This window comes from Chlorocebus sabaeus, chromosome X (assembly GCF_047675955.1).
Source record: "Chlorocebus sabaeus isolate Y175 chromosome X, mChlSab1.0.hap1, whole genome shotgun sequence".
Lineage (NCBI taxonomy): Eukaryota > Metazoa > Chordata > Mammalia > Primates > Cercopithecidae > Chlorocebus > Chlorocebus sabaeus.
Genome location: NC_132933.1, coordinates 126525669 through 126597757, shown reverse-complemented (window position 1 = coordinate 126597757; position 72089 = coordinate 126525669).

Genomic DNA, 72089 nt, shown 5'->3' with positions numbered 1-72089 from the left:
TAAAGTCTTCTCTGCCATTGCTTTCTTTGGAGGATTTCAAGATGGTTTGAAGATTTTTCTTGTTTTATTTTTACATTTAAATTTATCACCCATCTGGAATCAATGTTAATTTACAATGTGCAAAGGAGGCCTGCTTTTATTTTCTTTCAGATATATTTTAGATTATATCCCCACTATTCATTGCTATCAATTTTACCACTGAATTGAACTACTAGTTTTGTTACATATCGTGTTCTTAAATAATGCTACATTTCTATATTCTCTATTTCTTTCCCCGCTGTCTTTTTCTACATTGTGAAAAACATAATCTTATAAGTGCTAAATACCTACCCCATTCCTGTTAAGAGATACTCAATTGTTACAATCAGAGAAGGACCTCAAGCTCAAGGAGAAGAAAAGTTTGCTTCAAATACAGTGAAAGATTGTACGAATTGACAATTAGTGATATTTGGTGGGCAGTGGTGTAGTGGTGGCTATATAACCTGGGTCTGGTCAAATAGCATAAATAAGGGTCTTCTATATGGCACTTATGGAAAAATCCTATTTTTTCTGTGATTAAAAAAGAGAGACTCAGCTGGCTGGATATTTTTGGATATTTGACTCTATAAAGCAATACCAAACTGGCTTGAAATAATTGACTTTATATAATGTCCTTGCTGAGACCAGTTCGGTCAGGGCGACCCTAACCCAGTGGCGCTAGAGGAATTAAAGACACACACACAGAAATATAGAGGTGTGGAGTGGGAAATCAGGGGTGTCACAGCCTTCAGAGCTGAGAACTCTGAACAGAGATTTACCCACGTATTTATTAACAGCAAGCCAGTCATTAGCATTGTGTCTATAGATATTAGATTAACTAAAGGTATCCCTTATGGGAAATGAAGGGATGGGCCGAAATAAAGGGATGGGCCGAAATAAAAGGATGGGTTTGGCTAGTTATCTGCAGCAGGAGCATGTCCGTAAGGCACAGATTGCTCATGCTATTGTTTGTGGTTTAAGAACACCTTTAAGTGGTTTTCCACCCTGGGTGCACCAGGTATTCCTTGCCCTCATTCCGGTAAACCCACAACCTTCCAGTGTGGGCGTTATGGCCATCATGAACATGTCACAGTGCTGCAGATATTTTGTTTATGGCCAGTTTTGGGACCAGTTTATGGCCAGATTTTGGGTGGCCTGTTCCCAACATGTCCTAATATCTGTAATGACAAGTTATTCCTCATGCTTGTTCTTTACTATAGTTTTCATGTCTATTCTGTAACATTTGTTCTTCTGTATAAATATGTGATCATGTACCCTTGTCCCTGGTTCTCCAGATGTACATCCAAACCAAAGGATCTGGAATGAAAGTAAAAAACTAGATCAGTTTTTCTTGTCTTCTTGGTTTGAGCCCCAGTAGAGCCTGGGTTTTATTTATTCTTAGTAGCCTGTAAATTCAATCACCCAGTGACAGGCAATAGAGGTGAAGGAGATAAAATTTTGATGTTTCAGGTTCTAGGAACCTCTTTTAGATGCCTCTTTCATAAATCTCTTATTTTATGTCTATAGCACTTATCTGATTTTCAATTTATCAATTACTGAATATATCGCATTCTCCTAAGAAGAATGCCTAGTTTCATGTGTGATATTAGTAGCATAAGTTATATTTCATTATTCCAAAATACCTGGTGAATACCCTACCCCCTGCAAAAAAAAAAAAAAAAAATTCAAAAATCAGTTAAGGAGAATTTAGTTTGAGACCCACTGGTATTAAGAATATTTAACATCCTAATAGTAAAAGGAGCTATTAAGAGAAGTTGGGGGGGTTCCTCCAAATCCAAACGGGAAGGTCAACCAGTCCCTCCATTTTTCTATATATGTTCTTCTTACTTTTAGTTCCTTGTATTTGCATATGCCCACTTTTCTTAAACCAGTCATCCCGCAGTGCATTGTTTAAAATATGCTGACTGTATTTTATTGGTAAATCTTTTTTTCTTCCAGGTCATGGTAAAAACTGTCACAGCAAAATCACTTTACATTTGTTATAACTAATTTTTCATTTAGTATGTTATGGCGTCCTACAAAGAAGCATTTTATAACAGGTGTTTTTCATATATAAAATCAATTCCAATCCCTGAGAAAACTAAGTCTATACTCAAATTCAAGTTTACTTACCTTATGACAGGAAATAATGGAGCAATTTATATTTGTATTTTATTAGCTACTGAATATTTCTCTAACTTGTATCTGGAACTCTTAATGTTTTCTATATTCATAGTCAGTAATAGTTCAATAATATTTTATTCAAATGTTATATAATTATAATTCATTTTAATTTTTCTCTTAAAATAGCCTGGTCCATAAAGAAAAATATTGAACATTTAAAAAGAAAAAGAAAATATAACAATTTAATTGCTTATACCATCACTCAGCTCTAGAAATATTAAATTATAGTTAATCTTGAGTAAAGAATTCACAAATTAAGAAAGATTTATTATTTTAAAGACATTGTTCTATTGTCTTCAAGTTTCTATTAATGATGTTGAGAAGACTAATGCCATTCCATTTCTTCATCTTTTTTACATAAACTCTTCATTTTTAAATAACTTCTGAGATTTCATATATTTTACATAAAATCTTATATTGATGTTGCTTGGATGGGGCTTTAAAATTTATTTTCAGATGGCCATTGGGCTTTTTCAATCAAGAGATCATATTCTTCCAGTCCAGGAGTGACCTACCTTCCTCCTTCTTTCTTTCCTTCCTTCTTTCCTTCCTTCCTTCCTTCCTTCCTTCCTTCCTTCCTTCCTTCCTTCCTTCCTTCCTTCCTTCCTTCCTTCCTTCCTTTCTTTCTTCCTTCCTTCCTTTTTTCCTCCCCATTTCATTCATTCTTCTGTTCATTCATTTTTAAAATAATTTTTGAACCAAGTTATATATTATTTTTCTAAAAATCTTGTTAGTTGGATGTAATTTGTTCACTGCTCTTATTTTCTTGCCCATTATCCATCGTTCTGTCATTATGATTATCTCGTGTGAATTTTTGTATGAAAGCATCTAAAAAAGACGGAAATGATCAGGAATGTTATAATAAAATAAACACCCATATGCCAGCCAGCCAAAATGGTGATTTCTTATTCTGCCCACCTTAAAAAATGGGTTTTTCTCATTTTTATTTTGATTGTCAGTTATTAATATATGGCATAACATAATCTTTTTCAACTATTCATATTGTTAAAACAGTTCTTTAGACTGTGATTTTGTTTGTTCTCTAGTTGATGGTATCTTTGATGCAGACAATTTTATTTTTTATATGGTAGCCAAATTCATCTGTATTTTTATTTCAAGTTTGCAATTTCTGTATTTTGTTTAACACATCCTTTCATAATTTGAAGTCATAAAGATATTCTATATTTTCTTCTCATTAACAATGTGAAAAATTTGCTTTTTGCATTTGAATCTTTAAGTCACATAGGATTTAGTTTTGTTTATTATATAAGAAAGAAATTATTTTGTTTTCATTTAGAAAATCAATTGTCCCGACACCATTAATAGACCGTCTTTTTTCCAATGATTTATATGTTTATGTCTATAAAAAACTTAGTACTTGGATAATAATGTGAATGTAGTTAATGCCACTGAACTGTGCATATAAGCATAGTCAAACTGGAAAATTTTATTTTACATATATTTTAGAAGAGGTAAAAATGTACATGCACATCTGATCATGGGCCTATATGATAACTCTCTGAATCATTCTGAATCATATATACTGTTTTATGTATATCTATAAATATTAATATGCATATGTATTTTCTGCATCAATGTCAAAGTTAATTTACTAAAGTATTTTTAAATTTCATTAGATTCAATTTCTGTATGTATAGTTAACAATTCCATAAACAAAAGAAGGAAAAGATATGACATATTAAAAAATGCTTGTATAACATGAGACAAGTTGCCTTTTAAAGTAGATTCCTCATGGTACATATCTACTAGTGACTGTTAATGTTCTGAGCCATATTTGTTTTGAATATGAATTTGTGTACACACACACATATATACACACACATATATAATCACAATTGAATGGAACAGATCTTAAAGAAACAAACTATGCAAATAAATATGTTTTGGGTTTTCTTCTGTTTTCCATCAAATAGACAGTACAGAAGAAGAACTTAGTTTTTTTGGTTAAACCTAATAAGCATTAGTTATTCTTTTGAGAGTTGAATCTCCCAGATCTGGTACATACTTTAATATATCACTTAATGTTTGTTACTGTTGTTTAATTTTGAATTGTGTTTTTTGACAATGTTTCATAGGCTGATTTTCCCAATAAAGGAGCGTTACTTAGTTCATTTCTCTTCAGTCTTGATGATAAACTTTTCATGGCATCCTTGGCTTTTCATATAATTTTTTCAAAAGCTTGTAATCATTGTGCTCATCCCACTCAGTTCTCAGGCTATCCTGCTTATTTGATTTAATTGAAACTAGAATTGTGTGATAATACTAATGCTTGTGTCTGTCAGATTCTCTGGGCAAGTCATTGAGCTTCTTGTTTCTCTTGATTTCCTTGTAATTGTGCTCCTTTATCCTGTTGCATGAAGCTAAAGCACTAGGTTTATAATTTTTGTTGAGCTTTAGGGCTCTGTTTTCTCTGGGATAATACAGTTTCCATGCTGGAGCCCATGAGGTGAAGGGCAAAGGTTCAGGCTCAAATGTGTTAAAATCACTATGAATGTTGATAGGAAAGGTAACCTCGACTTGTTTTTGCTGTGATGTTTAGATGTATTTATCTAGTTCCATGTAAAAGGTGATGGGAGTTATTGTTCATTGTAATTCCATTGAATTACTAGATTATTTGGGGAGAATCATCATGTTCACAATATTAAGTTTTCATTAATAATCATGGCATCACACCACATTCGCTTAGATAATTTTATGCCCTTTTATATCATTTATCATTTTGTAATTTTTCCATAAAGGTCTCATATATCATTTGTTAGATAAATTATTACTGAGTGCCATATGGTTTCATAATTCATGCCAGACAATTAGTTGATTTAAAAGTTGATATACAAAACCGAAACAATGGTTTAAACAAAGGAAAATGTAGTAATTTATTTCTTTCATATCAGTATGTTTCAAAATGGTAGCTTTATATGTAGTTTTTGTCATACCTACATTTGTCATACCTACATACCATCCACGCCATCATTTCCTTATTTTTAAGTTTCTTGTTTGCATTTTTTAAAAAAATACTCAAAATGGAAAGTTGTTGCCATCACTAAAAACAATGTTCAATGTGTGAAACCCATTAAAATAGATAAATAACCAATAAAATTAAGGAGACAAACCCAACTGTTTTCCTCTTAAAATCAAAGTTTGTACCATTGCTGTAGTTTTGAATATACTGGTTTATATGAATACGAAACATTCATGGGACTTTAATGAAGTAGTAGCTGGCTGTTTGATTTTGTTACAATTGCATCTATTGGTTACTGACTTTAAAAAATATGTATTCAATATGCATACTGATATGAGTACTTACTCTCTGCCAGTCACTTCTAGACATTTTGCTAATTTAATCATCATAGCAACTCTATGGGGCCAGATGTTATGTATTGTATGATACAAAAAACTTTGTCACAGATTTTTGTGAGAACAGTTATGTGCCTTTGAGACCATTGTATAAAGACAACAATAATTGGCAAAATTAATTCCCATGGAAATTCTTCCTTTCTCTGATGACTACACTGAATAATTGGAATTGACAGGTATTTCTTTACTACTAATTATCATTATTACACTCTCTCACGACTTTCTCTTCAGTCTGTTATGTCAAGACAATGAATAATAGTTTCTTGTACATCTACAATGGGAACACTGGAGCTGCCACTTTGGTTGATGATTGGATAATTCTTTCGTGTCTCTTACCCCTTCTCCCTCTAATACTGTAGAAAACACGATGACAATTATAAATACTTCCCCATGGAACTTTCTTCTTCAGATTAGAATTCTTCTGATTGGAAACAAAAGTAATTAAAGGTTAAAGAACATGTGATTCTACTCTTTCTTTCACCTTTGCCTAAAGCCTTCAGAAAATGCCAAGGATTTTTTCTTTGCTTATTTACATTTGGCTTATAGGCCAACTATTCCAAATTCCATACGACTTTTACAGAGGCATGGATTTAGGTATATATCTATATATAAGTATGTAAATACATACTTACATATATTTAGATTTATCTCTCTATATAAATATATAAAATTTGCTTCTAAATTTCCAAGATCTTCTCTATTCCAGGTAGGGAAATGAACTGCCCACATTTTAAAAAATGATCATTCCTGTCTTTTTGTTATTTTCCTTAACATCTTCAAAGATAAGACAGATTAATTTAAAGTATTTTTGTGCTAAAAGCCAGAAGATGTTCTTGTGTTTCTGTTTCACTTGGATATGTATTAAAGAAAAACATTACCAGATTTCTGTCGTTGTTGTTGCTCGGTCTTGTGTGTTTTTTTAAGTGATTATTTAATAGTTTTTATTATTGCTTTTCTTAGTCCTTATCGTTAAAAGTAAAATCATTTTTATTATAATGTTTTACTTTTTTGTCATACACCACTGAAGTCTGTATCCAAACATGTAACTATTAGTCTAACAGATCATATTTAAGGATGATGTAAAAAGATATTTTTCCATCTTGAACACTTTCATGTATTCAATAAGAGAACACACGAACACAGGGAGGGGAACATCACACACCGGGGTCTGTCAGGAGGTGGAGGGGGTAGAAAAAGGAGAGCATTAGGAGAAATACCTAATGTAGATGACAGGTTGATGTATGCAGCAAACCACCATGGCACATGTATACCTATGTAACAAACCTGCATGTTCTGCACATGTATCCAGAATTTAAAGTATAATTTAAAAAAAGGAAAGAATAATCTTGATCTTTTTCCTTAAACTTTATGAAAGTTATTCCTGCATTCTGATTCATATAATTTCATTAATCTTTATATAGAAGGGAACCAAGAACAAATTATAATTAGTGTTTACATTTTCATTGTCTGTCTCTTTGGGGTTTTGCAACCTGAAGTCTATTAATCAAATATATTTGTTCACAGTATGCACCATGTATTTTGGCTTTATTCCTAATCATCTTCTTCCCAGTCCAAGTGTCTGCTTCCTTGTCACTGTCAGCCAGTTGTGTTTTCTATGGAATACATTTTGTTTGACATAGTTCTACTTTTAGTTTACGTTACTTTTTAAATCTGGAGTGTGAACAGCACCTTCTGTTCTTCTTCATTCTCCCTAAAACAAATGTCTAAATTATTATATTTAAAATAAAAGGGCAAAATCTGCACTTTGCTAATAAGTACATAAAGTTGCCAGATGGTTTTATCAGTGTCTTAAATATTCTGGGTTTGATGGGTTGGTTATGCCTGAAGCATAAACATCAATTCTATATCCTGTCATGAAACTATTAGGGATGACCAGATTTCATCAGCATTGATCTGTGCATGTTAGAGTCTCAGAGGCATCTGATTTTGTAATTGGCACCTGCTTTTGATTCTACAAGAACTCCCAACAGCATAATAGTTTCCAAATGAAAACAGGAATATTATATATTTTAACAAAAAGTATAATATTAATTTTTTGAAATTGCAATGTTCTTATTGTATTTCAGATGTCCCAATAATAAATAAGCTTGAAAGGCAGTCAAGGTCACAAGGCCTGCAACTCTTACACAAGTTCTAGTGCTGAACTACATTCAGAGCCACTGGACTTGGGGGATATAAAATCTCCTGAGACACCAGCTGGCATAGCTAAAGGAGTGCTTATGTCACCCCTTCCCCAACCCCAGGATGCACAGATCATGACTCCAAAAGAGACTTTTCCTTCTGCTTATGAAGAGGAGAGGGAAGAGTAAAGAGGATTTTGTCTTGCATCTTGGAGACCATCTCAGCTACAACAGGATAAGGCACCATGCAGAGTTGCAAGGCCCCCTTTCTAAGCCCTAGCTTCTGGATGACACTTCTAGACACACCCTGGGGAATAAGGGAACCTGTTGCCTTGAAGGGAAGAACTCAGTTCCAGGATAGAACACTGGGGCCCTGAATAACCAGTAGCAATACCTAGGTAGTATGGCATGGGACTTGGGTGAGACTGAGACTTGCTGGCTTTGGGTCAGACTCAGCACATACTCAGCTGTGACGGCTACAGAAAGAGACTCCATCTGCTTGAGAAAATTGGAGGGGAAAGTAAAGGGGACTTTGTCTGGCAGCTTAGGTACCACCTTGGCCACAGGAGTGTAGAGCACCAAGCAGGCTCTTGGGGTCTCTGATTCTAGGCCTTAGATGTTGAATAGCATTTCTGGACTTGTCCTGGGCCAGAAGGGATCCACTGCCCTGAACAATGAGTCCCAGGCTGGGCAACACTCACTGCAAGCTGACTGAAGATACCTTGGACCTTAAAGGAATATCAGTGGTAGCCTGGCAGCACTCCTCATGGGCTTATGGTGGTAGTGCCCACGATGTGAGGTCAGTTTCTTTTGGCTAAAAGGAGAATTGCTCTGAAGTTTCAGAAGGCTTAAATTTTTGTCTTGTTTTGACACTAACTTAAATCTGGCAAATCACTAAAACAAACTTCATATTTGAGGAATACTACTGAGAACCTATTAACCACTCCTGTATCAACCATGAATGCACTAGGCAATGGTATTTTAGCTACAGAATGAACCATGTATCTCACACTGCTAATACATGAAGCACCTTCTAGCTGATAATATCCTATAAATAATAAAACTGAGAAGTGGGTCATCTGAAACTGTGATAACATTACTTTCTAATATCCACTATAATAAAATATTGTCTTCCACTGCAACAAAAAAAGTAGAAACAAACATTTTTACAATTTTAATAATATTGAGCAGAGACTGATGTATGGAGAAGAAATGATTTCATACTTGTCTGATTGAAGGGTAAGTTTCTTTCTGTCTCGCTCTGTTGCCAGGCTGGAGTGCAGTGTCTTGGCTCACTGCAACCTCTGCCTTCTGGGTTGAAGCAGTTCTCCTGTCTCAGCCTCCCAAGGAGCTGGGACTACAGGCCACCACACCTGGATCTCCTGACCTGGTGATCCACCCGCCTTGGCCTCCCAAAGTGCTGGGATTATAGGCGTGAGGCCCACTGCGCCCAGCCCAAAAGTTTAATGACTTTGTTTATTTATTTTTGCTTTGATATTTCTATTAATGACAATGGGATAAAAGCTAAATGTCCATCAATAACGTATATCACAGTGTACCATTAATACTCTGCAGTGGTTAATAAGTTTGTGGTTGATATATGTGAATTGATTTGTAAATATAATCAAGATAACTTATTGAGGAATAAAAAATAAGTGCAGAATGATGCATTCATATTATGTTTTAACACATCATCCAATTTATGCTAAAGACAAATAAAGCTATAAATCCATGATACATGTCTGGCGTATCAACCTGAGAAAGGGAAAGAGCATGGTAAGTAATGTTCAAGGAAGACTTTAGGCTTGTCTTTAAATTGATTGTTTTAAATGAGAATATATTAATATATGCACACATTTTATGTGTGATTTGAATTTAATAGTATTTAATTAAAGTAATGACTTTTTTTCCATTTATACAGTCACTGACTTATACATAATACAACTGTCAACATGCTTTAAATATATTAAAAGGATCTGTATTAAGAAAAATACTGAACTGTATAGTGAGGGCCATGGTACAATACATGAACTCTGTTTCTGAAATGTAGATATTTTTATATAATTTCCATTATCCTGAAATTAATTAAAGTTAATTCCTTTTATGATTTGGAGGTATGGAAATGAATGTCTCAATGAAGACTAAATTTCCATTGAAAGAAGAACAAGATGAAATACTAAAGCATATGTGTCAAAAGAGAATCAGTGGTGACTTGCCCTCTCATAGATCAAAACATCAAAAAATAAGGAACTGAATACGACAAAGCAGAAAGTCTAGATATATGTATGAATAAATACGAATATAGACCATTACAAAGATGGACTTTCAAAAGCGTTGGAAAGGATAAAGTATTTCAAAATTATTTGCAGAGAAGTAAACATATATTTGAGAAAAAAAATTAGAATAGCACCTCGTACCTTACAACAAAGTACATTACAGTTTATTTTAAAATTTAAAATGAAAAGTAACCTGAAAACGATAAAATTTAATGTAAGTGACTATTAACTCTTATTTGGATTGAGAGTACATTTTAAAATATTAGAACAGATATAGAAACATAAAGGGAAAATTAATAAATTTGTTTAGATAAGAAAAAATTGGTTTATATATGAAAAAATATATAAAAGACAAACAGTGAGCTGTGAAAATGTATGCAACATATATCGTAGGCAAAGAATTACAATCCTTAATATATGTAAAGCTTTTACAAATGGGAAATGCCAAAAAACAAGAAAATGCCTTATTTTTAAAAAACAGATAAATTATTGTGCAGAGGCAACAATACTGGACCCTGAAAATCTGGCAACAGAGTTATTTATATATTCATATATATCCATAATACATCCATATTTTACTATATATATTTAAGGTGTACAACATGATGTTTTTATATACATAGTGAAATAGTAAGTAATAGTCAAGCAAATGAACATATCTATCTTCTTGCCTAGTTACCCTTTTGTTTGTGTGCTAAGAACACCAAAAATCTACTCTCTTAGCAAATTTCCAGTGTATAGTGTAATAGTGTAAACATAGTCCTTACACTGTACCTTAGAGCTCTAGACTCATTTATTCTATATAACTACAACTTTGTACCCTTTGTCTTACAGCTCCTCATTTCCTATGACTCGCCTACCCCTTGTAACCATGATTATATTCTCTTTGTATTTCATTTTATTTTTAGATTCCACATATAAGTGAGATCATGCACTATTTTTCTTTCTCTGTCTGGCTTATTTCACTTGGCATAACATCCTCCTGGTTCATCCATGTTGTCATAAATGGTAGGATCTCTTTCTTTTTTAAGGCTGAATAATATTCCATTGTGTATATATACTATAGTTTATCCATTCATCAATTGACAGAAACTTGTTTCCATATTCTGGCTACTGTGAATAGTGCTGCAATTAACATGGGATTGCAAATATCTCTTTGATGTTCTGATTTCATTTCCTTTGGGTATATACCCAGCGGGATTGCTGGGTCATTTAGTAGGGATAGGGACAGGAGGAAGGGAAATGCTGGGCAGAAGAGGGAAGGTCTCTGGCTAGGGCCCGATCCTCAACCCTGGAACCATGGCCCAAAGTGAGAACTTACATCCTTGTTTTCCCATTTGAATGTTGCCTTTTCTAAAACAACCCATGGCTGGCCCCACCCCCAATCCTGTGCCCATAAAAACCCAAGGCTCATATGGCAGAGAGAGGAGAAGCAGCTGAATGCCAGAGACTATAGCTGGACATTGGGGAGAAGTGGCTTGACTTCAGAGGAATGGGCTTGAGGGCATAGCTTCAGAGACAGTCTTGTCAGGGAAGGCTGGACTTTAGAAGAAGATTACCTTCCTGCTCCGTCCTCTTTTCAGCTCCTCTTCCCACTGAGAGCCATTTTCATTGGCAATAAAATCCCCCACATTTACCATCTTGAATTCATTCATGCAAACTCATTTTTCCTGGACGCTGGACAAGAACTTGGAGTCATGAGTATAGATGTAAAAGGCTGTCACACTCCACTGAGTTGTTAACACTTAAGCCATCCACAGGCAACAAAGCTAAAAAAGCACTGACTGTAATGCTCTCTCTGGGGCTTCTGGAGTCACAGGAACACTGCCCCCACCAGACACTGCTGCTGAGCCAGTATGAAGTTCATTCCTGCCGGTGCTCAAAAGGGCACATCCCGGTTCCTGTACCTGATCACCTGCATGCTCCCCCTCCTGTGAGGGGTTGATAGCTGCGGGCTGAGTAACCCCTGTCATGAGACCCACGTACGGGTCAGGGAAATATCCTGCTTCAGTAGTTCCATTTTTAATTTTTGAGGGACCTCCATGCTGTTTTCCATAATGGCTGCCAACAGTGTACCAATTTACATTTCACACTTTTGTCAACAATTATTTTATCTTTTTTTTTTTAATTGCCATCCTAAGAGGAGTGAGGTGATATCTCATTGTGGTTTTAACTTGCATTTCCTTGATAATTATTGATATAGACTCCGTTTTCCATATACTTGTTAGTCATTTTTATGTCTTCTTTGAAGAAGTATCTATTCAAGTTCTTCATCCATGTTTTAATTGGATTATTTGGTGGGGTTTTTTTGTTGTTGTTTTTATTGAGTTATGTGAGTTTCTTATACAATTTAGATTGTAAGCCCTTATCAGATGTATGATTTGCAAATTTACAAACTACAAATTCATATTTTTAAAAATGGATAAATGACATTGAAATGGAAATACTATTGCACCTTGAAAATCTGGCAGCAGAATTATTATGCAGGGACATGTGGGCAAAGACCAAACTTGCTTCTTCTGCCTGCTGAAGGAGTGTCCTTGTTAGCACTGAGTTTTATTCAAGAAACAAAAAAGATCTATATGCATTCATTTAAACAGATATACATGGGTTACTAAGGTATATTCTTCTGATACAGTGATATAAATCTCTAGTATGGAAGAGCAGTGGTACAGAAATTATCCAACCATTATATTTAAAAGGAAAAAAACACAGTATGGAAAGTGTCATTGGCAGATGCATACATAATTAGCAAAGAAGGGGCCAGGGAAATTCAACCCAAGATACTCTTTGTCTAATCCTGCTCTATCTAGTCACCTCACCTCTATTGAATTTATCTTTCCTGGCTGAATAGACGCTCAACTTATAATGGGTATACTCTCTCCTTCTGCCACTCAACAACCCACCTGAAATTCTACACTTAAAGAGATGGGCTTGTTGTCAATATTCTTCAGCGATATGTTTAGGCTTTAGAAGGGGAGACCAAGCTGAAAAAGGAAGCAGAGAACTTTATGTGACTGAGGGAGAAAGTACAGCTCTGTATTCAAGATCTTTAAGTTATAAAAGGAGGTTTATTTGGTAAGGAAGTTGTCTCAGTAAGATTTGCCCACTCTTCTCTTACATGTGACTGGTTAGGCCTTGTGGACAAATATAGACAAAAGAGTCAAAGTTGACAGAGTCTAAGCATCAGTTCCTGGATTCCTTTATTGTCATTCCTAAAGCTATTGTGTATGGGACAATGGTTCCCGAATTTTAGCATTCATGGACTCACCCGGATGGTTGATTAGAATACGAGGACCAAGAGTTTGCATTTCTAATACATTCCTAAGTGTTGCTGATGCTAAACAACATCAAGCTGATGTTAGCGACTGTTGCTTGTACTGAAACAACACTTTGAAACCATTTAATGTAGGATCCTCCAGAGGGATTTGGAACCCTCATTCAAACTGCAGCTCAGCTATATGTAATGGCTGCCTCTTATCGTTACACTAGGTTAGATAATGCTAGCCTAATACTCAATCACTTTCTAGATAGGTAAGTGTTGAGGTTTCAGGTATGGAGAAGAAAAACCTATAGTTTGGAATACTTTCATTCTTGCTGACTCCGGTTTCTCTGGGTAAAAACAAACAACAACAACAAAACTAATAAGTGAGGCAGAAAACTTCCTGAAAGCAAAAAAAAAAAAAAAAGTTTAATTATTACTTTAAGTGTGAGCAATTCTATTTTGATATGTAGATTTTTTTTTTCCTTTTTCCACCTTCCCATCTCCAATAGAACTTTGATTGTGGAGCTCTGGGTTGGTGCCAATTCATTAGCTTTAAGAACAAATAAATGACATTTAGAGAACATAAATTTCTTCTTGAATCAGGTGTCTCAAAAGTAGAAAGTTGAAATATTATTTTCTACATGATGTAACGTAGGGAAAGTATATTTAAAACTTTCTTCTTTGAATTCTCTTTTAAAACAATGAAGTAAATATGCACGAACCATGTTCTAAGACCCCAGGGTGGAGCTACTTTTATTCATTTGCAGGATAATACATAATTATCAAAATAATTAGTTTAAAATAATATCAAAATAAATCACTGGAAGTGTCAAATAGCTGATTTCTCTATTTCAGACATAGCTTTTGTGTAAAGAAGATGGCCTGTTGAGTCAGAGCCAAAGGAGGAGGTGTATAGTTGGCAACATACTTGACTTCATCAAGGCTAGGATCATGATATTGTTTTCTCTTTCCCTTGAGGTATGGCTTTTGAACCAAGGGGGCACAAAATCTTAGAACTTCTCTCCCTTCCCCATTTCTTTAGTAAAGTTAGGGAAATGTTGTACACGATTAAACAGACCTGGGTCAGGCGTGGGGATGATAAATGGGCAGCTTGAACAAGAGGGTAAATCTATTGTATGGGAAAACATAGGGAGAAACCACAAGGGAAGGAAAAAGACTGCCCTTGTGCTGGAAGTCAGTGTAGTAGAGCATGAAAAAGAAGCCTGACATGCTGCCAGGTCATGCTTCTCCATCCTTGTGCATGGCCAGATCTAACCAGGGAGACTCAGGTTGCTTTTTATCTTCAGACACATCGTGTTTGACTAATGATGATGAAGAGACTGACTGGACATGTGCACTTTGAAGCCAACTCCAGGACCGTTTGGGCAAGAATTAACATCAGCAACAACAGCAGAAAATGGAAATTACTAATATTTCAAGTAAAGGAATAAATTAGACACATGGTTTGCTATGACAATAGGACACATCAAAGTTAGTATATGAAGTCAGGAGTTGGAGTAACCAATTCTACTAGAAGGTAAAGAAACAAACCTTGGAAATGACAGAAGAGAAGTAGACTACTCAGGTGAACTGGGGACCTTTTGAGAAATATGTAACTTTTTGCTCTGGCAAAGTGATCAAAACTGATTCAAAAGGCACAGGAAATAATGAGCCAATGAATAACCACAAAAGATTAAAAATTAACCAAATAATGACCTCCCTTGTCAAAGAAAAATTGTACTGACAAGTTAAGCAGGTAAGAGTGACTTTATTCAATATTACTCAAATTGGGTCAAGACTATCACAATAGGGAAGAGAAATTAAATTCAACTCCCCTGAAACAAAGCAGAAGAATTTTAAGCTTTGGGGTGAGCTTGTGGTAAAGTAGTAGAGGAAGTTAGAGGGAGCTTGGTCATTATGATTAGTCCATTTGTATTAGCTAATTGACTCTCATCCAATTAAACTCCTACCCTCCCACAGAGTTTGAGAGGTAAGGGTGCTCTCTTTCTTGATTAGTACATTTCAAATGGATAACTCCAGGGTCCTTAAGAAAGACAGTACTCGTTTGAAAAACAGGCAAGAGGCTGGAAGAGGATACATATCTGAAGTGGGGGGAGAAATAATTTACAATTGCAAATTTCCTAAAGTAAATGCGCTAAGAACAGTTTGATCAAGGGCCTATAGCCAGGAAGAAATCTGCCTAAATCAAGATGAGGGGATCATTAAGGCAGTGTTAGTCACTTAAAAAAAAAAAAAATTAGGCACATATGCTTTACAGAGTTCGTGATCCTTTAAAGATAAGGTTCATTTCAGTGTTCTGAGATTTACAACAAATAAACATAAGTTTTCCAGTATGTTATAAGAAGTTAACGTAATTCAAATATTGGTTCTTAATTTTAACAAAAAAGAATATTAAAATAGTAAATGAAAGCATACCAATTAAACTTACTATCCAAACAATCCATCGCAATCACAGATAATTAATTCTAGAATTACAAAGTAAGTTTTAAAAGGAGAAAATCATGAAGTGATATAAAATTGTTTTAAGCAGCACTATTTGTTATAACCCCAAACTGTAAACAAAACAAATTTCCACGAGGAATAGAATGGATAAGTTTCTGTACAATTATACAATGGGATACTTTACAGCAATGAACATGAATTAATTAGTAATGCTCTAACTTGAATGAATGTCAGAAACATGATATTCAATGGGAAAAGCCAATCATGTGAGTATACAGTAATCTATATTACTGTCAGTGATTTAAGGTTACATTTGAAGATGGGTGGTGTTGACCGGGAGAAGCATGGTGAAGGCATCGAGGGTGCTGGTAATGTTCTGCTTTTTTTGATCTGGGTGGTGTTTTTTGTGCAAATTCACTGGGTTGTCCACTTCAGGTTTGTATCCTTCTATACCTTATACTATATATTTCAAACAAAAGTTTAAACATATTTAGTATTAGTTTATTTATTATGACAGTTTTGGCATCCCATATACTTTTTCTAGAAATAATCTAGCCTAACAAATACATAAGTGTATAGTTGATAATGTTATCTTTTAGTTTTTATTGTTATGTCATATTTCCATAGTTATTTTCCCTCTTTTTGTCCATAGTTTATTTGTTTCTTTTTTGTGTTATCAGTCTTCCTAGAGGGCTACCTTAACATGCATTTCAAAACATTGGCTCTCAGTTTTATTTGTCTTCCCTACCTTTTTCTTTTTCATGGGACTATCAGTTTCTGAAATGGATATGTTAAATATCAAAATGCAATTGTTGATTGAACTCTTTATCCAGGCACTTTTATCAAAAGTTGCTAACATAATATCTGAGGCCATACTGTGTGTTACTTATTTGTTTATGATGGTTTTATCCTATTGTTTTATTGTTCCTTTTATGATATACTGTGCTTGTTCCTGAAGAAAAGTGTCTTTATAAATACTATTTTGCCATATGCTGCTATTAAAGTTTCTTTTTATTCATGATAACATAACATATACATTTAAATTATTTTTTCCAACCATTCTATACTGTCTGTTTTATCTCACATGTATATCTTATAAGACATATATTATTTCAATTTTCCAATAACAGATATTCAGTTTTTAAAATGGGAAGTTAAAGTTGTTTATATTAATTTTAATTCATGTTGTTTTGGAGTCTATTTATGCCATTACAATTGATGTTTTACATTTATTTTCTTTTCCCCTCTTTTGCTTTCCATTAAATAGACTAAATTTTCTTCTGATTTCAAAGTTTAATTCTGCTTTTGTTCTTATGGTGGTTGTTCTTAACCTAAGCTGCATAATCATGTACACTTACCACTACTGAGTTCTTAAACTTAGTGGTATCATTTTCTCCCTAAAAAGGCAAATAATTTAGCATTTGGCCTCTCTATATGTCTAATCCCTAGTCTCTCACATTGATATAGCCTACTGAAGCATTTCATCACATTTAGTTCTCTGGATTTGCTTTCCTTCTTACTTAATTCTTAAGCCAGTGTTGTTTTCAATGTTGGTCTCTATTAATATAGATAATCTTACAAAGATAATCAGTTTAATAGGAGACAATAGGTAGAAAAAGGAACACTGAGATGATGAAGAAATAACAACTTAGGCTGGGGATGAAGAAGGCAAAAGCTGGAATTACCAAACTTTGAAAGCTTGTTTTGGAAACAAGCCATTATACATAAAGACAATTGTGTAACTATAGATCAATTACAAACATAACAATACAGTTTAAAATACTATTAATAATAACATCAAAATAAAACATCTTGGAATTAATCTAATGAAATGTACAGAGAAATGTAAAAAACAAATAAATGGTGAAGAAAGGAGGACTATCAAATTCATAGATTGCTATTTCCAATATTGTAAAAATGTAAATTCTCTTCAGATTTATCTATAAATTCAATGCAGTCTCAATCAAAATCCTAGGGAGATATTGTTAGAATTGGTGAGTTGATTCTAAAATTTGGAAGGAAATTCAAAGGCCCAAGAATACCTACAGAAATCATTAAGAAGACAAAGCAAAGTATAAGAGCAGACAAATAGACAAATTAAGTTGTCTATTAGACAGAATTAAATCTAGGAAAAGAGCAATATATACAGCCACATGATTTATGACAAAGGTGATATTGCTGTGAAAATGTTCACCTTGTCCATAAATTGAGGCAGTATATGGACAAACAGTAATGATCTTCACTTCACACCATAAACAAAAAAAGCCAATTCCAGATGGATTTCAGATGAATTTTACTTTTCAAACAAAAATATTTAAAAAATAAACTTTTAGAAGAAAATGTAGAAGAAATGTTTTGTGTATTTAAATCATGTATTTTACCAACATAACATGAAGAGCTCTAATCATAGAATAAATATTTTGTAAATTGAACTTCATTAAAATTAATAATTTCTGCTCATGAACAAAACAAAAATCACCACTGAGAAAATTAACAGGCAAGTGGCCAATCAGAAGATATTTGCAATACACATATCAGACAAAGGATTTATATTCACAATTTATTTTTAAATTCCTATGAGTAAATAAGAAAAAGAGAAACAACTCTACAGAAAAAACGGGCAAAGAGGTTGAACAGTCCATTCTAAGAGGATTTATTTATTTTCAAAGAAACCCATAATGACAGCAAAGAATCTGTAATTATACAAAGAAATAATGAATATAAATGAAGTTTATAACATAGTAAAATATGTACAATAAAGTTGTTACATACTTTTTATCAGTTCATACCAAGAATACCACTTCCAGTGGTTACAGCAGATTGGGATTACCTTTTTTTTTCTTAAACTGATGCCTAAACACCCTTTATTTCATACAGCTATGCAAATTTCAAGGCCAGTATATGATTGCAAAGAATTAAGGGATTACTTTTCTGTTGAATGGCCAAATATTTCCAAAAGGAAAGTTTAAAAACACCCAAAATCTTAGGGAAATAATGGTTATATTTTTTACAGGTAAGGTGCAATATTGCTCCTATATGAAGATCTACTAAAAAATTGTGACAAAAAAGCCCAACAGCTCAATAAAAATATGGAAATATCTAAAAAGATATATTCTCCCCAATGCAAAATGTCTCCAAGCATATTAAAAGGTTCTCTGATTGTACCATGCAGCTGTGTAAAGGAATAAGAATGATCTCTCTACATTGAAACACAGTGGTAATAAAATATATATTTAAGTGATGAAAGCAAGATTCAGAATGGTGCGGAACAACACAAATAGAGGGTATGGAAAATTATCCTCCCCCCATCTATTTATCTCTCTTTCTCTCTCTCTCTCTCTCTCTCCCCCCCCCCCACCCTCTTTCTGCAACAAGGAGAGAGGATAAAAATGAAAGTGAAATTTCTGTGAAAATAACTTGAATATGATTTTGACTATGGAATCATATGCAAAAAATATTTTCCTTAGTTACAAATGTTGAATCAGAACAGAAAAGAATCCTAAAATATAAAAGCAAACTGAAACAGATGTACTAATTGTATATGGTTGGTGGGATAGACACAAGAAGGAAGAAATTAAGTGATTTAAAAACACAGTATTTTGACATACATTCTTAGTGGGATACATTCTCGTGACAAAAAATTAAATCCAGCTAATGAAAGCACAAGAGAATATGGGATTGGAATATCACTATTTTGCAATCTTTAGTGAGATAATAGAGCCAAATAACTATGGTCAATGGGTGGTAAGATGTTAAGGTAAAAGCTTGATGGGAAAATTTATAATGGTGGTGTCAGACTGATACACATGAACTCACTGGTCAACAATAGATACACTAAAACTTTACAAGGAGATTTTATGTGTCTCATGATATGATGCAATAGGAAGTAAATAGCACTTGAATGATGATTTACTTTTGCCTAAAAGTGAAATCTGAATAAAATCATGCCTCTATATCTTACTACAAGTTTACTGAAAATACAGCAGAAAAAGAAATGTTACCAAACCAAACTTGGGTTCACCCGCTTGGTGCAGCAAAGCCAAACACTGACATAGGGATTGCAGTGAGAGAAACTGAGGGATTTATTGCAGGGTGCTAAGCAAGGAGAATCAGGCAGCTAGTGATTAAGACTTGAACTCCATGATGGCTTAAAGGTAAAACTTTTTTAAGGTGGGGAGGAAGAGGTTACACACAAAGTCCTAAATCAATACATGGAGGTTATTCATTGGTTTGACCTAAAGAGGAAAGATATCTCAAAGAAGGGTCTTACAACTTATAGGTAGATTCAAAGATTTTCTGATTTGCAATTGGTTAAGGAAGATAAGTTTTAATCAAAAATTTGTAGGCCACAGAAAAGAACGTTAGCTCTGTTTCATGTGTATGACTTCCTCTGGGTTCCTCAAGGAAGAACTTCAGAACAAAGAACACTGATCGGAATTCAGTCCTCGGTTCCTCCTTATCTGATGTCTATTGTGTGGGAAGATCACTTTGGTGAATGTCTGAACTCCTGAGGAACAACTCAGGTACATATGTTGTTATCTTTAGTTTCTGTAGGAAACCAAACATCCTGTGATTCTATCTTCTTTGTCTATTGTTTTAAGCTACTGTTACCTTCTTGCTTATGAAGTTGATCATTTACTTCTCAAGGTAGCTAGGTGCCTGGAATTTCTTTTGAAGGAACTCAAGACTTTCCTTTGTTTCCATGCTTAGAGATAGGGGCCAGTAGGCCCCTAAGACGGGGCCCTGCTCTGTCTCAGAAATAAGGTAAAGGACAACTTGAAAAAGCAACCTGCCAAATCCAGAATGCAGGACACGCCACAAAACAAGTGATCATGTTTCCTCCTATCAAAAAAAAAAAAAAAAAAAAAAACATAAAAAAGGAGGGGAGACTTACCATGTGAATTAGACTTAAGAAACAAAATCACCAAATGCCACATATGGACATTTTGGATATTGATTGGGAAAAAAAAAAAAAAAGACAACTTTGAAAGCTTTGATGAAATTTGAGTCCATTGGTGCAATATGGATTAAATGGCACATGATATTAAGTAATTATTGTTAATATTAGTAAGTGTGCCAATAGCATTTTGGTAGGGTTAAAAGGCTCTTATTTATCAATGCATAACGAAGTTTTAACTCATTGAAATGACATATGCCTGAGATTTTTTTAAAAATACTTCAACAAAACAAACAAATGTGTATGGGATGAAGAATACATGAAACAATGATCAGCTTGGTAAGTGTTGACAGTGAGTGATGGGAATTTATGGAATTTCATCCATAACAGGATTATTTCTACTTTTTTGTATGCATGATAATTTACATAAAAATATTTACAAAGAAAAAAGCAGTAGTGCCTGAGAATATCAATGCTTGAGCCAGGCTGACTGGGTTCTTACAAATCCTGGCCCTACTGAAACAGGAGAGTTCCCTGATCCCCCTCAGAGGACATGCCACAGGGCTGTCAGGGCTGTGGCTTGCCTGTTCAGTAGCCCCCACTGCTCCAACACCTGAGGGGAGGGAGAGCATGCAGATGGACAGATGAGGAGCCCAAGTGGGTGTGTGTTACAGCGTGCCCTTTTAGCCCTGCTGTCTTTGGACAGCTTGAGTGTTAACCAGCTCAGTGGATGCTCTGCCTTTCTGCAAGGACAGAGGGGCAGTGTGACAGCTTTCTGTATCCCGAGCTTTTGTCCAGTGTCCCGGAAGAATCAGGTCACACACGGACTCGAAGAATGAATGCGGCAGTTTTGAATGGTGGAGGTGGCTCTCAGTGGGATGGATGGGAGCCAGAAGGGTGGATGGAGTTGGAAGATGATCTTCCTCTGGAACCTGGCTGTCCAGCAGCAAACTCCTCTCTGACCATCCCCAGCCGAACTCCTCTTGGCATTCAGATGTTTCTCCTCTTCTCTCTTTCTCTGCTGCATTGTTCCACTGTCCATCTGCTTGTCTCCTTGTCTCCTTGTCTCCTTGCCTGCTCGTTTGCTTCTGGAGCCTGGAGTTTGGGGTTTATATGGGTACAGGATAGGGGGCGCGGCAGGCCAAAAGGCAACTTTTTGGGCATGAAAACAGAAATGTCTGTCCCCATTTAGGGACCCTGGTCTCCAGGCTTGAGGGTGGGGCCTTTGCTGGGGAACTACCCTCTTCCAGCCAGTGTCTTCTTGTCTCCTGTCTGTATCACTACTACTTACCCACATTGCTATTTTTGTCAAAAGAAAATGATTTAAGTGACTTAAATAGAGGTTGAAAGACTGTTTATTTAACTGATGCACATGAGGGAGTGTCTACAGACCAGGTAACTCCTCAATTGAAGCAAGGTCAAGATTTTATAAAATAGGGGGAAATTGAGTGCATATACTGGAGGTTTTGGTTTAGGCAGTAGTTTTATACTTTAAGGGAACTCCATGGTTCAGGATCATTTCTATTTTCATCCTTCTTTTGAGGTTCTAATAACCATTAAAAACAGTATTTTTCAAGAACAGTTTTTGCAAGTCTTATGGTTTATCAGCCAGTCAAATTTCACAAATAGTAGAAAAAGAAAGAAAAGGTAACAAAGGTAGAAGGCAAGGGGAAAACTGGAGATCCTCTAAGATCTTCTATCATATTTATTTTAGCCCTTTTATGTCTTGCACTACTGCCTGTATTTATCATATCACAATTTGATCATTTGTAAAATGAGGATAATAACACTACCTAATTATCAGCATATTTGTGAGTTAATGTACAGTATATCAACATTTCACATGCTCCTTACCTACATACCTGGCATATATTAGTTGCTCTGAAAATGTTATTGTCCTGATAGTCTTCAAACAGGCATTGCTAGAATTTCATGTTTCTATCATGTGAATCCCAGTGGCTCAATAATCTTCATGGATGTATACATGTTATTTTCTCTCTTCTTCCAAGTTGTGACCACTCTCTCTGTTTTGGGTAGGTTTCAAGTTGTTTTTCAGATGTGTGTTTGCACAACAAAACTCTACATTTGGAAAATATAAAGTAATTACCTCAATTGTGAAAATAAAAATATCATGAATGTTCTAAAGATGAATCTATAAAACACCAATGTTTGATAGTGAAGTAAAACATGAATTAAGTTCTTCATTTTATCTGCAGAGTTAAAAGTGCTGGGTGAGTGTGATCAAAGTGGGTACAGCAGCCTCAATATCTGGAGTATAATAAAGCTTAGTGAATCCTCAGTGAGGACAATTTGCAATGTTGGCAATTCAAAAGAAAAGAGCACTCAGTAACGAATAGCTAAAATGTTTCAGTGTTTACTATTTATCAGGCTCTGAGCTAAGTAATTTATACAGCAGTCCCCACTTATTTATGATTTTGCTTTCCATAGTTTCTGTTACCTGAGGTCAACTATGGTCTGAAAATATTAAATGGAAAATTTTAGAAATAAACAATTTATAAGTTTTAAATTGCATACCACTCTGAGTAGCATGATGAAATCTCTCACAGTCCTACTCCATTCCACCCAGGGTGTGTATCGTACCTTTATTTTGTGTGTCCACGCTGTACAGTGTGTATCTGTACAATAAGGAGCTCAGCATCTGCTGAGGGTCTTGGAACATATCCCCCAACGATAGGGGGAAACTACTACACATATTTTCTTCTTTATCCTACACAATAATTTTGTATAACTAATGCTTTTGACCTCTATTTTCCAGATGAACCCATTGTGACTCAAACAGATATAGTAACTAGAAAAATGTTTCACATTGTACCAGTAATTAAACACAAGAAGTTAGATCCTATGGCTTACATGCCTAATGATTACAACTTACCAATCTCTGATTCAAATATGTGCCTATAGAACATTGTTTTCAAAGAAAGGAAAACTTACTCTGAAGCTATTTTGTAAGCTTGTTACAGGGTATTGCACCTTATATTCTTTCTATTTTATGACTTTCTTTGGAGATAGTGATTTTCAGAAGTGAAAATGTCATTATACAGGATGGACAGTGCATGATGGTGTTGTCGCAGTTTTATTCAAAATTGTAAAGTTCTGTAAAATAAGATAATTAAATTATGGGGGCATATTAGCCATTAATGTAGAATACTTAGTGGAATAATCAAAAGTACTTATGCAAAACACTGGCTGGCTTTTTATCAAATTCATTATTTTCTTCTTCTACCAACAACTAGACTACATGTACTGCCTCCTTTGCAGTAAAGTGTGTCCATGTAAATCATTTCTAGCTAAAGATGTGTAAGCAGAAACTGAGTATGCTAATTCTAGGATTGGCCCCTAGAAACACCCCATGCGTAATTATACATGCTCTTTTGCTTTCAGCCAGCTGAGCAGAAGAGTACAGTGACTGAGGAAACAATATTTTGAATATAGAGGAGCCTTACGAGAGAAGGAACCTGAATCCCTGAATCAACACTTGAAAAAGAGCCACCAGCAAATCACAGACATTACTTTTGGATATATGTATGAGATAAAACTCTAGTATATTAAGACAATAAGATTTTGGGATTCATCAATTATAGTGGATAATGCCACCTGAACTAATTAATACAGAAATTGATAATTTGAAGCAGGGTGCTATTTTAACAAAATGTTGCAATAAAAGAAGTGGCTTAGTCATTGGACAGTGGTTTGGCAGTTAAATCAATATTGCAGTGAGATCCATCTGGTGAAGTAAGAAAACATTTGGTGAAAATATCACTTGCAATAACTTGAATGGTAATGATAATGATGGGTTGACATTTATGTTCTGCTTTATATAAGATATTATTAGAAGATAAGATCAGGAAATAATTGGTTGGTATGCAAGCAGAAATGTTTAGCAAGTAGAGAAAGTTCAGACATTTAGGACCTTATGGGCTAGAAAAGCCAACTTATTCTAAGCATCAAGGACTAAGAGGTATGAATTTAAAAGGCATTGAATGAAAAGCCCAGTAAGACTTCTCAATTGAGCAACATAATTCAGTTTGGCAACCAAGATATGTTATCCAGCATTCTCACTTATTTTTTCAGAAGGAGTCAAGTTAGCCTACATTAAGTTGAGACATAAAGACATAGACACTGCTGTGCTTGATCTCAAAAAGTACATAAATAATATTTATAATATTTGAGAATATTCTTCCAATTTCAAGCTACCAATGTGATGTCAACTGGCTCCCAAAATTCCAAAAATTTAACAATCAGTTCTTGAAAGTCAGTGCTGGCTGATTAAGGCACACCACAGGTGTGAAACCAAAGAATACATCATATTTTAGCTGTCTTGAAAACAACTCCTGCCGGGTGTGGTGGCTTATGCCTGCAATCCATACACTTTGGGAGGCACAGGTGGGCAGATCGCTTGAGGCCAGGAGTTGGAGACCACCCTGGCCAACATGGCGAAACCCTGTCTCTACTAAAAACCCAAAAACAATTAGCTGGGTGTGGTGGCACCCACCTGTAGTCCCAGCTACTCAAGAGGCTGAGGCAGATGGTGCCACTGCACTCTGGCCTGGGGGACAGAGCCTTGCTCTGTCTCAAAAAAAAAAAAAAAAAAAAAAAAAAAAAATTCTATGTGGTTAAAGACATTAGAACAACTTTGATGTGGTTAAAAACACTAGAACTGGAATCAAATAGAAAATAAAACTGCTAGCATTCTCTTTTTCTGGTAATTAACCAAAAATACCATGGTTCTTGATTTGTATGAGCAAGAGGCTGGTTATAACAACTATGTAGTACCTAAAGAAAGCATAATTCCCAAAGTCCATTTTGGGTAAAGAATAATGAAAGAGAAGGAACTTTGCGGAAGTCAGAGCTAGGAGCCTTATCTACTAAAAAATAAGATATTTGCTCCCCCAAAACAAAATCAGCTGTAATCAAGGAACTCTCCTAATTACCAGGGGGTGAGAGGACAGCTCACAATGCCTTCCTCTTGAGCTTATGTCATTACTGTGCACCAGTACTTCTGGTTCTTTCTCATTTTTTCTTTTTCTAAATGGGGATGTTTTTGTAGTTCTCCTGTTCCAGCACTACCATTGTATACTGCACATTTAGGGAGGGAAGGAATTGTATTCCTTCCCTATTGCTGCTGTAACAAATTGCAATACATAAATGTATTATCTAACCATTTAGGAGGGCAGAAATTCAATATGGATAGCACTCGAATCAAATCAAATTGTAGCAGGGTGGCACTTCTTTCTGGAGATTCTGGTGAGAATCTATTTTCCTGCCCTTTTCCAGCTTCTAGAGGCTGTCCACATGCTTGACTCATGGCCCCTTCCTCCATTTTCAAAGCCACCTGATGGCTGGTCGTAACTTCACATTACATCCCCTGACCTCCTTTCATCATTACAGCTCCTTCTCTGATTCAGACAACTATTCTGGCTCTCCCACTTTTAAGAGCTCTCAAAATTACATTGGGACCCTCAGATCTCAGACAATCCACAATCATTTTCTGACCTTAAAGTCAGCTAATTAGAAAGCTTAGTTCTATCTCAAACCTTAATTCTTTTTGCCATGGGACCTAACATACTCACCGGTTCTGGGGCTCAGGACATGGATATCTCTGGAGGAAGGGTGGGGGCAGGGTATTAGTCTGCCTTCTACAGTGATCACCTTGTCTTCTTAGTTCATATATCTCCAGATGAAGAGGAGCTACAGGTAGACTGGACAAGAATTACTGCACATCTGGAAATGCTTGATTTTGATTTAGATGCAATGGCTGGTTGAGGTTTTGGGTTTTCACTTCTGGGCGTATTCTCTGTATAAGATATTTGATGACCAAAAGAATGGGCTGTCACAGTCTGAATAGCCACCCATGAAACTCAGTTTTTCTTTCCAAGCCCATAGCTAGAATAATACATTTCAAAAATTCCATTGCAGTCAGGTGTGTCTGAGTTCTTAACAGTGGAATATGAGTGGAAGTGAACTGTGCCACTTCCAGTTCTGGCCCGTAAGAAACTCCACTCATCAGCCTTCATGCACCATGTTCCCCCTCTGACTAAAGGCAAAGGAACACTGACTTGAACTTTTTTGAAAATGGCAGTGCTATAAACTAGAAAAAGTGTGGATCCTTAAATATTACTTAAAGCAGAACCTCTTGCAAGTTTGGAACACCCATTTTTTACTTTATGTGAATGACAAATGATCTTTTATAAGGTTAAGTTTTGAAGTTTACTTTTTACAGCTACTAGTGATACGTTTATTTATATGTTTACAAAGTCACATTGAGTGATCAGTTATAATCAAAATTGTGTACCCTATTATTTTATAAGAATAAGTACCATTAGTGATCATATAATCAGTTGTTTTTAAACAGTTTTAGAACCACTGACCGTTTCTTACATTAACTACCACATCTGTAAAATGGGTACCTGCCTCATGTGATTGATGTAACTACTAAGAAAGAAATTTAAAGCACTTAGACTAATGTTATAGAAACAAGAAAACTTTTCATTAGTGTCTATTATTATTAAAATTATGAACATTGTGCAAAAATAAATATTGGTTATTTATACATATATAAAGGTACACAGAAAAGGAGCCAATTTATTTGGTTCACTAGAAATCATCACTTTATAAAGAAAAATAGACAAAAACTCAAGTAGAGCATGTAACACGTGACTATTTTCTTCCTCATGTACCATTATTGTTCAGTTTACTATTCTCACTAGAAAAATCCCTTAATCAAGTATTGTTTTAAGCACATTGAATTAACAGATTAATTGTACCACTACTTACCATTCATACTTCAGCTCCATGTCTCAATATATAAAGCATCCAACCAATTAATCTATCCAACAGCTATTCACTGAGCATCAACCAAGCTTTTATTTTCACCAGAAATTTTTGAAAAGTAATTTCCTTTTCATGACTCTTCTAGTGTAACTGTTATTCTTTCCAAAGATTTTTTTCTACATCACTATTTATAATGAACATACAAATGAAGCATATAAAACTATACTCACCTTTGAATATTTACTACAATTTCTTGAGTTCTAGCAAATTGCATTTTAATTTAAGTATGCACACTGTCCTTTCCTTATTTTTAATATTTTCAAGTGTACTTAAAATATGCTTCATTCAAAGTATATGATGTTTACATATATTTTATATGTATACAACATGAATAAGACAGTTTTATCCAAATATAGCTGAAGAGGCATTTAGCAAGTTTACTTAATTAACATAGCCCTTTAGATAGAACTACAAGACTTTGGGATTTCCATTAAATGAAAAATAAAGAATAAAGAAAAAAGTACAGATGTCAAACAGGTTTGTTTGAGCCACATGATGACAGAAAATGATTGAGCTGATTTTATTCTTTGAATTGACAATATGGAGTTTTTACTATTGACTGGAACTAGCAGATGTTTTGGCATAATGTAGAGACAATTAAAGCATCCTGAGCAGATGAAACTCCTATCTTATTTTCAAAGATATGTGAAAAGGATTTGACAACTTCATTTGGAAATAAATTATATTTGACTACTGTCACTTTTTGGAAAGACTTCCATTCTAAGTCTTGTACTCTTTATTTGAAAATCTGATTTTGCACTCTTACTTTGGAGATCTGATTTTGTTCTTATTCTATTTCTAATAAATTTGAGAACACGCATTCTAATCCTTAGGTAAAATCCTTTTTTATTGCATTTCTTATGTACCATCACATCCTTTAGACTTGTAACAGGATATTACACTTATATATTGATTCCCTTGTTCACTTTATATATATGTATCATCTATCATTCACAAGATATTGAACTAAGTACTTTGGAAATACACAAATGCCTTCAACATATGTTTAACGTAATAGAAAAGGTAAACTATGCCCATTTATATGTATAATTAATGAACAGGAATCCCCTTTGTTAAGGTTTATCATATTTGTTATTATTAGTACAATATCCTTTTTTTCTGCTAAGGTATGGTCTCCACAAATGCAAGAGCTATGTCTGATAAGTTCATGGCCCCAAATAATTACAAAACAAGTGTTTACTGAATAAATAAGTGGTTTAATAAGTAAACTTCGCTTAACTATATTGATACTATATTATATTTAACATTTTGAATTACCTTGAATCGTATTTCATATTTCATATGAACGCTATTTAAGGAAGTTTTTCTACCTGTATTTTATGTACTTATATTTTGGGAAGAAATAAAATATCAATTTCAGGCTGTGAATAGTCAGTGAATCTGTTGTTTGAGTTGATGCTTGGTTTATCATGATACTAAAAATGTAATTATATTATAGGTTAGGGAATAGCTAACAAAATACTCAAATGACAATAGTTTGTTTTGAAATAGTGGCAGTTTTACAGTGACTTGCGCTAGATTTGTCATTACATTACTTTGAACCTTATGCTACTTTCTGCTCATATATCAAAGTATGAAATGTTATAACAACACACTAAATAAATAAAAAAGATAGAAATGTAATGTTCCTTAGATAAATTGTTAATAATTTATATTCTAATTTTAGAGATAAGCTAAGAAATTTTATATAAAATGAACAAACACATTTTTCTTGACATTCTTACGCATATTTATAAAATTTTAATTAGGAATTCTGTTTCAAATGCTATTTTTTGCAGATGAAAAATAATACAGTGACATGAGCTAATTCTTATGTTGGTTTGTAATTTTTATTGGCTTAGTCAAAGAATCATAGTAATCATAGATAATATTTTTAAAGGGGAGCATTTTTTGAGCTGATATATTGGTTAAGCTACCCCAAAAAATGCATAAGTATTTGAATGAATTTGAGAAGGAAAAGTGAACGTTTAAGTTCACATCAACATTCATCTAACATTATAGATTTAGTTCACTGGTGATTGGGATACACAGAATTCTTACTCTCAAATAACTTTTAATCATAGAGCAAGAAACATTATGATTTGTAACATGACTTAATAATGTAAAGGGTAGTATATGTCTTAGAAAAAAGAAATAGGCCATTACAGGAATTCCAAAGCATATATATAATTTCCAATTAGGCCTATAGGAGGGAAGAGGAGTTTGAAATTAGTCAAAAGAATCAGTAGTGGGTATTAAGCATTTTTTAAAACAGTGGCCCATGTACCTTTTAACTCTTAGGCATAACTAAGACCTATCTTGATGATTGAAAGACATGGAATGTAATTGAAATTCCTTTTCAGAATAATAAAGTGGTATTTAGGGGTTTAATTTTTAGTATTTAAATATAGCAAAATGAGAAATAGGGGCTCATATGTGATTCTAATAACACAGAGCAGAGGGAATATTAAGAGGCTGAGCTAAAATCTGACTCATGCTTTATAACCCAAGCCTAGTTTTCTTTTCTTTTCTTTTTTTTTTTTTTTTTTGAGACGGAGTCTTGCTCTGTCGCCCAGGCTGGAGTGCAGTGGCCGGATCTCAGCTCACTGCAAGCTCCGCCTCCTGGGTTTACGCCATTTTCCTGCTTCAGCCTTCCTAGTAGCTGGGACTACAGGCGCCGCCACCTCGCCCGGTTAGTTTTTTGTACTTTTTAGTAGAGACAGGGTTTCACCGTGTTAGCCAGGATGGTCTCGATCTCCTGACCTCGTGATCCGCCCATCTTGGCCTCCCAAAGTGCTGGGATTACAGGCTTGAGCCACTGCGCCCAGCCTCAAGCTAGTTTTCTTAAAGACACAGATTTTCAATTTTGGTTGTTTAAATCTCCTTTATAATGTCTTTAACATATGAAAAATGCCCAAAGCTAAAGAGTAGTGTTAAGGTGAGATACCATAGGAAAAGTATCATGTACCACTAATTCCAATCTATTGATGACCATATTTCATTTAAGGAGCTATCAAAACTATGAATATCTACCTGCTCCAAAAACCAAAATTACTTTCCACATTATATGATAATTTTATTTTTAAAAGATTTGACTGGCCGGGCGCAGTGGCTCACGCCTGTAGTCCCAGCACTTTGGGAGGCCAACGCACGTGGATCACCTGAGGTCAGAAGTTCAAAACCAGCCTGGCCAACATGGTGAAATCCCGTCTCTACTGAAAATACAAAAATGAGCCGGGCATGGTGGTGGTGGACACCTGTAATCCAAGCTACTCAGGAGGCTGAGGCAGGACTATCGCTTCAACTCAGGAGGCGGAGGTTGCAGTGAGCTGAGATTGCACCACTGCACTTCAGCCTGGGCGACAAGAGCGAGACTCCATTAAAAAAAAAGAAAAAGAAAAAGAAAAAGATTTGACTAGACTTGATGATATCTTTCTGTTAATTTTGTGAAAATTTTTCACAATGCATGCAGTAAAGAAAAAAGCAAGTCAACACAGATGTGCTAACACTTAAAAAAAAAGGCATTTATAAATGCAACTGCTTGCAAGTTTACTTTGTACAATAGTGGCTTACCAGATAGGTTTGGTTCTAGCAGGGCAGATAAAGTAGGTCCAAGAGGGTAATGTGCAAAAGGAAGAATGTGACTAGAAATGAAAAGGGAAGTGAGAGAACAAAAGAAAATTAAAACATACAAATAACTAGAAGAAAATGCTTGATTGAGATGCACAATAGGAAAGAAAAACTAAATCAAAATTTCAAGTGTTGAGAATCAGGACAATTGACCCACCTATTCTGCATGGGGGTTATATGAAGAAGCAATTTCACCTTAAAAATGGAGGTATTCATTGAATCTGGCTTGGAAGATCTTATTTAAAGAGTTAGACATGTAGTTATTCAAAATGAAATATGTGTGAATAAAATTGATTTTAAGAGAACAGGAAATTTTATTTTCAAATGTATGATACAGACTAGTAACCTCAAGGTGCACTTATAAGAAATCCAGAAGAACATTCAGTTAATACACACATTTATAACTTTTGGACTGGATATTATGATTATCAAAAGTTTTAGGTCTTTTTACACTGTTGGGCCAATATTTCTCTTTATGCTGGAGAAATCTCAATTGGAGTGAGGTCATGTATTATCTTTGCTTTTTTTTTTTTTTTTTTTTTTGAGACAGAGTCTCGCTCTGTCACCCAGGCTGGAGTGTAGTGGCGCGATCTCCGCTCACTGCATTCTCCTGCCTCAGCCTCCCGAGAAGCTGGGACTACAGGCGCCCGCCACCACGCCCGGCTAATTTTTTTGTATTTTCAGTAGAGACGGGGTTTCACTGTGTTCGCCAGGATGGTTTCGATCTCCTGACCTCGTGATCCGCCCGCCTCGGCTTCCCCAAGTGTTGGGATTACAGGCGTGGGCCACCACGCCCGGCCCGTCATGTATTATCTTAACAATCATGATACCACCAGTGCACAAAAAGATTGAATTATTAGTGGTGAGACCCCTATTGAAACAGTTCACGTTTCTCACTTCATGTGTTGGACATAAAAGGAAAAGTTGTCCAAGAAACAGCTTCCATGTTGCTGGCATGTAAACAGAAACCATCTGCATGGAGGTAGCTTAGGACCACGGCAACAAAAATCCAGATCTACATCTTCATGAAGGTTAGGAAAAAATTAACCCATTTATGCCTGAGGTTGCAATTTTTTAAATTTTTGCATGAGTGAAAAATCAGACCTTGGTGATGACCTTGAGAAGTAGGATGTAAATAACTCCCACACGCATAGCGTTCCAATAATGGAACACTAGGCATAAGTGGGATAAAGTGTCACAACTGTCAGAGGCAGCTCTAACTGACAAAATTCTTGCAACCACAGAGGGAGGGTCAGAGACTAAGTAGAATACATTGCTGTCTGTTCAACAATGAGGTCACCAGGTATTTTTTATGGCGAAATTAATTACAGGAGACTAGTCACTCCATATTTTTGTTATTATCATTATCACTATTATTATCTTAAGTGGTTAAACTATTATAAGCCTTAAGGTTAAAAGGTAAATTACTTCTCTGGACACCCTTTGCTTTAATTTAATAAAATTGAACATAGCTCTCTATACAATTTTAAGCATGACAACAATGCACAGAGGGTGTATATAAAGTTTTATCTTGCTTGGCATGGCTCCAAACAGATAGTATGAACAGTGCCCTCGGTCTGTGATTACAGGAATGTAAACATTATACAACCTCATCTTCCTTATCATGATGAGGAGGACAATTTCAGCATAGCATTTAGCATTTTCAAGTACTTACAGCTGTAAGAGTATTTCTATTTTTACAAGGCTTTATATCAAATACAATTTTACCTTACAATTTTATAATGACAGTTGGTCAAAGTTTATAGCTTATAATTTCTGATGGCTCAGTGCACTGGTGCTTCTTATCTAGGTTATTAAATGGATATGGGATATTAAACTGAAATGAGACAAATCTTGACAGTCCTAGGAAACATTTAGATATGGAAAGGATAGAAATTGGTATTTTGTAAGTTGAAACTTTAAAAATTACTTGTATTGTTAAAATTCCACTTTTCTTCTTCTCAGTATTTAATAAGGACTTTTATAATTTTTTAGAGTGTAAATACTTTTGTAATCAATTTTTAAATATTTGTAGGACTTATTCTGAAAATATTTAGAAAATCTCCTTTATCACTTTTCTTAGCCCATGTTAGAGTCCCAATATAATTATTCTTGAAGTGATTTCCAAAATTAAATATATATATATATATAAAATCATAACTCCACATCTTGTTTGACTTTAGAAAAGAACATATTAGCTCCTTAATAGGACATTAAAAGTTTTAACTCATTTCATTATCTACATTCAACTGTCTCCAAATAGTTGATGGCCTTTACGTGTTACTTTGTTGGGCACCTTCATAATCATTAATATCTTCATATTTCAACTTCTTTTTCTATGAAATTACTTACATATCTTGATTTCTTACTGTACAGGATGAGGACATCAGTGTCTCTATAGATTCCTCACTTTCCTCTCCTCTCTCATCTCCCACCATCTGCCACCTATAGATTTACATTTGTCAGGGTTGTTAAATCTTACATTTTCTTCTTCAGTCACAATGACAACATTTTTGCCTTGCTTGAAAATTTACATAACCTAAAAGTAAATTTGCTGTAAGTAAAATACAATGCAAATACTATGACAATGTTAATAATGCTTATTGGTCAATAAATAAATCAGTCAGTTTACCAGAATTACAATGATTTCTTTTGGATTCAATATATTCACCCTACACTATTTGAAGTAAACCATTTCAGGAATCGTCATTATACACTGTATAACAGCATTTTGGTCGATGATGGACTGCATATACAATGGTGGTTCCATAAGATTATAATCTCATATTTTTACTGTACCTTTTTAATGTTGTCGCTTCACTTTGTTGATTGTTTATTTTTCTTTCTTTTTTTATTGAGATGGAGTCTTGCTCTGTCTCCCAGGCTGGAGTGCAGTGGTGTGATCTAGGCTCACTGCAACCTCCACCTCCTGGGTTCAAGCGATCCTCCCGCCTCAGCCTCCAAAGAATCTAGAATTACAGGTGCCCACCACCACAATTACTAATTTTTGTATTTTTAGTAGAGATGGGGTTTCACCAAGTTGGCTAACTGGTCTTGAACTCCTGACCTCAAGTGATCTGCCCACCTCAGCCTGTTATAGTGCTGGGGTTACAGGCATGAGCCACTGGCCTTATCACATTTTCTTTATCTATTCATCTGTTGATGAACACCAAAGTTGCTTCCAAACATTGACTATTGTCTCTTCATTTTGTTGATTGTTTCTTTTACTGTGCAGAAGTTTTTTTAACTTGATGTGATCCCATTTGTCCATTTTTGCTTTGGTTGCCTGTGCTTACGATGTATTATGCAAGAAATTTGCCCAGTCCAACAACCTGGGGAGTTTCTCCAAAGGTTTCATTTAGTAGTTTCATAGTTTGCGGTCTTACATTTAAGTCTTTAATCTATTTTGATTTGATTTTTGCATATGGCAAGAGATGGAGGTCTAGTTTCATTCTTTTGCATACGGATATCCAGTTTTCCCAGCACTATTTATTGAAGAGACTGTCCCTTTCCCAACGTATTTCTTGGCATTTTTGTCAAAAATGAGTTTACTGTGGATGTATGGGTTTATTTCTGGGTTCTCTATTCTGTTTCACTAATCTATGTGTCGGTTTCATGCCAGTACCCAGTTATTTTGGTTACTACATCTCTGTAGTATAATTTGAAGTCAGGTAATGTGATCCCTCCAGTTTTGTTCTTTTCACTTAGGATAGCTTTTACTACTCTGGGTCTTTTGTGGTTGCATATAAATTTAAGCATTGTTGTTTTTTTTCTATTTCTGTGAAGAATGTCATTGATAGTTTTATAAGGATGGCACTGAATCTGTGGATTGCTTTGGATAGTATGGACATTTTAAAAATGGTGATTCTTCCAATCCAAGAACATGAAATGTCTTTCCATTTTGTTGTGTCCTCTTCAATTCTGCATCACTGTTTTATAGTTTTCATTGTACAGATCCTTTACTTCTCTGGTTATGTTAATTTCTAGGTATTTTATTTTATTTGCAGCTACTGTAAATGGAATTGCTTTCTTGATTTCTATTTCAGATTGTTCACTCTTGTCATATAGAAATTCTAATGATTTTTGTATGTTGATTTTGTATCCTGCAATTTTAATGAGTTTGTTTATCAGTTCTAATAGTTTTTTGGTGTAGTCTTTAGCTTTTTCCAAATATAAAATCATATCATCTGCAAACGGGATAATTTGATTTCTTGCCTTGCAATTTGGATGCCTTTTGTTTCTTTCTCTTGTCTGACTGCTCTAGCTAGGACCTTCAGTACTATATAGAATAACAGTGGTGAAAGTGGGCATCCCTGCCGTGTTCCGGATCTTAAAGGAAAGGCTTTCAGTTTTTCCCCATTCAGTATGATGCTACCTATGGGTCTATTGTATGTGGCTTTTATTATGTTGAGGCATGTTCCTCATATGCCCAGTGTTTTGAGGGATTTTATAATGAAGGGATGTTGAATTTTATCAAATGCTTTCTCAGCATCAATTGAAATAATTATTTGGTTTTTATCCTTCATTCTGTTAATAAGATGTATCATATTGGTTGATTTGTCTATCTTGAACCCTCCTTGCATCCCTGGGATAAATCCCACTTGGTCATGATTAAAAATCTTTTTAATGTGTTGTTGAATTTGTTTTGCTATTATTTTGTAGAGGAATTTTGCATCAATATTCATCAGTGTTATTGGCCTGTGGTTTTCTTTTCTTTTCCTTTCTTTTCTTTTCTTTCTTTCTTTCTTTTTTTTTTTTTTTAATGTGCTTTTGTCTAGTTTATATACAAGAGAAATACTGGATTCATAGAAAGGGTTTGTAAGTATTCCTTTCTCCTCTATTTTTTGGAATAGTTTGAATAGGATTGGTATTAGTTTTTTAAATGTTCGGTAGAATTCAGCAGTGAAGCCATTAGGTCCCGCGCTTTTCCTTGCTAGACATTTTGTTGTGGTTTTTTTGTTTTTTAAGACGGAGTTTCACTCTGTTGCCCAGGCTGGAGTGCAGCGGTGTGATCTTGGCCCACTACAATACAACCTCCACCTCTCCGGTTCAAGCAATTCTCCTGCCTCAGCCTCCCCTGTAGCTAGGATTACAGGCACACGCCATCACGCCGGTCTAGTTTTTTATTTTTAGTAGGGACGGGGCTTCACCATGTTGGCCAGGCTGGTCTCAAACTCCTGGCCTCAGGTGATCCACACACCTCAGCCTCCCAAAGTGCTGGGATTACAGGCATGAGCCACCGCACCCGGCTGTTGTCTTTGATCTTGTTACTTGTTATTAGTCTGCTCAGGTTTTGGATTTCTTCCTGGTTCAATCTTGGTAGGTTGGATGTGTCTAGAAATTTATTGATTTCTTCTAGATTTTCAAATTTATTGGCATGTAGTTTTTCATACTAGCTGTTAATGATCATTTGAATTTCTGTGGTATCAGATGTAACATCTGCTTTTTCATCTCTGAAATTATTCATTTGGGTCTTCTTTCTTTTTTTCTTCATTAGTCTGCCTAAAGATTTGTCAATTTTGTTTATCTTTATTAAAAACCCAACTTACTTCATTGCAGAATAATTTTCTTCATTTCAAATTCATCTATTTCTTCTCTGACATTCATTATTTCTTTTCTTCCACTAGTTTGGGTTAGATTTTCTCTTTTCTAGTTCTTTATCATGCACCATTAGGTTGTTTATTTGCAGTTTTTCTAATTTTTTGATGTAAACCCTTATAGCTATAAACTTAATTCTTCGTATTGCTTTTTATCTCATAGGTTTTGGTATGTTGTGTTTCCAAAGTCATATGTTTATTGAAATTTTTAAATTTTCTTCTTAATTTCTTCCTTGATCCACTGGTCATTCAGGAGCATATTGTTTAATTTCCATGTGTTTGTATAGTTTTCAAAATTCCTCCTGTTAATGATTTCTAGTTTTATTCCATTGTGGTCAGAAAAGATGCTTCTCCTCAGAAAGAAGGGTTCTCTTTTGGAGCTGAGGGCTGTGCAGTCTGGCAATGGGGAAGGAGTGGCACAAGCACTCCCTTAGCTACCAAGGCTAGTGTATTAGTAGATAATATACCCCTAAGTACACTGGCTCTGAGCCCAGCCCAGCACTGGGACTTGCCTAGGAATTGCAGTCCTTGTGGCCTAGACTGTCTTTCAAGCTTATTTAGAGCCCCAAGCACTTTAGCCTGTGGTGGTGCGGCTTGCCAAAACTTATATTCTGACTGCTTGATGGGTGATTCCCATCTGTCTAGGGCTGATTTAATTTCTCCTCTATGGGTAAGTGTCAGCTGAGTTCAGCCAGGTTTTGCTTTCCACTTTGACAGAGCAGAACTGAGTTCAATGCAAAGTTTTATAATTGCTGTGCTCTCCCTCTCCTAACTGCACAGATTCTCTGTGTCACACTGCCACTGCTGGGGGATGGGAAAGGGTGGCATTGGCAATTCAAGACTGCCTTTCCTACCCTCTTCAGTTCCTCTTTCAGTGGTATGAAGTTAAAAACAGTTACTGTAGATGCTCACCTGATTCACCTGATCTTTGGTTCTTATGAGGGTGCTTTTTTGTTTGTAGATAGTTGTCAGATTTGGTGTTCCTATGGTGATCATGATGGTTGAAGCCTTCTCTTTGGCCATCTTGCTTGCCCCTTGTTTTGGAGTCCCAGAAACACTTAAAGTCATATTTCATGTTAGTTTCTTACACGTTTAAACAATGACTGCTTTGTAACATCGTTTTATATTTTCTGAGTATTCTAATTGATTTCACTTTTCCTTACTAAGCAAAAAAGAGAAGTGCATTTCTATCCCAAATGTTTTTCATCAAATTAGTTGACTGTACCCAATTAATTACCTGTCTCCTCCCCCGCAACTTGTTTTTCTTTCACTCTCCCCGTCCCAGTAAATAGAAACTCTGTTGTTTCAGTTTCTTATTCCAAAAATTTTTCTGTCAATCTTGGCTCTCCTCTTTTTCTTTCATATGCTTCCAATGTAGCCAAAATTCCTATCAGCTGTACCTTTAAATGACATCTTAAACCTGACTATCTCTTGTCATTTTTATCATTAAAATCCTGTTGCAAGTAACCATCATCTTTCCTCCGAATTAGTTTACTATTCCCTTCACTGTTTTTTTTTCTATTCTTTCTCACTACCAATATATTTTACATAAAGCACAATGATCTTATCAAAGTCATAAATCTTCTCCTATCTCACTCAGAACTAGATGCAGTCTCTTTTACAGCCTTAAGGTCCCCCAAGACATCCCATTAGGTTTCTATTTTCTTCTTATCCAGCTTGTCCTCTTATTCTCTCCCCTTACGGCTGCACTCCACTCTTTCATTTTCCCAAAACATTAGGTTTCAGCGCAAATTAGCTCTTAGAAGAGAACTTCTCTGTGCAATCTGCGAAAGATAACACCTGCTACCATTCACTCTTACACCATACATTCTTTTCCTTTCACATCCTATCTAACACCAATGAAAATAATATGTTTGTTTACATTCTGTCTTCTACCACTATAATATATGTTCCTTAAAAGCAGGTTCCCTTAGGCTGGGCGCAGTGGCTCATGCCTGTTGTCCCAGCACTTTGGGAGGCCGAGGCAGATGGATCATCTGAGGTCAGAAGTTCAAGACCAGCCTGGCCGACATGGTGAAACTCTGTCTCTACTAAAAGTACAAGAAAATTAGCCAGGCCTGATTGTGGGTCCCTGTAATCTCAGATACTCGGGATGCTGAGGCAGGAGAATGGCTTGAACCTGGGAGGCGGAGGTTGCAGTGAGCCGAGATCGCGCCATTGCACTCTAGCCTGGGCAACAAGAGCAAAACTCCGTCTCAAAAACAAAACAAAACAAAAAGTAGGTTCCCTTTCCCAGTCCCTTGAAATGTTTCACTCACTGCTGTGACTTTGGTGCCTATAAAAGTGTATAGAATAAGGTAGGCACTTGAGAAATGTATACTGACTGAAGGAAAGAATTATTTATGCATTCGATTATATCCTATGAATTATACAACCTACTGGATGGTGCTTTCTGTTTTCCACAAAGACATCTATTCCGGATGCCTTCGTCTACCTGCTTCAAAAAAACTGCATGTTTTAGGCCTTGTGCATGTTGTTAAAGAGGATTTTCAAATCTAATAAACTGTGATTCATGTACAGTTTTCTGAATCTCATGCCTTTTACTCGTTATATCCTCATTTTGCTGAAGTACAACAGTGAGTAAATTGTCAGAAAGAGTGTTTCAGAAGTAAGCTACTTGATTCATTGCATTCTGAAAATATATTTGCTTTTCTGGTTAGAGAATCCTAGATTCTAAATGTTTCTCTCAGAACTTTTAAAACATTGCTCCACTGCATTCTGGCATTCAGTATTGTCCATTAACAAGTGCTATGACTTCTCTTTTCTCCTCTTGAAATTGTTAGTAACATTTCATCCTTACTGTTATAAAATCATGATATGTTTACATGTGGATCTTTCCTTACTTCTGTTGTGTTGAGCTCAGTAAGCAATAAAACTCTTTTATTCTGAAGTTCTTTTTCTGCTAAAGGAAAATATTCTTCTAGTATTTTTCCCTCTAATTTCTTGGTTTTCTCTTTCTAGAGAAATAACTAGTGGGTATTGTACAATTTGAATAGATACTCTACAAATTATATATTTCTCATACTTTTCAAAGCTCTATTTTTAAAGCTATTTTCTAGGAGATATTCTCAACCTGATTTTTTATCTCTTTGCTTGTTTTATTTTAGCAATCGTATTCTTAATCACTATGGACTCCACTTATTCTCTCATCTTTGCCTTTTTATAGCATCTTGTTTTGATAGAGCTTTATTATTGCTAATTTCCCATATACGTGAAGAATTAACTATTGTCTTGGACATATACTTTTATTTAGATTACATTTACTCCCTTTTTTTTTAAGTAAAAGGGTTTGTTGATGGGGACCCAGAAATAATTGACTTTTATGTTAATAAGGTTAACTCTTTAATGATGATATCTCTTACTTAATGTAAAATTGGATAAAAAGCAAAAAGCCATGATTCTTGCCTCCTCTGACTAGGTGTGTCCCTTATTCTGCATTACTTTGAAAAACCACAGAAGTTTGGGGTATCTCCATGGGGAAAAAGGAGAGTTACTGAAGGGTCATGTTTCCTGGTCCCCCTCATTACATATATTTTTTTTCACTGCCTCTTTGATTATTTGATGTTAAACTAAAGTAACTTAAGCTGATTTGCAGTTGTCATTCTCATTCATAAAAATTTGTTTGATCTACCTCATTTAACATACACGGCAGGATTAGCCTTAAAATTGTCATGATTTAAGTGGGGTGAAGAGAAAAATGAATAGTAGTCTGAGAATTCTACACATTGTGAACTGAATCAAATCTCTGGTACTCAGAAGACAGCATATGAGCCACGGAGTGTCACCAATAGGAAATAGGACCTCAGGACTGGGTCCTGATGACAGCAGTAACTTTGCATCCAAATATTTCTGTGGATTGTTGCAGGTACTTGGATATTCCAGCCATGTCCAGCAAACTAGGGAGGTCAGATTTACTTTACTTCTCACTGTCACTGGGCTGGTGTTTAACAAATTGAGGAACCGTATTTTTTTGTGTCTATTTCCCTTCTGTCCATACTTTGGCTGTATACAAGCATGAGAAAGGCTTTTCTAACTGCAGTATGCACTTAGACTTTAAATGGTGAAATGTAACGCTTTTTTCACGTATACATTCTTCTCATTTGTTTCTTTCACATAAATTTTTAAAATTTTACATTCAGGGTTTACATGTGCATATTTCTCACATGGATATACTGTGTAATGGAGGGGTTTGAGCTTATAATGTACCCATCACCCAAATAGTGGGCATTGTATCCCATAGGAAATTTTTAATTTTTTAAATTTTTTATTTATTTTTATTATACTTTAAGTTCTAGGGTTCATGTGCACAAGGTGCAGGTTTGTTACATATGTACACATGTGCCATGCTGGCCCGCTGCACCCGTCAACCCATCATTTACATTAGGTATTTCTCCCAATGCTATCCCTCCCCTAACCCCAACCCTACCACAGGCCCCAGTGTGTGATGTTCCCCACCATGTGACCAAGTGTTCTCATTGTTCAATTCCCACCTACGAGTCAGAACATGCGGTGTTTCGTTTTCTGTCCTTGAGAGGTGTCAGTCGGCCCCTTCTCAGAGGTGTCTCCCAGTTAGGCTACACGGGGGTCAGGGACCCACTTGAGGAGGTAGTCTGTCAATTCTCAGAGCTCAAACACCGTGCTGGGAGAACCACTGCTCTCTTCAGAGCTGTCAGACAGGGACATTTAAGTCTGCAGAAATTTCTGCTGCCTTTTTTTCAGCTATGCCCTGCCCACAGAGGTGGAATGCACAGAGGCAACAGGCCTCACAGAGCTTCGGTCAGCTCCGCCTAGTTCGAGCTTCCCTGGCCACTTTGTTTACCTACTCACTCCTCAGCAATGGCAGACGCCCTTCCCCCAGCCAGGCTGCCGCCTGGCAGTTCAATCTCGGACTGCTGTGCTAGCAGTGAGTATGACTCCGTGTGCGTGGGACCTGCTGAGCCAGGTGTGCGATATAATCTCCTGCTGTGCCGTTTGCTAAGACCTTTGGAAAAGCACAGTATTGGGGCGGAAGTATCCCAATTTTCCAGGTATGGTCTGGCTTCCCTTGGCTAGGAAAGAGAAATCCCCCAACTCCTTGTGCCTCCCAGGTGAGGCAATGCCCCACCTTGTTTTGGCTTGCCCTCTGTGGGCTGCACCCACTGTCCAACCAGTCCCAATGAGATGAACCAGGTACCTCAGTTGGAAATGCAGAAATCTTCTGCGTCAATCACACTGGGAGCTGAAGACTGGAGCTGTTCCTATTTGGCTATCTTGGAACAGAGTCAGGCATTCCAATAGGTAATTTTTAAATCCTCATCCCCTCTCCCACCCCTCCGCTTTTTGGAGTCCCCATTGTGTACTATTTCCATATTTATGTCCATGTTTATGCATTGTTTAGATCCCATTTATAAGTGAGAACATGATATGATTGATTTTCTGTTTCTGAATTGTTTCACTTAAGGTAATGGCCTCCAGCTTTATCCATGTTGCTGCAAAGGACAGGATTTCATTCCTTTTCATATCTGTGTAGTATTTCATGGTGTCTGTATATCACATTTTCTTTATCCAATCAACCATTGATGGACACTTTGGTTGATTCCATGACTTTGCTATTGTGAATAGTGTGGCAATAAACAAAGAAGTGCAGGTGGCTTTTTTTTTTTTTTTTTCTTCTTTTTGGAGACAGAGTCTCACTCAGTTGGCCCAGCTGGAGTGCAATGGCATGATCTTGCCTCACTGCAACCTCTGCCTCCCAGGTTCAAGCAATTCTCCTGCCTCAGCCTCCCGAATAGCTGGGATTACAGGTTCATGCCACCTCGCCCAGCTAATTTTGTAGTTTTAGTAGAGATGAGGTTTCACCATGTTAGCCAGTCTGGTCTCCAACTCCCCACCTTAGGTGATCTGCCTGCCTAGGCTTCCCAAAGTGCTGGGATTACAGGCATGAGCCACCATGCCCAGCCAGGGGGCTTTTTTATATAATAATTTTTTCCCTTTGGGTAGATACCCAGTCACAGGATTGCTGGGTCAAATGATAATTCTATTTTGCATTATCTGATAAATCTCTATACTGTTTTCCATAGAAGTTGCACAAATTTATATTCCCACATTCCCACCGATAGTGTATAAGTGTTCCCTTTTGTCCTCATGCACGCCAACATCTGTTGTTTTCCAACTTTTTAGTAATAGTCATTCTGACTAGAGTAAGATGATATCTCATCATGATTTTACTTTACATTTCTCTTATGATTAGTGATATTGAGCATTTTTCATGTTTATTGGTCACATGTATGTCTTCTTTTGAGAAATGTCTGTTCATGTTCTTCATTCGCTTTTCAATGGAATTGTTCTTTACTGTGCGTAAGTTCCTTAGTTTAACTAAGTACTATTTGGTTATTTTAATTTTTGTTGCATTTGCTTTCAGGGTCTTAGAAATTCTTTGCCTAGGCCAATTTTCAGAAGTGTTTTTTATAGTTTTAGATCTTACATTTAGGTCTTTAATCCATCTTAAGTTAAATTTTTATATGGTGAGAGATAAGCATCCAGCTTCATTCTTTTGCATATGGTGATCTAATATTCCCAGCATCATTTATTGAAATTAATTTTTTATGGCCTTACCAACAGATGCAACTGTTTTTAAATTTTTTGTTAACTTTGTCAAAGACCAGATGATTGTATGTATGTGGTTTTATTTCTAAGTTCTTTGTTTTGTTCCCTTTATCCATATGTCAGTTTTTGTACCAGTACCATGTTGTTTCAGTTACTATAGACTTGGAGTATAATAATCAGGTAATCTGATGCCTTTAGCTTTGTTCTTTTTGCTTAGGATTGCTTAAGCTATTCAGGCTTTCTTTTGGTTCCATATGAACTTTAGCTTTTTTTTTTTTTTCCTAATTCTGTGAAGAATTACATTGATACTCTCATAGGAATTGCACTGAATCTATAGATTGCTTTGGGCAGTATGGTAATTTTAACAATATTGATTCTTCTAATCCATTAGCATGGGATGTGTTTTCATTTGTTTATGTCATCTATGATTTCTTTCATCAGTGTTTTGTGGTCTTCTTGTAAAGATGTTTCACCTCCTTGATTAAATTTATTACTAGGTATTTTTTGTGTGTATAGCCATTGTAAATGAAATCGAGTTCCCGATATGATTTTTGACTTAAACATCTTTGGTCTATAGGAAAGTTACTTATTTTCATGTGTTGATTTTGTATCCTGAAACTTTACTGAAGTTGTTTATCAAATCCAGGAGTCTTTGGGAGTAGCCCTTAGTGTTTTCTACGTATAAGATTGTGTCACCAGCAAACAGAGATAATTTGACTCCCTGTTTTCCAATTGTGATGTCTTTTATTTCTTCCTCTCGTCTGATTGCTCTGGCTTGGACAGTACTATGTTGAATAGGAGTGAAGACAGTGGGCATCCTTGTCTAGTTTGAGTTCTTAAGGTGAATGCTTTCAACTTTTCCCCATTCAGTATGATGTTGGCTATGGATCTGTCATATATGATATAAACATACCTCAAAGTAATATTAATATGTTATATGATTTCAGTAATAATATGTCATATATGATAATATTTTGAGGTATGTTCCTTTAATGTCTAGTTTGTTGAAGGTTTTTACCATGAAGAGATATTGGATTTTATGAAATGCTTTTTTTTGCATCTATTGAGATGATCATATGGTATTTACTGTTAATTCTGTTTATGTAGTGAATTGCATTTATTGAGTTGAGAATGTTGAACCATCCTTGTATCCTTGGAGTAAAACCCACTTGATTATGATGAATTAACTTTTTGATATGCTGTTGGATTCAGTTTGCTAGTATTTTGTTGAGGGTTTTTGCATCTATATATTCATCAGGAATATTGGCCTGTAGTTTTCTTAATTTGTTGTGCCCTGGCCTGATTTTGGTATCAGGGTATTTCTGGTTTCATAGAATGAATTAGGGAGAAATCATTCCTCCTTGATTTTCTGTAATAGTGTCTGTAAGATTGGTATCAGCACTTCTTTGTATGTCTGGTAAAATTTGGCTTCAATTTTTTGTAGTCCTGGGCTTCTGTTTTTGTCGAAAGATTTTTTTTATTATTACTGATCCAATTTCATTACTCATTATTGATCTGTTTAGGATTCCTATTTTTTCATGGTTCAGTCCTGGGAGGGTGTATGTTTGCAGGAATATATCCTTTTCCTCCAGGTTTTCCAGTTTGTGTGCATAGAGATGTTCTTTGTAATCTCTGATGACCTTTTGTATTTCTGTGTTATCAGTTGTAATGTCACCTTTATCATTTCTGATTGTGCTTATTTGAATCTTCTTTCTCCTTTTCTTAGTTAAACTAACCAGTGGTCTATTGATCGTTTTATCCTTTCAAAAAACCAACTTTTGATTTTGTTGATCCTTTCTAGAACAAATTAAACTCACAGCTAGCACAGCAACTAAATGACAAAGATCAGAGCAAAAATAATGAGATTAGTTTATACATTCTAAAATTTGTGTTATACTTAGAAAAGCTTTACCTTGGATCAGGAAAAGCAAATTCTTACTGTTTCTTTGAATATTTTATTGTTTACTTTTTTACATGTATATTTTTGTTTCTTTGGAATTTATTCTGCTGTAAAAAATGATGTAACTTTCCAATTTTTAAAATATATTTTTCCTAGTGTTTTAAATAGTCAACCTCATAATATAGGAAAATTTATATAAACACATATACATTTATTTTCATATACATATGCACTGATTTAGTTTTGTCTATTTATGAAACAGTGCTACATTGTGTTTAGTTATTCAGCTTTAAAATGATTTTCATGTTTATAATTTCTCTGGCCCTTCTTATTTTGCTGCTGTGGTTGTTGTTTTTTCCAAATTACATCTATGGAAATCCCTAAAGAAAAGATATGACATTTTAAATGTATTAATTCAGGGAGAGTTTAATAAAGAAACAGTACACAAAGATGTGGGCAAGGTGTAGAAGGAAGGGACATGGCTGTTCCTATGACTATTATTATCTGGATATCATTATACTTAGGCCTAAGAAGGTGAGAAGGGGCAAGAGGAGGAAGCTGTTTCCAAAACCTGGAAGATGTCATGTAGCAGCTATGACTTGCCACTGTGGCCTAGAGTACATGCAGTTGAAAGGCAGAAGACAAGTAGCCTGTTGATACAGTCCATATAGTTCACCCTTCAAGCCCAGAGCAGGTTAGAGAAGGATAGATAGAAAATATGCAAGGATATGTGGACATTGCTCAGCAAAATAAATGTGTTTTGCTTCCCAGTATGCACTCATATCTTTCATTTAGTTGACAAGTTTGTGTTCACCTAGAAAGAGGAACACTATCAACTACTTTATCATTGTGAAGTAAGGTCAATTCATGTATCCAATTATTTGAACCCTAAATTGTTGAATAGGTTATTACAATATTGGATTTGATAAATGTAATTATATCTTTACAATCTGTATCAGAAAGAATTCTTCGGACATAGAGAAAAAGAAGATTTTAAACATGTGAGTAGCATGTGATTATTTGACATGTGGAAAGGGCTATAGAGCAGCCACCAGTCAAAGTGTAAAACAGGAGAAATTAGATACATAGGTAGGTAGGTAGATAGATAGATAGATAGATAGATAGACATGGCTGGGTGTGGTGGCTCACACCTATAATTCTAACACTTTGGGAGGCCAAGGCAGGAAGATGAGTTGAGCCCAGGAGTTAGAGATCAGCTTGGGCAACATGTCCAAACCACATCTCTACAAAAAACACAAAAATTAGCCAGGTGTGGTGGCATATGCCTGTAGCACCAGCTACTTGGAAGGCTGAGGTGGGAGGACAGCTTGAGCCCAGGAGGTAGAGGTTGCAATGAGTCATGATTGTGCACTGCACTCCAACCTGGGCAAGAGACCCAGACCCTGTCTAAAAAAAAAGAAAAAAAAAAAAGTAGGCACAATTTCATAAATTATAAAATCATGTGTAAAGAAAATTAACAGGAAGTATAAGAAAATATTTTGAATAATTTTATGCTAATACACTCACTAACTCAAATAAAATGGATGAATTCTTTGAAAAACAAAGCTAATAAAACATATACAAGAGGATTAGGACATCAGAATAACATTACTGAATTCTTTATCAAAGTTGAATTCATTGTCATGAACATGTGAATATAAAAATCTCCAGACCCAAGGCTGGGTGTGGTGGCTCACACCTGTAATCCCAGCACTTTGGGAGGCCAAGGCAGGTGGATCACGAGGTCAAGAGGTCAAGACCATTGTGGCCAACATGGTGAAACCCTGTCTCTACTAAAAATACAAAAATTAGCTGGGCATGGTGGCACATGCCTGTAATCTCAGCTACTCAGGAGACTGAGGCAGGAGAATTGCTTGAACTGAGGAGGCGGAGGTTGCAGTGAGCCGAGATTGTGCCTCTGCATTCCAGCCTGGCGACAGAGTGAGACTCCGTCTCAAAAAAAAATAAATAAATAAAAATAAAAATCTCCAGACCCAGATAGTTTCAAAGGAGAATTTAAGTAAACATTTAAGGAAGAAAGAATAATATTTACACAATGTATTTCAGATATAGACAGATCCCTATTTCATTAAATGGATGAAGACACCCTTTATGCCAACACCTAAGATATAAGAAGAAAATTATAGACTCATATATCTTGTGATATAATTTCAATGAAGTATTTGCAAAATAATTAGCAACAAATAAAAAGGGAAAATTCATCATGACCTCTGAGGTTTATCTAAGAAATGAAAGATTCTTTTTAAAATTAGATTAAAATTTAGAAAACAATTACTACTAGTAAAGTGAGAGAAAAACCATATTATCTCAGTCTCAGAAGATGAAGAAAAAACAATTAACGATTCAATATCCATTTATGATGAAGGTTCTCAGCAAACTTTCTCAGTCTGATAAGGAGTGTCTATAACAAAAAAGATTATATCTCCCTACTTAGTGCTAATATATGTAATGCCCTTTCTTTAAGATTAGGAACATGGCAAGGATGTCTTCTCTCATTACTGCATTCAAAAATGTATGAAAGGTTCTAGCCAGGGCATGTGGCAAGAAAAATAAAAGTAACTTGGATTGGAAAGGAAAAAGTAAAATTTTCTCAATTAAAAATACAACGTAATAATTTATAGTATTAACATTATGTTATTAAAATAATTACATTATTATAATCACTTTCTTGTTAATTGCAATATTTAGCAATCTACAGTCAAGAAAACAACTACTAACACTACCAGTCAAACTTAGCAAATACACAAGACACAGAGTGAGCATTTAAAATTAACAGTATGACCACCCTTACCATTATTCTGGTTCCTTCATTAATGTGCAAATTAAATATTTGGCATATACTCTACTCACTTCATATTTCTCTGAGAGTCATGCTTTTCACTTTTGAAAATTATACTTTGACAGTTTGGAAGTTCTACTACATGGGCAATTAAATTGGATTGCTTCGGAAATGCTACACAGGGGTTCTTTAAGTTCAGATACATATTTTGTCAGCTCTTTGTGTGACTCTATAGTGATAAAAGTATTGTATTCTCTGTGACGCATGTTTTGTTTTCTCTTGATGCTGTATTTTTGTATGTGTTTCTGGGTTTTGTCCAAGTTTGGTTCTTTATCTGGTTTGAGGTGTTCATTAAATTACCCTCCACTGGAGGCAGTAAAAATTGTCAGTTTGGTTTTATTATCTGTCTGATCATTTGATAATCTCTGACAGATAGACATGGGGATCTATTTTCTTTTGAGTGAGAAGAAAAAAAGAGGATTTTATTTGTCAGAGTTATTTTGTTTCTTCTTGTCTCTTTTTCTATTTCTGTGAGAACACATCTCACTTCCATCAGAAAAGTAGAACATTTTATTTAATATAAGAAATATCAAATTGTTGTGAACTGTAGTTACTCTGGTCCAAGAATGACAGTTGTAGCTATAAAGGATAGTATAGACAGATAGATAGATAAATTAAATTTAAAATTGGGACCCCAATTCACTATGCCAGAAGGAAAAAAATTAAGCTGAAAACAGAGTCACGCAAGAAACTGCCTTCCCTTTTGTTGCTAAGCAGAGAGCTACAGGTAAAAGATTAAATGTATCCACAGGTAGCTACTTTACGTTCACCTTATCTTACGTTAAGTGCCAGTTCACTGAGCACAAGATGAATATATAATTGACTATTCCCCTACCTGCTCCTTTTCTCTCCCAACATGTGTATTGCCATACCCTCCCTCTTTCCCCTCCAGTCCACTTTTCTCTTTAAATATTGAAGCTCTCAAAATCATCTTTGGAGAAAGCCAAAGACCACAGACTTTCTGTGATTCTGTATTTTTATCTCCCTGGGCATGTCTTTCAACTTGGAAAAAGAAACTTCTAAATTAATTGAGGTGTGTCTTAGATACTTTTTGGTTTACAATAGGTTCATACATACAGACATAAACATAGACATATATTGGTGAATATAGTGGATCTGTTCAAATACTCAGTCATAATAAGATTTCTCAATTATCTAGGCTCCAGTTTTCTCTGTGAAAGAGAATTTAGTAACTTTGTTTAAATGTTTTATTTAATATATGTTTGAAACTCAGCTAGAAACAAAAATAGCAAAGAACACAATTACTCTACTGTCAAATATCATAATAATACAAGTTTTGAATATAGTTTACTCACTGTCAAAATAGCACATTAGTTTTGAAGCACCTTAGTGGGCTACAAACAAAAGCAAGTCAAAAGTTATCCCTACCTAGTTTAATTTACCCAGATAATGGAGATTTGTATCTCAACAGAATAGCTTTCTGTGCTTTATATTGATTTTTATATTTCTGATGAAACAAAAACAACCACACGAATAAAGGCTTTCTTCTGAAAGAGCTAAGAGTGGGTTTTTTTTTTTTTTTTTTACAAGTGTACCATCTTCTACTAGGTTTTATTTTTAAATATTTGAATTTTGTCTTTGATTTATAGGTTTCTAAGCTCAATCTTCCCCTTGGTCTCAGGTACTTATGTTTCTGTTTTAATTATTCTTGAATAGTTCAGCACCAGAGAACAAATATCGGGGGAGTTTTTAGAAGTTCAAATTTCTTTAAGTTCATTTTGTTCAGATAAAGTATTTTTAGTTAAGATCTATTACAGAAATTGTGTACTTTCAGTATGGACAAGAAGCCTGTGGAGCTTTGTCAGTGCCTTCCCTGCCTATCATATATCCATTCTTAATGTCAGGGAAAACAACAATTAAATTCTTGTGAAATAGTTATGTGCTACACCCAGTAGAGAATTTTCATCTCCTTTATTCTGAGAGTGTTTTTTTGTTGTTGTTGTTCACTGTTACTGTAATGAATTAACCAGTAAGTCTTATCTGCCATAACAGCCTCATCTGCCTTATCAGTCTTATCGTCAGCTTGTGGTTTCTGTTTTAATCTCCTGCTTATTTGAAGACTGCTATAAACTGCAGGCTAGATACTACATCATCAACAAAGAGGGCAGTCTTATAAAAAGTACTCTACCAGGTGCTCTTAACTATAGATACTTAAATAATTTATGGCTACAGGCTTCTGAGCTGACCTTGTATAGAGAACTAAGAGAATGTAGGAGAAATGAAAGGCAAGATTTCCAGTACACTTTGTAGACCAGAAGCAGATGAAGTTGTGGTTGCACACTAAGGACCCAAGTTCCAGTCAAACAAGAATATAAGATTAAATTAAGTGATGAAGGAAATATAACTGCGATTAATTTGTTTGGAAAACTATAGGCATTATTTTGTCATCTTTTCTCTGATGAAGGTTTTCATTTTTCTTCTTAATCTACTTCTAAACTTTAATTTAGACTATACTATTACACACCGAAATAAAATATCTCAGAAATCAGGAATGAATAGTTTCACTGGATCATTTTAATTTTGCAGTAAGTTTATTGAGTTAAAGTTTACATAAAATAATGTGTATATATTTAAACTATATAATTTGATAAGTTTGTCATATATATACAAGGAAATTTCATGGAAAATGCACATTATGAAAAATTATGTATGGATTTCAAAATTATTTTTGCTCCAAAATAAACTCGTACTGACTTGTTATGACATGTTTAAACAAGATCTAATTTGAGGCGCTAAGAAGTATAAGACACCAGTTTGAAAGGAGCCCCCTATTAGAGCAACATGAATTCTGCTAAAATTGAAGAAAAACAAACGTCAGATTTATGGTGAAACTGGGGTGGAAGAATGGTGAAATCACTGATGCTTTACAAAAAGTTTATGAGGACAACGTCCCCAAGAAATCAGCAGTTTCCAAATACACGACTTATTTTAAGAAGGAATAAGAAGATGTTTAAGATGAAGCCCACAGGAGCTGATCATCCACATCAGATTGCAAGGAAAAATTCATCTTGTTCATGCCGTAAATGAAAAGGACCAAATAGCAGAAACAATAGCCACCACCATAGACATCTCAGTCAGTTCAGATTATGCAATTCCGATTGAAAGATTAAAGATGTACTAATTTGTCACTCAATAGGTGCCAAAGCTGTTGCACCCAGATCAGCTGCTGACAAGAGCAGAGCTTTCAATGGAAATTTTAAACAAGTGGGATCAAGATTGTGAAACATTTCTTCAAAGACTTGTAAAAGAGATGAAACATAGCTTTACCAGTACGATGCTGAAGACAAAGCACAACAGTAACAAAGAGGTGGAAGTGGTCCAGTCAAAGCAAAAGCATACCAGTCAAGAACAAAGGTCACGGCAACAGTTTTTTTCAGACCTTCAAGGCATTTCATTTATTGACTTTCTGGACGGCCAAAGAATGATCACATCTGCTTATTACGAGTGTTGTGAAAGGTAGCCACAGCTTCAGCAGAAAAACACCCAGGAAAACTTCACTACAGAGTCCTTCACCACCAAAACAAGCTCCTGGTCATTCCTCTCATCAAACAAGAGCAATTTTGTGAAAGTTTTGATGGAAAATCATTAGGCATCCACCTTACAGTCCTAATTTGGATCCTTCTGACTTCTTTTTGTCTTCTAATCTTAAAAAAAAAAAAAATCTGTAAAGGGCACCCATTTTCTTCAGTTAATAATATAAAAAAAGACTCCATTGATCTGGTTAAATCCTCAGGATCCTCAGTTCCTTAGGGATGGACTAAATGGCTGGTATCATCACTTACAAAAGTGCCTTGAACTTGATGGAGCTTATGCTGAGAAATATGTTTACATTTTTCATATCTTTTAATTCCATTTCCTTGAACTTCTGGAAGTCCTTTTGTACTTGTGAAACCATCACCCCAATTAAGCTATGAACACGTTCATCACCCCCAAAAGATTGATTTTGCCCCTTTGCAATCCGTCTCTGTAGTACCTCTCTCCAACCACAGGTTCCGCTTTCATTCACTGTATATTAGTTTGTGTTAATAAGGTTAAATATACTTTTATCATGCAACTAGGCAATTCTACTTTTAGGTATTTACCCAAGAGAAATGAAAACACATTTCTACAGAAATGTTTGTAATATTCATAATAGCCTAAAACTAAACAATTCAAATATCCAAGAACAGGTGAACGAATCAACCAGTTTTGGTACATACATGCAGTGGGATACTAGCCAAAAATAAACTATTGATTCATACAACAATATGGATCAATTTTAAAACCATTATGCTCATACAGAAAAGTATGTTCTGTCTAATCCTATGTATTTAAATGTATAAACACGTGAAAATAATCAATGTTCATAACAATCAGAACACTTGTTGCTTTTTTGTATGGAGATTGACTGGAAGGGGACAGCAGACTATGATTCTCCAGTGCAAAAATATTCTAATCTTGATTGTGGTGGTGTAAATATTTGTCAAAACTTATTGAATTGCCCAAAAATTGTGCATTTCACTTTATGTAAATTTTACCTCAATTTCAATGATTTTTTTGCCCCTTAAGACTAACATGCTCTAAGGAGAGCGGAGGCATGAAGTGTTTAAGCAGTTTTTCCTGGGACATCATCCATTTCTGCTTCGAACAAAAATGGTCCACATTTACGTGCTTAGCATATTGCTCTCCCATTTAAGATTCATTCTGATGGGTTCTAAAGACAGAATCTACCTACATCCTAGATTAAAACAGAGGGGTCTAATTATTTTCCCTTTGAAATTATGTCCTTTGCAGTAACAGAATTGGAGCTGGAGGCCATTATCCTAAGTGAGCTAACTGAGAAGCAGAAAATGAAATATCTTATGTTCTCACTTGTAAGTGAGAACTAAACAATGGGTACACATGGACATAAAGATGGAAATAATAGACTCTGAGGACTCCAAAAGTGGGGAGAGTGGGAGAAGGATGAGGGTTGAAAATTGTCTATTGGGTACAATGCTCAATATTTAGGGGATGGATACACTAGAAACCCAATCCCCACCATTACGCAATACAGCCATGTAACAAACAAGCATATGTACTCCCTGAATCTAAAATAAAAATAATTTAAAAAATCAAATTTAGCAACAAACCCCAAGAAATATCAACTCACTCCCAGACTAAAATGTTTTCATTCTTATAAAGCTAATACTCTTATACTATTCATATATTTAATACTTGGACTATGGGAAAAAATGTAAAAGTGAAACAACATTGTTTTGCTACACTCCTTTATGAATACAAACAATACTTTAGGTAATGCAATTTTTAAATTGTTTTGCTTTAGTTCTTAATTTTTAAAATTTATTTTAATATTTTTATTTTATTTTTAAGGAGGTATATTAAGATATCATTCACATAACATACTATTATTTTTAATTGAAAAATAAGTTATATGTATTTATGGGTTAAAACATGACATTTTGATAAATATATACAACATGGAATGATTAAGTCAATCTAATTAATATACCCATCATCTCACTTGTAATTTTTGTGGTATAACATTAGAAATTTACTCTCTCTGCAATTGTGAACTATATAATACATGATTATCTATATTAACTGATTAACTATAATCACCCTTCTGTGCAATAAATCTTACAAACTTATTCTTCCTGTCTAACTGAAATTTTGGACTCTTGACCAACATCTCCCTATTCCCTCCCCACTTCCCACCCAGCCTATCATAATCACCACTCTACTCTTTGCTCCCATGAGTTGGACGTTTTTAGATTCAACATATAAGTGAGATCACATGGTATTTGAATTTGTTTTTCTGTGACACTTTTTTCACTTAGCATGTTGTCCTTCAGATTTATCTACATTGTTGAAAATGACAGAATTTGCTTCATTTTTAAGGTCGAATAGTATTCCATTGTGTATATATACCACATTTTCTTTATCCATGCATATATTGATGGACACCTATGTTGATTCCATATCTTGGCTATTGTGAACAATACTGCAATTAACATGGGTGTATAAATATCTCTTTGGCATACTGATTTCAATTCTTTTGAATATATACCAAGAAGTGCAATTACTGGATCGTGTGGTAGTTCTATTTTTAGTTTATTGAGAACCCTCCACACTGTTTTCCATAATGGCTGTATGAATTTACATTCTCTTCAACAGTGTGCAAGTATTCTTTTTTCTCCACATCCTCAGCAACTCTTACCTTGCATCTTTTTTTATAATAGCTATTCTAACAGGTATGAAATGACATATCATTGTGTTTTTAATTTGCATTTTCCTAATAATTTATGATGTTGATCATTTTTTAATGAAACTGTTGGCCATTTGTAAGTTTCCTTTTGAGAAATGTCTGTTCAGGTCCTTTGCACATTTTTAGATTGGGTTAATTGTTTCATTGCTATTGAGTTGTTTGAGTTCCTTGAATAAACTTGGAGGAGCTGAATTTAGTCCAAAAATACATAATCCTGAATGCCATAATCTTTAATGTGGAAATTCCAAAAGATAAAAACCATGAAAATATAATTCTGGAAAAAGTAATTAAGATTATTTAAAAGATATTTATTTATATTTTTGACAGGAAATATATTTGAGAAACATATAAAAACATGACAGAATACTTCATAAGTCATCTTACACATACAGTAGGCAATAATAACAGATTTGTGCAAGCATACATACTCAAGTATTCTAAAGATAATTACTTGACTATAAGTTATACGCGATGAACAGTATTCGTGAAGAAATATGTCAAAAAGTGAAATCTATAAACCCATATTATATGGTTAATAATTGTGTGAATCCATCTTTATAACTGCAGTCATCTGAAATATCCTGACAATCAATCTTCTGACTATATGGATAAAAAATCATGATGGATCACCACCACACTAGTCACCCAAAGGGCCAATATCTCAAGACATTTTATCTTTCACTAATTTGTATATACAAAAAGGACATTGCTTCAGTGCTTGAGGAAGTTTCAAAATTTTTTACATACATGCACAATGTTTACAAACAAGGCCAACATTGTAATAACGCACTTTCATGGAGGAGTCACATTTGCAAAAAAAAAAAAAAAGTATCAAATGAATTAGAAGTCTCTAAAAGTCTTCACACAGTTCATACCTCCAGTATTGGAAATGATGTAAAGATGAAATACATAATGTAGAGAATTGCAAAAATAATGCTGAAATTTAAAATAGTTTAAAAAAATCAAAAAAAGAAAAAAACTAAAAAGAAAATTTGGCATATGAAAAAAGTATATTATATGGACAGATTATGGGTAGATGCACGGAGATGATCCATAAGAGCTGGCCAACTGTCACAATCATTAATGATCTTTAGCTATATTTTGAAGTCTTTCATCACAATGAATAGCTCCTTTTTTTTTCTTTTAAAACATGGCTCTCCTTGGAGAATACCTTCACTTTCATTTTCTACTTGGCACTGCTCTTTTTGAAATTGTATAATTTGATATACACCTACATGAGTATTCCCTATTAAATTTTTTCATCTTCTGTACAATGCTTCTATATTGTTTTGGGTATGTGGAAATTCATTCCACATTCACTTATATATAGTTCACAAATTTGGTGGAAACAATACTCATGATCAAACAGCAACTCTGTTGCATATGTATCATCTTCTCCTATAATGCATGTAATAATTTTTGAACCAGTCAGTAACTCCTCTGGCTTCTTCAGACAAATATGGCCCTAATTCCTTCAAAGCTCATGGAATGTTATCTGCTGGAAGAAATGCCAATGCAGACAAATGATGTATTTTTAAATGGAAGATTTGTCATTGCCATGTTGTATGGCCAATCCACTCATCTGAATTTACCACCAAATGCATTGGGCTGAATGGATAAAACAAACTTTATTGGTAACACCTTAAAATTCACTTTTATAAACCTTGATCACACTTAATTCCAAATCTGTCATTATGGTTTGGAGATTCAATCGAAATCCATTTTCTCCTGCATAAAAACAATAACAAGGTAATAGTTCTGTCCAACATGATGTAACTATTCTGTAATTGTGACTTTTGGAATTTTAGACATTTGAGATTTTACACTAAGGATTTTGATCTTTCAGGATTTTGACATTTGAGATTATGATATTCAGCACTATGTCTTTTGGAATTATGATCCAAACCTATATTTTGTAAAAAGAGAAAGATTTATACAATTGGAAGAGAAAACAGAGTATCCAAACCCATATTTTGGATATTAACTCCTGATCAGATATATGGTTTGTAAATATTTTCTTTCATTCCATAGGTTGTCTCTTCACTCTGTTAATCATATCCTTTGCTGTGCATAGCTTGTTAGTTTGATACAATCACATTTGTCTGTATTTGCTTTTATTGCCTATGTTTTCGGGGTTACATCCAAAAACTCATTGTCGAGATCAATGTTGCACAGTTCTAGTTTTTTTCTAGTAGCTTTTACAGTTTCAGGTTTTATATTTAAGATTTTAACCCATTTTGAGTTGATTTTTGTATATAATGTGAGATAATAGTCCAATTTCATTCTTCTGCATATGGATATCCAGCATTGCCAATACCGTTTATTGAAGAAACTGTCTTTTCTAAATATCAGTCATTTTTTAAAGTTCAGTTAGGAAGGGGTATAATAGATAGAGGTTAAAGACAGAAAATTCACTACTAAGTTAAGAGCCTTTTAAGTTAAAAAAAAAAAAAAAAGAAAAAGAAAAAGAAAACATAGTGGAAAGTGCTGTGAAATCTTTTCCTGGTTTTCTAATTGCTTAGGGCTCCTTTTTGCTGCTTAACCATTTTTATAAATCAGAAGCTTCTTTATTTGTGTAAACTTTTAAAGCTTATGTTAATTCTTGGAAACACTTTAGAGAAGTTCCTTTGTTCTGTTGTCATCAAATGTATTTAACTGTCATCAAATGTACACTGGGTGAGCAGGTGAGAAGAATCTAGAGTAAATGTATGTCCACAGAGAACTAAATCAATTCTCTCAGAAATGAGGCTTGATTTCCTTAAGATCTATTTCCACCTCCAGGTTCAATGTGCCCTAGGTACCCAGTTGGGAAATACTGCTTTAAAATAAGAGACCCATAAGGAAGTGGTGATTTTAATATTTGTTATGAGGGGAAAACAGGCACCTATTTAAAAGTACTTAATGCATATATTAAAACAATTATTACATTGTTTTATTTGTTTAAAGGTAAGTAGTAGGGTTTCCAGCAGGGATGTCCAGCTTTAGAGAATGTACTGAAGTAATTTAGTGTTTCTGTTTTTATAATTCACAAGGGCCATTTAAAAGTTATATTAGGGTAAGTTAAATGCACATCACACATATTAATATTTTAAGAAAGGTATCTATTTTTTGATATTTGCTATTATATCTGTAAACAAAGGCTCAAGTTAAGTTTTACAGCAGAGTTTATTTCCTATTAAACTTTGAGAAAGGACTCAAAGGATCAAGAAAGATGCAAAAATTATTTCACACTGAGATACAGATGACTGATGTTTTGCTTGAATTACATTTCTACCAAAAAATACATCTTAACAAAGGCACAAAATATATTCAAAGGATGTAACTACTACATAAAATATTGAAAAACATTCAAATATATTTGGAACATATTTGAGGAATTTGAGGAGCAAGAGATCTTTTCAGTCTCAACATCAGCCAATAATTCTGCATTTACTTAAGAAAATCTTTAGTTTCAACCATTTTGGACCTGCAGAACTTATCAATTCTATATGGTTCAACATAATGTTTCTACTTGCACAGCATAATTAACTCACCATGAGAAACAATTTTCTCTCAAGTCAATCCTTATAACTAGGAAATGGTGAACATCAACAGGTAAAGGGTTCTCAGTACCTGGATATAGTCATGTGTTTCTGTAAAAGACACTGTTAACTGTGTAGAATATTCCCCATTTACCTATTTAAATTAGCTTTTTATTGCAGTATCACAAACTAATACTAACTTCATTTATGACAGTACACATTTATTATCTCTGTTTCTGTGGGTTAGGAGTCCAAGTACAGCTATTGGGTCCTCTGTTTGTGGTCTCAAGAGCTATAATCAAAGTATAGGCCAGACTGTGTTCTTATCTGGAGGCCTAAGAAAGGATCCAATTCCAGGCTCACTTAAGCTTTTGGAAAAACTAATTTACTTGTGGTTGTAGAACTAAAGTGTCCTAGGTTCTTGCTGATTGTTGGCTGGAGACCACTTTCAGCTCCTAGAGGCTGTCCTCAACTCCCTGAAGTCACCCACAATTGTTAGAGACCACTTTGTCTCCTTGTTATGTGTGCTTTCCCAATATGGTCATTTATCCATTTATTTCATCAAGTTAGCAAGGAGAATCTCTAAAGTGAGTGTGCTGGAAATATGAAATCTTATATAATGTAATATAATCACAGGTATAGACAAAAAATGAATTTCTAAGCACCTCCAGTTGACTGAATGGACCCCTCCTCTTAGCCAAGGGCATTCCACAGAAACCAAAAAAACCTAACTCAGGCCATCATGGGAAGAGGAGATTGGACATGACTCATTATACCCACCTCCCTTTAAAAGTCAGGCATAACTGACCAGTATTAACATTAAAACAGAGATCTTAAGACTGACAAAACAGACCCTTTGTAGCAATAAGATGCCAAATTCCAACCTGACTCTAGTATAGCATCACAAGACAGATAGCAGACACTGAAAGAAATTATTTTACCCCAAAATATATTTAATTGACATATTTTGAAACGGCCCTGCAAAACTGTCTCTTGTGGGGGAAATTTACATTCTGTTTCCAGGCATTTTTTTTTATCCTGAAGAGATTAATGGAGAGTCTAGTACCTCTTAAAGGTCTGGAATCAAACATTTGACATCTGTTGCCTTTAAGGTCAGCTACTTATGAGACTTCATCTACATAATAAGAGCCTTGGTCTCTGCAACCCTTTATTTTAACCTAGACATTCCTCAATTGATTCCAGGTCTTTAGATAATAACTTAATCCTTTCAACCAACTGTCAATCAGAAAATCTTTGAATCCACCTATGACCTATAAGCCCACACTTTAAGATGTCCTGACTTTCTGGGTTGAACAAATGTAAACCTTTCATGTATTGATTTTTGTTTTGGCCTATAACTTCTGTCTCCCTAACATGTATACAACCAAGCCATAACCAACCACCTTGGACACATTATCTCAGAACCTCCTGAGGCTGTGCCACAAATCATGGCCCTACATTGGGCTCAGAATAATGTCTTCAAATATTTTACAGAGTTTGGCGTTTTTCATCAACACAGGAATGACATTGCACCACCTTTGCCATATTCTATTGGTTAGAATCAAGTCACAGTTTCCACCTACACTAAGGGGTGGGGATTACACAAGGGCATAAACACCAGCATGCAAGGATCACTGGGAAGCCACCTTACAATCTGCTACACTACCCCAACCGCATTTTCCTTGTTTTCAGTCAGAGCCCCAATTTTGTCTAGTGTCTCCTTTTATTAGTCATTCATTGCTGAACAACAAAATTGGTGGCTAAAACAACAACAATAACAACAAAAACACATTCATTATCTCACAGTTCCTGTAGGGCAAATAGGGCAAATATCTGGGCATGACTAAGCTGGGACCTCTAGCCCATGGCTTCTCACAAGTCTGAAAATAAAATGTTTGCAATCATCTCCAGACTTGATTGGAAAGATCCATTTCCAAGCTCACTCATATGATTGTTGACAAAGCTCAATTCCCCATGGGCCGCTAGACTGAGAGTCTCAATTTCTCACTGTTTGTTAACTGGAGGCCTCCCTCAATTCCTTCCTCTGTGGGCATACTCACAATATGGCAGCTACATCTATTAATGTCAGCAAGCAAGAGAGAAGCAGAGAGGGGAGCAAGCCAGAAATCAAATACTTTTTGTAATTCAGTATTGGACATAACACCTTATTACTTTTACTATATCTATTTTTTAGAAGGCTAAATCTAGCTGACAATCAAAGGAGGCAGGAATTACATAAGGGTATGAATATCAGGAGTTGGAATCATTGGAGCCAATCTTAGAAGCTTCCTACCATATTCCCTTGTGCAAAATGATTCAGGCATAAATCCTGATTAGTCTGAGACCAATCATGATGATTCCTATCCCCTGCCACCAATTGGCTTAGATGTGTACATGATACTCTAATCTAGTTAATAAAATATAGAGGGAAGCCAGCCTGGAGAACTCTGAAATATCTTTTTTTCTCTTGGTTTGGTACTATATAGGATATTGGAAGCCATTTTGTGACTATGAAAGGGACTGGCTGACAGACAAAGTCAATGCCTTGAGTATATCAGAAGAGCTTGGGTTCTTAATGATGATGTTAAGTCACAAAGTTTGCCAACCTATGATCTTCCTAGTGCAGGACATTGTTTAAGATAATAAACTTCTTGTTTAAGTTATTTTTCATTTGAATGTTTTATTATTTGCAACTGAATGCACCTTAACTGACACAATATCTCCTGTTCAAAAGAGTACCTTGCCTTGTGTGAAGAGTTGAACTGAATCATCATTACTTTTTTTTCAGCTAGGAAAACCTAAATCTTGGATATTGAGGTACCTGGGACACAGCTCTAGTAAATAGAAAGATCACATGCAAAGTAAAGCTGGTTTACAAATTGCTGTTTTCCCATGCTTAGAACTGCAATATTTGAACAAAATACTAAAATACAATAAATCATTACTTGTGAAAATTTTGAGTTGTTATTATGCAGACTAGTGTTTCTCAATATTTAATGTCCATACAAAGTACCCAGGAATCTTATCAAAATGGTCAGAGGTGAAGTCTGAGAATCTGCATTTTCTAGCAAGCTTAGAAGTGATTTCAGTCTTGCTTATTGTGAAGACCATGTTTTTGTAGAAAACATGTAGACATAGTCTGTTAAAAAATAGTTTTTCAGAACAGAAAAAAATAAGCTTTTTTATTTTTTTAAGATACGACTTCAAAAGTATGCTCAAGTTTGTTTTTGCTTTTATTTTCCTTACTTTGATGCATGGGTGATAATCATAAGCTTAAACATTGCTAAAAATTTTTAAAAAGGTCTCACAAAGCAAATTACATTTTTTTCTGACTAGTATTTTTATAATTCTGTTGAATCATTGGAAAACACCAATTGCTTTTCAGTGTTGATTATCTTGATATTTATTAGGGAGTAAATTATATCTTAAAATAATGAGGCCAAATGATCCTTTAATCCAGAGGAAGCATGTCAGATGGTTTTTCCTTTAAAAGAAGAAAGCTTCCCTTTGATGCGCTGACAATTACATTGTGTTCTTCTTTGTAGTCTCCTGTGACTACTGATTTACATCAAAGCTTTGCTGACAATTCAGCATTTTCAGTCTGTTCTTCGGGCTGAGTGGAAATGTCAGGTAGTTTAGTTTAGATCATTCACTACAAGGCATAGGAAATGACTTTTATTTAGGCTGAAAACAGCTGCAAATTAGTAATATCCCGGAACCTTTCTGGAATGTCACTTCCATTTGAAATCCACAAGCCTAAATCATATAACGCAAGATTTGGATCCTTTAATAGAAGAGTTGACAATTTATTTTATTTGGGATATGTATTCTCAACTGAAGTGTTAATTACTTTGAACTTGCAGAAGGCAATTTACTGCCCTTGGTAGAAATTATCTGACCCTTTTAAATTAATATTAAGGTGTTCAGGAAGACTCCTGCTTTATCTTTTCAATTAGATAGGATACTTTAAAGCTCCTTGATAAATCTTAGTTTCTGGATGACAGAAGAGAAACATCCAGTCCAACATAATAAAGGACGTGTTTACAAAGCAATAAATCTCCATTTTATATTTCATTAACACTATAATACTGTAAAAGATTACATAAGCTGACATGAAAAAACTTTGACCTTTAATATGTAAGAATGGGTTTGCTACCAAGACTAAATTATCTCAAATCAATTATAGGCTACTAATTTTCAAATGTATTGTTATTTTAGATAAATAAACATATTCCTTAAAATTGTGCTTAGATGATTAATTTTGTCAGGATAATACTTTTCTTACATGATCAAATGTAGACTTTAATTCTTAACCAAAATATTCATAAATCCTGAATTTGTGGGTTTCCCACCAATGATATTTGATTATATTTTAAGTATTTGAAATACATGACTTTGAAACCACATTTTGAGGAAAAAAATATGTAAAATTTAGAAAGAAGATATAAATTACTTCCATATTATCTACCAGAAATGATTTGTTAACACTTTGATATATTTACTTCTAGTATCTTAATGTTAATATAGGTATACATTTACAAGATTGGTGTCAGGCTCCCAATATTAACAAAGAAGTTGCAGGTATACACATCCACATATATGCAGTTAAAAAATATTTCCCACATTTGTATTAGTTTGCTTGGGCTATCCCCTCAGGCATTTATCTTTGAGTTACTAGCAAATCAATTACACTTTTTAAGTTATTTTAAAATGTACAATTAAGTTATTATTGACTATAGTCATACTATTGTGCTATCAAATAGTAGATCTTATTCATTCTTTTAATTTTTTTGATACCCATTAACCATTCCCTCCTCCTTTTCAGTCCTATGCTCTTTTTCATGCTTCGTATATATATTTGCATAGTTTATTCCAGCTTTCATAAGTCATTATATAGATATGTCATTATCTATAACGACCTACATATATATATATTTGTTTGTTTAGAAGTAAGGTACTGTTGTAACCACCTGATGGGTTTACCTTGCCCACTGCCTAGACAGAACTGATTTATCAAGACAGCGGAATTGCAATGGCGAAAGAGCAAGAGTTTTATTATTACTCAAATCAGTCTTCCCGAGCATTAGGGAATCAGAATTTTAACAGTAATTTGGCAAGTAGGGGTTTGGGAAGTGAGGCGTGCTGATTGGTCAGGTTGGAGATGAAACTGTAGGGTGTTGAAATGAGGTTTTCTTAATGTTTTCTGTTTCTGGGTGCGATGGCAGAACTGATTGGGGCAGATTACTGGTCTGGGTGGTGTCCCCTGATCCACTGAGGGCAGGGTCTGCAAAATATCTCAAGCACTGGTCTTAGGTTTTACAATAGTGAAGTTATCCCCAGGAGCAATCTGGGGAGGTTCAAACTCTTGGAGCCAGAGGTTGCATGACCCCTAAATTTTAATTTCTAATCTTGTAGTTAATGTTAGTCCTGCAAACACTGACTGGACCCTAGTCAAGAGGGGAGATTTTCAGGAAAAGGCTGTTACCAATTTTGTTTCAGAGTAAAACCATTAACTGAATTCCTTTCCAAAGTTAGTTCAGCCTATGCCCAGGAATGAACAAGGACAGCTTAAAGGTTTAGAAGCAAGATAGAGCCAGTTAGGTATGATTTCTTTCACGGTCATAATTTCCTCAGTTATAATTTTGCAAAGGTGGTTTCACTATGGAAACATTTTACCTCTTAATACCTTATTTTAGAGAAGGATTTCTTACCTTAGCACTATTAATATTTGAATGAGACAATTTTAATTTTCTGTAGGTGACTGTTGTATGCACTGTAAAATGTTTAGCACTTCCATGTTATAACAATCAAAAACATCTCTAGATATTGCCAAACGCCCCTGGTGAGAGACAAAATTGAGAACAACTGACTTAGGAGCATTCAACCATATATTGTATATATTTATTCATAAAAGCATATATTTAGTCCATAATACATTTACACGCAAGAGATTTAGACATAACCAGAATATAGTTTGTTACAACTTTCAAGAGAGTTAGTTATGCTTATGTTTACTCTTTCATTCACAAATCAAATTGTTTTAATATATGCATATTTGTCACATAACTTGTGCTCAGTATTAGACTTTTCCTTTTCTATAAAAACTGTTTTACATAGTTTTTACTTTCCATATGTTATGATGTTTTGGATTTTAAAAAATTCTTTCTGGGTGGGAAAAAACTGCCCTTCCTTGAAATAGACAACTCATAAAGACAGCAGAGATAACAAAGGGCCCAGCAAGGAGCAGGTCTTGATATGCAAACTAACCAGTTTAGGGCTTTACCTTGTCAATCTGGTCAGTACACCACAGTAGACAATATTACTTTGCTTTAATCATGTGAAGGCCAGGTATCAGGCGACTAGGAAACACCCCAATAGCTTAGAGTCTTTGCAGTATTATTCAAATTAGCCAGTCCTAAATTGATGACTCTGCCCTGCCTGGCTTTTCCCGTGGCATTCCCAGCAAAAGCTCTGGACTCATGCTTTCCCCTCTCCCTTGTCTTCTGCCTCTTGACCACCCTGGCGTCTTTCCTCTGTGGTCCCATGTAGCGTGCCATGCCTCTGTGTCTAGGACCTGTGAGTGTAATAAACTTTATTTTTTATTGAGCTGCTCCTGTGTTTCCTCTTGTGGCCAAAATCTGACTCACAGCAGAATAAAAAATAACTTTTATGAACACCAATAAAATCTGATGACTTGATATTTCTCACTTTATAAAAGCTGGTCTTAGTACATACATATCTACAGCTTTTTAATTATGTAATTATAACAGCTTCTTCATATATCAAAAATCTTATTATTGCATGTCTATCAAAGAATGAAAAGTGTTTTCATTATGAAATTCTCATCAACACAAAATATCTCCAATGAAGTGGGAAACAAGGTAGGACTTATCCGTTTTTCAAATGAAGAAACTTAACCATAGTGGTGTAAAATGATATATACAAATTCAGCAGCAGAAAATTTGAGTTAAAATCAACTCAGTGATACACTTCCCATTGAGATGTGGGGCTTCTGCCTCCTTCCACTGAATCTGAGCTGGATGTTAACTGTGGTGACCAGTAGAGTATGGTGGAAATGATATCGTGTTCAGGCCAGGCTATAATAGGGCGACAGTTTCTACTTCCTCCCTCTTGGAGCCCTAAGCTACCATGTAAGAAATTTGATTATCCTGAGGCTGCCACAGTGTGAGAAAACCTATACTAGACCTGTGGAGAGGCCATAGAGGATAGAGAGAGAGGCAAACACTTGGCTAGTCCTGAATTCTTTCAGCCCCCAGCTGTTTAAGTCATCCCAGCTGAGTTTCTAAACAACAAGGGGAAAAAAAAAATCACTTATAGTCCTGATTGAATCCTTAATCCACAGAATCATGAGAGAAAAAATAATGAATTGGTGTTTGGGGTCACTAACTTTTGAGGTAGCGTGTGATTCAGTTACCTCAAAATGAAAAAAAAATGCAGTTAGATCCCATTTCTACACTGTATTTCCAAGTAAGTTCTAAATGAATTTAAATATATTAATGTAAAAAGTAAAATTTTATAATAAAATTAAGAAGAACTTTTTGTTATCAAGTAAATAGAGCCATAACTACTCTTATATGTGGCCATGGGAGTGTGAATTATTGTAACTTGAAAAGTAATATGTAGTATCTATTAAAATGATAAATTCTGAAATCTGTGGAAATCTAGTCACCAATATGCAAGAATCTCTATGAAAGTATCTCTATTACAGCAACTTTGGAAAACATTTTGGTGGTTTCTCATAAAAGAAAACATTGAATTACCATATAAATACAGAAATTGTCATCTGGGGCCCTTTACCCAAAGAAATGAAAATGTAAATTAACACAAAATTTTGTATACAAATGTTCATGGCAGGCTTATTTGTGATAACCCCAAATTGAAAACAGCCCAGATATTCTTCAGCATGTAAATGTTAAGCAAACCGTCCATACAATGTCACTTGGCAATAAAAAGGAACAATAAAAGGAGCACTATTGATACATGTAACGACTTGCATGAATCTCCAGAGAATTATGCTAAGTGAAAAAAGCTAATTCCACAAGGTTATATACAATATGATTCTGCTTATTATAACAATTTTGATATGACAAAATTATAGAACAGATTAGTCGATGCCAGAGACTACAATAATGGAAGGGAGTGAAAGAAAGGGAGGCAAGAAGGAGGTACGGGTGTGGTTATGAAAGTGAAATGTGAGGGAACTTTGTGGTGATGAAACTGTTCTGCATATTGTCTGCGATGGTGGTTACACAAACTTGTGCATGTGACAAAACTGTATAGAACTAAATACATACACACACATTAGTACAAATAAAATGGGAAATCTGAATAAGATTGATTTACTATATCAGTGTCAATATCCTGATTGTGATGGTGTACCATATTTTTACAAGATATCACCATGGGGAGAAACTGGATAAAGAGTGCAGAGATCTATCTTATTATTTCTTACAACTACCTGTGAATCTACAATTACCTCACTCAAAACTTTAAATAAAATGTTTCAAGAAGACTATAATAAAAGCTACAATAAAGTGAAAAAAATATTGTTCCTACTATACCTGTACTTATTTCTACACAAAATCCATATTGAGACAAGATATCAAAACTCCATTCATAGAATATTGGATATACCTGGTGATTTTTAATGAGTGGCTTTAGGAAAGTCTAATGTTATCTCCATTAGGTAAACATTTTTTAATTTAATTTATACTTAAATATGAGTATGTAGGAGATTTTGCTTCTAACACTAAAGTCAGGTAGACATTTTAAAGGGCTAAATTACATTTTCATGTTAATTAGGCCACCATACTGACTGGATGAGCCAAATAGTGAACTTAGTAAAGATTAACCAGATTCCCTATACTGACAGTGATTTAAAAATTTTAAAACTACAAGTGATAGCTGAACTGAATAAATACTACATTCATCCAGAAAGGTTTGGTTCAGACAGACTTATTTACAACTCCTCTATGCAAAGTATTTAGACTCTGTATAACAATTTTAATATAACATCAATTTTAAAATGGCATAAAATTATTTATAACTTTATCAATTCTTGAATAACTTAATGTCAAATTTTTCAAATACCATTTTTTCTAATTATAGGATGCTTAATCTGGAAGGTGAATAAAACAATGTACAGAAAGATACCACACAAAGGAAGCAGTGCACTAGACTTAAAATCTGATGACCTGAGTTCTTGGCCTTAATTTATTCCTCACTAGCTCTATCAAGGTGTAAAAAGATGAGCAAGTCATTTAACTTTCTGCCTAAGTCTGAAATATTCTTAGGTACACCCAGAGTTCCTAAGTGACTCTGAGCCACTTACTGTGACTCAGTGTTTGTTTAGTGAAATAAAATGATTACTTAGAAAAACAATCTACCTCATTTTTGTTTTCCCCAAAAGCAGGGACTTAACGGTTTAGAATAGGGAGTGTACTTGGGATATGTAGCCAAGAAAGAGAAGTGAGGGAGTAGGAAGAGGTAAAAGAAAGAGAGAAAAAAATTGATATGAGAGTGAGTAATGATGACCAATATTGTGGGCAATAGGAACTTATTTCTGCCAAAAGCCCCTGAAAAACATGTTAAATGGGATATGTAGACATTTTAAAAATTTTTTCTTTGTTTCTATTTTTTGTTTTTTGGTAAACTAAGATAAGTTGTCACATCTTAAAATAACTTGTTATATCTATAAGATGTTTTCTGTAAGCCTCATGGTAACCTATAGTAGATTCAAAATCTACTATAGGAATGCAAAAACCTGTAGTAGATTCACTAAAAACACAAAGTAATAAGTTCAAACATACTACCAGAGAAAATCATTTAACCATGAAAGAAGACAGTAAGAAAGAAAGAAAGAAATGAGTTATAAAACAACCAGAAAACAAGAAACAAAATGGCAGTAGTAAGTACTTACTTATCAACAATAACACTGAATGCAAATGGACTCAATTCTCCAATTAAAAAGTATAGAGCAGTTGCATGGACAATGAAACAAGACCCAAACCATATGCTACCTACGAGAAAGCCACTTAACTTATAAAGACATGTAGACTGAAAAGTGAAGGGATGGGAAAAGATATTCCATGCAAAGGGAAACCCTCCCAAAAAAGTTGGAGTAGCTATACTTATATCTGATAAAATAGACAACAAATCAAAAGCTGTAAAAAGAGACAAAGGTCACTATATAATGACAAAGGGGTCAATTCAGCAAGAAGATGTAATAATTATTAATATTTATGCACCTGACTCTTGAGTACCTATATAAAGCAAACATTAATTGATTTAAAGGGAGAGATAGACCACAATACATTAACAGTAGTGGACTTCAACAACCCACTCTCAGTAATGAACAGGAGAGATTACAACTGATATCACAGAAATACAAAGAATCACTAGAAACTATAACGAACAACCATACCCCAACAAATTGGAAAAAAAATAAAAGAAATGAATAAATTCCTGGGCACATGGAACCTACCATGATTGAACAATGAAGAAATAAAATATTTCAAAAAACCCATAATGAGTAACAAGATCAAACCATAATAAAAAGCCTCTCATCAAAGAAAAGCCCAGGACCTGATGGCTTCCTTGCTGAATCCTATCAAACAGTCAAAGAAAAAGTAATACCAATTCTATTCAAACTCTTCCAAAAACTGAAGAGGAGAAAATACTTCCAAGCACATAGCACGAAGCCAGCAATACCCTGACACCAAAACCAGAGAAGTATTTGACAAAAAAAGAAAATTATAGGCCAATATTACTGATGAACATAAATGCAAAAATCTTCAACAAAGTGGTATCAAACCAAATTCAACAGCACATTGAAAAGATCATTTACCAGCATTAAGCGGGATTGATCCCAGGAATGAAAGGTTGTTTCAACATATGCAAATCAATAAGCATGATACTGCATTAGGAGAAATACCTAATGCATGCAGGGCTTAAAATCTAGATGACAGGTTGATGGGTGCAGCAAACCACTATGGCACATGTATATCTGTGTAACAAACCTGCACGTTCTGCACATGTATCTCAGAACTTAAAGTATAATAAAAAATAAAATAATAAAATAAACATGATAAATCATATTTACAGAACCAAGGACAAAAGTCATATGATCATTTCAATAGATGCTGAAGAAACATTTGATAAATTCAACATTCCTTTATAATAAACACGTCAACAAACTGGGTGTAGAAGGCACAAACCTCAAAATAATAAAGGTCATAAATGACAGACCTATAGCTAGCATTGTATTGAACAGGAAAAAATTGAAAACCTTTCCTTTAAGATCTAGAACAAGACAAGGATTGATCTAATAGATAACTGTTAAAGTAATATTAGCAATAATCTATTGGGTGATTACAGTAATGGGCAAATGAAATGACTGACAGCAGTGTTATAAGGGATGAGAGGGAAGAATTGGAAACACTCTTATAAAATATCTGCACTACCAATTGAATGATAGAATGTCATTTGGATATATACTTAGATAAGTTATAAGTATATATCGCACAATCTAAAAAGCAATTAAAAAATAAGAAAGAAGTGTACTTGATATCCTTGAAGAGAACAGAAAATGAATAATAACAAATGCTTAAACAGCTAGAAAGCAGAAAAAGAGGGGGTGATAAAAAAGAAACAAAGTGAAAAAATAGAAAACATACAAATATAGTAGATATTAATCAAACTATATAAATAACTAGTTTAGCTATAAATGTTATAAGTACACCAATTGAAATACAGAGATTACCAGAATAGATATAAAAAAGAGTGTACTATCTGTCTTCTACAAGAAAATCATTTTAGATGTAAAGACACAGACATGTACGAAATAAAAGTATGTTGAAAGATATACCATGCTAACATTAATCAAAATAAAGCTGGAGTAGCAGCTGGAATAATAGGATATCTATATGTGAAAAAGGAGATAGACATACAGAGGAAGGAGATATATATACAAACCTTTCACATTTCACAAAAATTAACTTAAAGTGAATTATAGATTTAAATACTAAATGCAAAATTTTTAAAAACTTCCAGAAGGTAACATAAGAAAAATGTAGGTGTTGTTGGGTTTGGTCATACATTTTTAGATACAATGCCAAAAGGTTGATTCATTAAAGAAATAAAATTGGTAAGTTGAAAGACTGGAGGAACCTTATATGCATATAGCTAAGTGGTGAAAGAAGCTAGTTTGAAAAGGCAAAGGTCAATAGTTGCCAGAGGATTTTAGAGCAGTGAAATTATTCCGTATGACACTGTAATGGTGGCTATATGGCATTATTTGTCAGAACCCATAAGAGTGCATAAAAAATAAAGAATAGATCTTAATGTAAACTATGGACTTTCATTAATAGTAATATGTCAATATTGGATCATTAATTATTAAAAATATACAGCACTAATGCAGCATCATAATAAGAAACAGTATGTGCAGGGGAATGTGGTATATATGGGAACTCTCTATTACTATCTGCTCAATTTTTCTGTAAATCTAAAACTGTTCCAAAAAATATATGTTAATTTTTAAAATTAAGAAATTATTGAGTTTTATGATTTTTGCATTTTGTCTATGTAATATTTGCTTCAAGATAATATCAAATGATTTAAAAATACAAAAACATTAAAACACCAAAATTCAAACAAAGTATTAAAGAGTAAAACTTCTTTAATAAAGATAAATGATTTAACTTAATATTTTTAAAAGCTGAGACCCAAAAATTTAGAATTATCATGGTACGCAAGACCTGGAAAACCCCAGATACTGACCCAGAAGCTTCAGATATGTGTATTATGATATCCCTTTTCTAAATTATTATTTAAGGTCATTATTCAATAAAGATAACCACTAAATATTATGAGGCTATTCAGTGTCATCATATAACATTAGTAATGCCCTCTTCAGCTAAACTCTTTAAAATTTATAGACCATATACTTTTAAGAAACTCTCAAATATTATTTGTTGTTTCCTAAAATTTGCTTATACAATAGTCAATTGCAGGAGTAATTGGAAACCTATATCTTTTTTAAAATTTCATTTCCAAATATCTGATGCCAGGGAAGGGTATAGTCATGGTGGGCTTCACAAGAATTTTCCTGGAAGCTCAAAGTGTTAGCTAATCCACTGGGTTATACTATTCCTTGGATTTTCTTTTGAATGAAGAAATTAACACTACTGCTTTAATTAAAAGCAGACATAAAACAGAATTCAATGAGAAAGTGTGTGGTTTGCAAATGCACAGAATTAAGTAAAAGTTTTAGCAGAAAATGCAAATAAAGGTGTCTTTAGTCACAGAAGTGGGTAGCAGGGAATATATCCAAACACCAGCAGTTCTAAAAGCGCTATTCTAGCTCCCCCTGGAACCGGAGTTTATAAAACGCATATAATCATCATGTTGAGGGAGCAACCAGCTGGACTGGAGTACTTGTTTGCTCTTGCTTTTCATCTAGTCAGCGTAAATGAATGATATTGTTCTGACAAGGATTTCTCTCACAAGGGTCCTACAAACCTACAATATATAAATATCAAAGCCTTTAAATAGCTTCACCAGCTTACATGCACAGAAAAGAGCATATTATTAGAGTATTTCTATAAATTAAAATGTCAACATTTTGAATTGCAATTAAGGTTGTGCCAGCATTTCTTTCATAAAGCTTTATTTTCAGGGATTCATAATTCAACATAATAATCATTCCCCATATGAAACTTGGCTCACAAATTCACAGGATGCAAGAGTTTTATTTTAATCTTAAAGGAAATTTTGATTTTTTTAAAAGAAATGTCATAGTTGTAGCTCTCTCACATTGACATGTTTTTGCCAAGCAAAAAAAAATTCCTTTTGATATTATTTTTCACCCTAGTAGCTATTGCAATCTTTGGTATATGTAATTAACTAAGTGCCTTGTTATTGGTCTTTTAAATTGTAATTATATATATGTGTGTGTGTGTGTGTGTGTGTTTTATATAAACTATATATAAACTATTACATATATTTACGGAAATATATATATTTCTATAAATTGCAAAAAGAAGGGCAGTGTACAATTTGTTTATTATTTCAAAAAATCTATGTATCAATTATGCATGATTCAAACAACCAGGGATGCTCAATCTAGAGTACAACTGTCTTCCAAGGAATTTCAAGTTCAACAAGTAGATTTGCTCTGTATGAACGCAACTAAAATGTGTTTTAAGGCAACAAG